The sequence below is a fragment of the Trachypithecus francoisi genome, unplaced genomic scaffold, assembly GCF_009764315.1.
Source record: "Trachypithecus francoisi isolate TF-2019V2 unplaced genomic scaffold, Tfra_2.0 Lachesis_group9, whole genome shotgun sequence".
Taxonomy (NCBI): Eukaryota; Metazoa; Chordata; class Mammalia; order Primates; family Cercopithecidae; genus Trachypithecus; species Trachypithecus francoisi.
Window position 1 is genome coordinate 57836769 of NW_022681474.1, and position 72089 is coordinate 57908857.

Below are 72089 nucleotides of genomic sequence, written 5' to 3' on the forward strand. Positions count from 1 at the left end.
CCCAGAGATTCTGGTATGTTGTATCTTTGTTCTCATTGGTTCAAAGAACATCTTTATTTCTGCTTTCATTTCGTTATGTACCCAGTAGTCATTCAGGAGCAGGTTGTTCAGTTTCCATGTAGTTGAGCGGTTTTGATTGAGTTTCTTAGTCCTGAGTTCTAGTTTGATTGCACTGTGGTCTGAGAGACAGTTTGTTATAATTTCTGTTCTTGTACATTTGCTGAGGAGTGCTTTACTTCCAATTATGTGGTCAATTTTGGAATAAGTGCGATGTGGTGCTGAGAAGAATGTATATTCTGTTGATTTGGGGTGGAGAGTTCTATAGATGTCTATTAGGTCCGCTTGGTGCAGAGATGAGTTCAATTCCTGGATATCCTTGTTAACTTTCTGTCTCGTTGATCTGTCTAATGTTGACAGTGGAGTGTTGAAGTCTCCCATTATTATTGTATGGGAGTCTAAGTCTCTTTGTAGGTCTCTAAGGACTTGCTTTATGAATCTGGGTGCTCCTGTATTGGGTGCATATATATTAGGAGAGTTAGCTCTTCCTGTTGAATTGATCCCTTTACCATGATGTAATGGCCTTCTTTGTCTCTTTTGATCTTTGATGGTTTAAAGTCTGTTTTATCAGAGACTAGGATTGCAACCCCTGCTTTTTTTTGTTCTCCATTTGCTTGGTAGATCTTCCTCCATCCCTTTATTTTGAGCCTATGTATGTCTCTGCATGTGAGATGGGTCTCCTGAATACAGCAGACTGATGGGTCTTGACTCTTGATCCAGTTTGCCAGTCTGTGTCTTTTAATTGGAGCATTTAGTCCATTGACATTTAAGGTTAATATTGTTATGTGTGAACTTGATCCTGTCATTATGATATTAACTGGTTATTTTGCTCGTTAGTTGATGCAGTTTCTTCCTAGCCTCGATGGTCTTTACGTTTTGGCATGTTTTTGCAATGGCTGGTACCGGTTGTTCCTTTCCATGTTTAGGGCTTCCTTCAGGGTCTCTTGTAAGGCAGGCCTGGTGGTGACAAAATCTCTAAGCATTTGCTTATCTGTAAAGGATTTTATTTCTCCTTCACTGATGAAACTTAGTTTGGCTGGATATGAAATTCTGGGTTGAAAATTCTTTTCTTTAAGAACGTTGAATATTGGCCCCCACTCTCTTCTGGCTTGTAGAGTTTCTGCCGAGAGATCTGCTGTTAGTCTGATGGGCTTCCCTTTGTGGGTAACCCGACTTTCTCTCTGGCTGCCCTTAAGATTTTTTCCTTCATTTCAACTTTGGTGAATCTGGCAATTATGTGTCTTGGAGTTGCTCTTCTCGAGGGTATCTTTGTGGTGTTCTCTGTATTTCCTGAATTTGAATGTTGGCCTGCCCTACTAGGTTGGGGAAGTTCTCCTGGATGATATCCTGAAGAGTGTTTTCCAACTTGGTTCCATTTTCCCCCTCACTTTCAGGCACCCCAATCAGACGTAGATTTGGTCTTTTTACATAATCCCATACTTCTTGAGGCTTTGTTCATTTCTTTTTCTTCTTTTTTCTTTTGGTTTTCTCTTCTCGCTTCATTTCATTCATTTGATCCTCAATCGCTGATACTCTTTCTTCCAGTTGATCGAGTCGGTTACTGAAGCTTGTGCATTTGTCACGTATTTCTCGTGTCATGGTTTTCATCTCTGTCATTTCGTTTATGATCTTCTCTGCGTTAATTAGTCTAGCTGTCAATTCTTCCACTCTTTTTCAAGATTTTTAGTTTCTTGCGCTGGGTACGTAATTCCTCCTTTAGCTCTGAGAAGTTTGATGGACTGAAGCCTTCTTCTCTCATCTCGTCAAAGTCATCTCTGACCAGCTTCGATCCGTTGCTGGTGATGAGCTGCGCTCCTTTGCAGGAGGAGATGCGCTCTTATTTTTGAATTTCCAGCTTTTCTGCCCTGCTTTTTCCCCATCTTTGTGGTTTTATCTGTCTCTGGTCTTTGATGATGGTGACGTACTGATGGGGTTTTGGTATAGGTGTCCTTCCTGTTTGCTAGTTTTCCGTCTGACAGTCAGAAGAACTGTCTGTTGTCTGTTGGAGATTGCTTGAGGTCCACTCCAGACCCTGTTTGCCTGGGTATCAGCAGCAGAGGTTGCCGAAGATAGAATATTGCTGAACAGCGAGTGTACACTGCTGTCCTGATTCTTCCTTTGGAAGTTTCCTCTCAGGGGTGACTCCACCCTGTGAGGTGTGGGGTGTCAGACTGCCCCTAGTGGGGGATGTCTCCCAGCTAGGCTACTCAGGGGTCAGGGATCCACCTGAGCAGGCAGTCTGTCTGTTCTCGGATCTCAACCCTGCGTTGGGAGATCCACGGCTCTCCCCAAAGCTGTCAGACAGAGTCGTCGCGTCTGCACCGGCCCCCGCTGCTTTCCCTATTGGACTTCAGCTGTGGGCTCTCCCCAGAGGTGGAGTCTACAGAGACAGGCAGGCTTCTTGAGCTGCTGTGAGCTCCACCCAGTTCAAGCTTCCCAGCGGCTTTGTTTACCTACTTAAGCCTCAGCAATGGCGGGCGCCCCTCCCCCCGCCTGGCTGCTGCCTTGCGGACAAATCGCGGCAGACTGCTGAGTTAGCAGTGAGGGAGGCTCCGTGGGTGTGGGACCCTCCCGGCCAGGTGTGGGATATATTCTCCTGGTGTGCCTGTTTCCTTAAAGCGCAGTATTGGGGTGGGAGTTACCCGATTTTCCAGGTGTTGTGTGTCTCAGTTCCCCTGGCTAGGAAAACGGATTTCCTTCCCCCTTGCGCTTCCAGGTGAGGTGATGCCTCGCCCTGCTTCAGCTCTCGCTGGTCAGGCTGCAGCAGCTGACCAGCACCGATTGTCCGGCACTCCCTAGTGAGATGACCCCAGTACCTCAGTTGAAAATGCAGAAATCCCAGCACTTTGGGAGGCCGAGACGGGCGGATCACGAGGTCAGGAGATCGAGACCATCCTGGCTAACACGGTGAAACCCCATCTCTACTAAAAATACAAAAAACCAGCTGGGCGAGGTGGCGGGCGCCTGTAGTCCCAGCTACTCGGGAGGCTGAGGCAGGAGAATGGCGTGAACCCGGGAGGCGGAGCTTGCAGTGAGCTGAGATCCGGCCACTGCACTCCAGCCTGGGCGACAGAGCGAGACTCCGTCTCAAAAAAAAAAAGAAAATGCAGAAATCACCGGTCTTCTGTGTCGCTCGCGCTGGGAGTGGAGACTGGAGCTGTTCCTATTCGGCCATCTTGCTCCGCCCCTCGAAATTCTTTTTTTTTTTTTTTTTTGAGACAGGGTTTCGCTCTGTCACCCAGGCTGGAGTGCAGTGGAGCCATCTCGGCTCACTCCAAACTCCATCTCCGGCTTAAACAATTCTCCTGCCTCAGCCTGAGTAGCTGGGACTACAGGAGCCTGCCACCCCGTCCGCCTTTTTTTTTTTTTTTTTTTGTATTTTTGGTAGAGGCGGGGTTTTGCCAAGTCGGCCAGGATGGTCTCGAACTCCTGACCTCAGGTGATCCGCCCACTTTGGCCTCCGAAAGTGCTGGGAATACAGGCGTGGGCCCGTGCCTGGCCTCAAAATTCTACTTCTTAACAAATTTCTATTTTTTAGTATTAAAAATGTTCGGGCCAGGCACAGTTGCTCACACCTGTAATCCCAGTACTTTGGGAGGCCCAGGCGGGGGGATCACCTGAGATCGGAAGATGGAAACCATCCTGGCTAACACAGTGAAACCCTGTCTCTACTAAAAATACAAAAAATTAGCCAGGCGTGGTGGCACATGCCTGTAATCCCAGCTACTCGGGAGGCTGAGGCAGAACTGCCTGAACCCAGGAGGCGGAGGCTGCAGTGAGCGGAGATCACGCCATTGTACTCCAGCCTGGGCAACAAGAGCGAAACTCCATCTCAAAAAAAAGAAAAAAAGAAAAAAATTTTTCTGGGCCGGGCACGGTGGCTCACGCCTCTAATCCTTGCACTTTGGGAGGCCGAGGTGGGCCGATCACAAGGTCAAGAGATCTAGACCATCCTGGCTAACACGATGAAACCTCATTTAAAAATACAAAAAATTAGCCAGGCATGGTGGCACGCGCCTGTAATCTCAGCTAATCGGGAGGCTGAGGCAGGAGAATCGCTTGATTCTGGAAGGCGGAGGTTGCAGCGAGCTGAGATCATGCCACTGCACTCCAACCTGGGTGATAGAGCAAGACTCTGTATCAAAAAAAAAAACAACAACAAAATGTTCTTAGTGACCAGAATATGATCTAATGATGAAAAAAGAGGGATGAAAAATTTGTTGACCTAGATCCCATAATGGGCACGGCACTTAATCTTTTTACTTCAGTTTTATTTTGGGAAAACAATGATATCCATGTTATACGTTTGCTGTTGAGATTAGATTATATAAATTTAAGATATTTAGAAAACCATCTGACACAGAATAAATACCACTGAATTTTAGGTATGATCATCTCTTCAATCTTTGCAATTTTTCCTTGAAGAGTAAAATATTCCATTGGGTAGAATACAGGATAGTTAGCTATTTTGCCTTATTTTTAACCTCTTTGATCTGTCATAAGCTGAAAGAGGTTTCTTGCCTCTCTTAACAGTTTTCAATACCCAAGGTAGCAGCTGCTTTTGTATTTGGCTACATAAAAAGATGACTTTTATCCTCTTGTCTAATTTTGCTATTTATCATTGTGTGATACCTATTTTCATACCATTATGGGTACAAGTTCCACTTTGATATAAATAAAGGTGCTTTTATTTGCCTTTTAATTGCTTTTGCCAAAAATATTTTGCCCATTTCTTTGCTTTCCTTCCTTCATCTCTTAGATTTTTTTTGTTTGTTTGTTTGTTTTGAGAAGGAGTTTCACTCTTGTTGCCCAGGCCATAGTGCAATGGCGCAATCTTGGCTCACCACAACCTCTGCCTCCCAGGTTCAAGCGATTCTCCTGCCTCAGCCTCCCAAGTAGCTGGGATTACAGGCATGCACCACCAAGCCAGGCTAATTTTGTATTTTTAGTGGAGATGAGGTTTTTCCATGTTGGTCAGGCTGGTCTCAAACTCCCAACCTCAGGTGATCCGCCTACCTCGGCCTCCCAAAGTGCTGGGATTACAGGTGTGAGCTACCCCCCCCAGCCTTTTAGATTTCTTAAAAGGATGTTCTTAAGAAACAATATGGCTGTATTCTGGTTTTTTAAACCAGTATGATAGTCTGTCTTGGATAAGAAATTCAGCCATTCATACTTTTTGTAATGTGTGTATTTTGGTTTTGCTCTGAATCTTGGTTTATCAACTATTATATTAATATTTGAACATAATATATCCATTTCAATTTATACCATAAATCACACTTTCTCAGTTCCTTTACCTCTTCTGATTTGTTCAGAAAAGAAAGGTCTGAAATGTGAAATAGAATTACAGGCACAAATGCCAGAGAGTGTAACTGCAAACTGTCTATACTACCCCATAAATACACCTAAATGGGGAAAAAAATCATTTACTGAAATAGTCTGAAGATGCACTTGATTTCTTCCTCCAGATACTCTATATTTTATCCCCGTATCAAGCAGCAACACCAGAAAATGGCCTAGAGCAGTGCTGTCCAATTTGGTAGCCACTAGCCACATGTAGCAACTAAGCACTTAAAATGTTACTATGTGACTTATGAAATAGATTTTAATTATATTTCAATATCCACATATGGCTACTGGTTACTAATCTACATACTATACCAGACTACAATATTTTGATTCTCTGAAAACCTATATTCACTGAGTTTTCTCATAGCTCGAGGCCTTTGTTCCCACTGAAGAACTACTGAAAGAGGCTGAATTTCTTTATTGAAGTTATTGGAAGGTTGTACACTTCATGGCCCATACAGAGTGCAAAAAGAGAACAATTTTAGACTCACTGCCAGGAAGTTTTCATGCCCCATTCATAATCAATACTGTTTTTCTTTATGGAAATGTAAATCATGTGACAGATGTCTGCATTGTGCAATGGCTATCAAAAAGATTCAAATTTACAGCTCAATTTTGATAACTATGAAAGACCATAAAACTTGTACTTACCTATAAATTAAATCATGCTATCAGTCTGCTATTGTCTATTTTCCTGTTGATTTCTATATTTCCATTCTAATGACCCTTAAAAGCCTCATACAATGTATTATAAATAAAGCTGATAATAACAACTAAACAACTCACCTGGGATCTGTTCATTTTCTACTGGTCTTGGGAAAATGTGAAGAGTAAAGGTAATGCTGGGAAAGAAGAGCTAAGAATAAAGTTAGGAGAAATCTGGCCCGCCTTGCTGCTCCTGGATCCAACTTCCTAAAATGCTACACAGAAGAGACCATTTGAACAATGTGGAGGCATCTCTATGACCAGATTGTGTTGAGCTTAGACATGCAATTTTTCACTGGGTGAAAGTAAACACATGTATCCCAATGATTAACAATTTATGTCACTAAGACACAAAAAAATTTAAAATACAAACAATTTATAAATGACAGGATCCTAATATAAGTGTCTTCATTAAAACTGATGTGGTAGGAAACACTCAGGTTGTACTGTTTATCTGTTTTCCTGTGAATATAATACTGGGAATATTGTTGAACAATTTACAGAAACTCTAAAAAAGAGAAAGAATGCCTCAGTACAAGATTTTTAAATATTTGTTCTAATTTTCATACTCCTTTGATAAGACTTGTTTCAGCTGTGCAAAGGAATAAAGAAACCACAAAACTTTTTTTGAAACAGAGTCTCGCTCTGTTGCCCAGGCTGGCATGCAGTGGCACGATCTCAACTCACTGCAACCTCCACCTCCCAGGTTCAAGCGATTCTCCTGCCCCAGCCTTTCGAGGAGCTGAGATTACAGGCATCCGCCACCACGCCCAGCTAATTTTTTGCATTTTTAGTAGAGACGGGCTTTCCCCATGTTGGCAAGGCTGGTCTCCAACTCCTGATCTCAGGTGATCCACCCGCCTCGGCCTCTCAAAGTGCTGGGATACAGGTGTGAGCCACCACACCTGAAACAAACTCTTATCTTGATCAGTAACAAAGGAGTGACCTGTAATAATTCATTGATTCTCTCAGGCTCCATATATTTTATCTTTTTATCTTATTTCTTCAAATAAGGCAGAAATAGTTAAATACTGTATACTCTTCCTGCACTACCATCTTGTGATTCTAAGGTAAGAATAAAAAGAGAATAAAGGCCAGGTGCAGTGCCTCATGCTTATAATCCCAGCACTTTGGGAGGCCGAAGCAGGAAGGTCACCTGAGGTCAGGAGTTCAAGACCAGCCTGGCCAACATGGCGAAACCCTGTCTCTACTAAAAATACAAAAATTAGCTGGGTCTGGTGGCACACACCTGTAATCCCAGCTACTCAGGAGGCTGAGGCAGAAGAATCGCTTGAAGCCAGGAGGCGGAGGTTGCAGTGAGCCGAGATCACGCCACTGCACTCCAGCCTGGGCAACAGAGTGAGACTCCATCTCAAAAAAATAATAAATAAGAATATCAATTATTGGCCAGGCATGGTGGCTCACACCTGTAATCCCAGCACTTTGGGAGGCCGAGACGGGCAGATCACTTGAGGTCAGGAGTTCCAGACCACCCTGGCCAACATGGTGAAAATCTGTCTTTACAAAAAATACAAAAATTAGCTGAGCATGGTGGCACATGGCCTGTAGTCCCAGCTACTTGGGAGGCTGAGGCACAAGAATCACTTGAACCTGGGAGGAGGAGGTTGCAGTGAACTGAGATTGTGCCACTGCACTCCAGCCTGGGCAACAGAGTGAGACCCTGATTCAAAAAAAACCAAAAAACAACAAAAAAAGAAGGGCTGGGAGTGGTCGTTCACGCCTGCAATCCTAACACTTTGGCAGGCCAAGGTGGGTGGATCACCTGAGCTCAGGAGTTCAAGAACAGCCTAACCAACATGGTGAAACCCCGTCTCTCCTAAAAATACAAAATTAGCCAGGCATGGTGGTGCATGCCTGTAATCCCAGCTACTTGGGAGGCTGAGGCAGGAGGATCACTTGAACCCGGGAGACAGAGGTTGCGGTGAGCCGAGATCACGCCATTGCACTCCAGCCTGGGCAATAAGAGCGAAACTGTCTCAAAAAAAATAACAACAACAAAAGAAAAGAAAAAAAGATAAAATGTCAATTATTTGCTGTTCAATGAAACATCACTTCTAGGCAAAAGATTTCTCATCTTTATTGGGCGTTCTCACCCCAACCTGGGTTGTTTCTGCTATGGAATGAGTCCAAGAAGGTGAAGGTTTCTGAGCCTTCAGGATGTTGACAAGAGTTTCCTCTATGTTGTCTCTCTGATGTTTAGCGAAGTCAGGATTCTAGTAAAAGGTTTCATTATATTCATAGGGTTGCTCCCCTGTGTGTGTTCTCTGATGTGCTGTGAGGGATGACTTCCGGTAGAAGGTTTTCCCACATTCACTACATTCATAGAGTTTTTCTCCTCTATCTGTTTTCTGATATACAGAAAGCTTTGGCTTACAGCAAAATGTACTAGCATGCTGATTAATTTTATAGGCATTCTTTCCTATACATGTTTCCTGATGCTGAGTGAAATTTGGCTTCTTGCAGAATACTTCCAAATCTCTATTACAGTCAAAAGTTTTCTCTCCTCTGTAACTTCATAGAATGAGGAGTGATTTCTTGCCAAAACTATTCTCTTGCATTACACATGTTCCATCTCCATAACTCTGTGGTGTTTACTTACAGGTGGCTTCTCACCAGACCTCCTCTCACATTCACTGAATTCATAGGAACTCTCCCTTATGTGAGTTATCTGATGAACAATGAATATTGGTCTATTGGAAAGGCTCTCACATGTTCATTACATTCACAGGGTCTCCCATGAGCACACTGTCTTATGGGTAATGCAGGCTGCCTCTTCATGAAAAGCCTTCCCACACTGATTGTATTCAAAACACTGCTTCAGAGTTTGAATATACTGATGCCTAAATAGGTCCTCATTCTGAGAGACAGCTTTCCCATTTCCATCATATTCCAAAGGTTTCCCTCTGGCATAAGGATTTTCATGCTTCATACAAAGGAAAACTTTCCCATGTGCATTACACTCAGAAGGGTTCCTTATAAAGGAGCTTCTATTACTAATAATTAATTCCAAAATACAATTCAAATTCACTCCATATGAGTCACAGTTGCCATGTATTTTTCTTAATAGAATGGGGTTTGTGTCAACATAAAATGCTTTTCCTAATACACCATTTCTGTCCATAGTCAGTGTTTTGTTGTTAAGAAAAATCAACTTTCTGCAAATGCTGGTCTTAATTTTCCTGTCTCTTCTCCAACAGGTCATCATCTATGCAGCAGTCTAGAAACAAAAATAAGTTACCACAGATTATAAATGTTAACATATTTCTTATGAAAAGGAGACATATTCACATGCTTTTTTATTTTTATTTTTTGGCACAGTGTCTGGCTCTGTCACCCAGGCTGGATTGTGCAGTGGTGTAATCATGGCTCACTGCAGCCTCAACTTCCCAGGCTCCCACCTCAGCTTCTTGAGTAAATGGGATTACACGTATGTACTACCATGCCTGGCAAATTTTCTGTATTTTTTGTAGAGATGGAGTTTTTTGCCATGTTATCCAGGCTGGTCTCAAACTCCTGTTGCCCAGGCTGTAATGCAGTGGCAGCATCACAGCTCACTGCAGCCTTAACCTACTGGGCTCAAGAAATCCACCTGCCTCGGCCTCCCAAAGTGCTGAGATTACAGGCATAAGCCACCGCACCCGACCCAGGCTGTTCTTATAAAAGGATCATATGCATACCTTTATTCATCTAGAATATCATCATGTAACTCATAGTCTGAGATTTCACTTATATGATCAATTACACTGTAATTACTAGAGTCTACAATGCTTCTGCTTCATCTTCTGATTTGCCTAATAATTGTGAAGAGACTTCCTCTTGTCAATTTTCTACTCTTTGCAATTAACGGAAGAAAATAAAAGTTCTGAACTCTCAACTGTGCCCATTGAATTATTAAAAAAAAAAAAAAAGAGAGAGAGAGTTGGGTGCAGTGGCTCACGCCCGTAATTCCAGCACTTTCGGAGGCCGAGGAGGGTGGATCACCTGAAGTCAAGCATTCCAGACCAGCCGGGACAACATGGCGAAACCACATCTCTACTAAAAATACAAAAAGTAGCCAGGTGTGGTGGTGCGCACCTGTAATCCCAGCTACTCAGGAGGCTGAGGCAGGAGAATTGCTTGAACCCAGGAGGCAGAGGTTGCAGTAAGCTGAGATCATGCCACTGCATTCCAGCCTGGGTGACAGAGCAAGACTCAGTGTCAAGGAAAGGAAAGGAGAGGGGAGGGGAGGGGAGGGGAAGGGAGGGGAGGAAGGAAGGAAGGAAAAAAGAAAGAAAGAAAAGGAAAGAAAGGAAAGAAAAGAAAAGAAAGAAAGAAACAAAACGAAAAGAAAAGAAAGAGTCAGGTACAGTGGTTGACACCTGTAATCCCAGCACTTTGGGAGGCCAAGGCAGGAGGATCTCCTGAGGTCAGGAGTTCAAAACCAGCCTTGCCAACATGGCAAACCCCATCTCTAGTAAAAATACAAAAAAAAAAAAAAAAAAAAAAAGCCAGGACACAGTACTAGGTGTCTGTAGTCTCATCTACTCAGGTGGCTGAGGCAGTAGAAGCACTTGAACCTGAGAGGTAGAGCTTGCAGTGAGCTGAGATTGCACCACTCCACTCCAGCCTGGGCAACAGAGTGAGACTCTATCTCAAAAAGAAATGAATAAAGAAAATTTTAAAAAAAAAGAAAGAAAGAAACTACAAATAAGGTTTCTCCAGGCTTCTTTTATATTTTTGTCACAAGTCATACAATACTTAAAGCAGCTCAATAAGAAAACTGAAGGATGATATAATAGTGACAGTGATCTTCACTATTGTATTATCCTTATAAGCAATTCCATCATTCTATTCTATTTTAGTTTATTTTACCACAGTTGGACATAATTGATGAGTAATGTTGAAATAATTGCTAAGGAAATAACATAGCAAAATGTTTCAAACTTAAGAAAAATAGATCACTAAAATAGTATCATGCTTCTTAGATTATAAATGGGACCAATTCATTCAAATGATAACAGCAAAAACAGAATGAGCTTCATTCAATTAAAAAATATAAGTAGGCCAGGAACAGTGGATCAAGCCTCTAAACTAGCATTCTGGGAGGCAGAGGTGGAAGAATTGCTTAAGGCCAGGAGTTCAAGACCAGTCTGGGCAACACAGCAAGATCCCATCAGTACAAGTTTATATATATATACACATATATATACACACACACACAAATATATATATATATATATTTTTTTTTTTTCTCTTTGTTAGATTAAGTTAGAAAAAAAAAATTTTTTTTGAGATAGGATCAAAAGAGATGGACCTGCACTCCAGCCTGGAAGACAACACGAGACTCCATCTCATTTAAAAAAAAAAAAAAAAGAAAGAACTGTGTCAAAAATAAACTCAGAAGCTAAATTTGGGTCCACTGAGAGGTAACATTCTATTTTGTTTATTATTTGGACCATATATCATTTATACTCCTTTTATATTCTAAGGTTTCCTGTTCACATTTCATATATGATTCTCAAACTCCATATAGCTTGATTTTTGCTTTGTTGTTACAGACAGGCTCTTACTCTGTCATCCAGACTGGAGTGCAGTGGCATGATCATAGCTCACTGCAGCTTCAAACTCCTGGGCTCAAGCGATCCTCCCACTTCAGCCTCCCAAAACTGAGACTACCGGTGTACGACCATGCCTGGGTAATTTTTTATTTATTTATTTTTGAGAAGGAGTTTCACTCTCGTTGCCCAAGCTGGAGTGCAATGGCACAATCTCAGCTCACCACAAACTCCGCCTCCCGGGTTCAAGTGATTCTCCTGCCTCAGCCTCCCGAGTAGCTGGGATTACAGGCATGCACCACCATGCCCAGCTAATTTTGTATTTTTAGTAGAGACGGGGTTTTTCCCTGTTGGTCAGGCTGGTTCGAACTCCCAACCTCAGGTGATCCGCACACCTTGGCCTCCCAAAGTGCTGGGATTATAGGCAGGAGCCACCGTGTCTGGCCTAATTTTTCATTTTTTGTACAGATAGATCCTCATTATGCTGCCTAGACTGGTCTCAAACTCTTGACCTCAAGCAATCCTCTTGGGTTGGTCCCCCAAAGTGCTGGGATTACAGGAGTGAGCCACCGCACTAAGCTTATATAACTTGGTTTTTGATTTGACAATATCCATCTTTTAATAAGATGGTTTAGCCCCTTTAACTGTATTATGACTTCTAAAATAACTGGATTGGTTTTCTCTTTTTCACTTAAGAGTTTCCAGTTGTTCTAATTTTTACCTACCTTTCCCCACTCTTTCATATATATATTTTTTTTTTAATGAGATGGAGTCTTGCTCTTGTCACCCAGGCTGTAGTGCAGTGGCACGATCTCTGCTCGCACCAATGTCTGCTTCCCGGGTTGAAGTTTCTCCTGCCTCAGCTTCCTGAATAGCTGGGATTAAACAGGCATCCACCACCACACCCAGCTAAATTTTGTACTTTCAGTAGAGATGGCGTTTCGCCATGCTGGTCAGGCTGATCTTGAACACCTGACCTCAGGTGACCAACCCGCCTCAGCCTCCCAAAGTGCTGGGATTACAGGCCTGAGTCACCAAGCCCGGCCTCATTGGTCTTTTTTTTTTTTTTTTTTTAAGTCTAATCCAATACATCAATACATTAAATTTTTTTCTTTTCCATTTTCTTCTTTTTAAGTCTAGAAATTACACGTATTACTTTATTTTAGCATTTACTCATTACATGTTACCATTTATATTTAATGTAATAGTATTTCTTTTTTTTTTTTTTTTTTTTTTGAGACGGAGTCTCGCTCTGTCGCCCAGGCTGGAGTGTAGTGGCCGGATCTCAGCTCACTGCAAGCTCCGCCTCCCGGGTTTACGCCATTCTCCTGCCTCAGCCTCCCGTGTAGCTGGCGCCTGTGCACTACAGGCGCCCGCCACCTCGCCTGGCTAGTTTTTTTTTTGTATTTTTAGTAGAGACGGGGTTTCACCATGTTCGCCAGGATGGTCTCGATCTCCTGACCTTGTGATCCGCCCGTCTCAGCCTCCCAAAGTGCTGGGATTACAGGCTTGAGCCACCGCGCCCAGCCAATAGTATTTCTTCTTAACAATGAAAGGAATTTAGAGGCCAGGCGCAGTGGCTCACACCTGTAATCCCAGAACTTTAGGAGGCCAAGGGGGGCAGATCACTTGAGGCCAGGAGTTTGAGACCAGCTTGGCCAACATGGCAAAACCTCATCTCTACTAAAAATACCAAAATTAGTCAGGTGTGGTGATACACACCATCTGTGGTCCCAACTACTAGGGAGGCTGAGGTATGAGAATCTCTGAGCCTGGAGGCAGAGGTTGCACTGAGCCAAGATTGTAACACTGCACTCTAGCCTGTGAGACAGAGAGAGAGAGACTGTCTCAAAACAAAAAAAAAAGAAAAAAGAAAAAAAAAAAAAAGAAAGAAAAAGAAAAAAAAGAAAGGATTTTAGAACACAATTCAGATCTACTGGTAACTGATTCACATGTTGGATTATTTTTCAGTATTTTATTTTTATTGTTTTACATCCAACTGGGCATCATTATTATTTTATACAAAGATATTTGTTTAAATGTACGTGTCTATCTCTTATTTCTTCCCAAAACTGTTTCTCCCCATTTTCTCCCATCCAGTTAATGGTATCATCACACAGCCAGTGCCTCAGCATAAAACCTTTGAGATCATGCTTATTAGCTTTTTCTTATGCCCACAATCAAATTTAGCAGCAAATTCTGTTTCGGCTACAACTTCCAAATATATAGCACCCCAGCGAGCAGTCTGTCTGACAGCATCTCTCACATGCTCCCCATTACCCCCTGACTTCCACCCAGCCCGGCTCACTGCTGTCCTGCACACATGACACTCTGGCCTAAGGTTCATGACACAGGATATATACCATCTGGCCAGAATATTCCACTGACACATGATTCAAATCTGTGTTTATTCAACTACTGACTTCAAAAAGGCCCTTCCACAAAGTGCACACTACATCTCATTCTTTTCTACCAATAGGACACAGCCATTGTATTAGAGCTATATCTCTAACACAGATGGAACTGCCAACATTGTAGCTGCCAAATTAATACCTATTGAATAAATACATAATATATGATGAAAAGAAGATAACTGAAATTGATATAGAAGGAAGAGTCAAATGACATTCATTTGACGAAAATGAGAGACGCAAGGATTAAGTTTTTGGAAGAAAACAAAGACCATTTAGCTGTTATCTGCTGGTGTGTAATAATACATACATCTGAGGCAAGCAGGCCAGCTCTTAGTCACTTCCAAGGTTCTGGTAACTCTAAAAACATATTTCTGAAAAATTTCAAAGATGTCAATATGTGAACTAACTCCCTAGGATACAATTTCTCCTTGGGATTATAGATTCCTATATACTTATTAACTCACCTAGGTGGCTCTGACTTGGGAACTCTTCCTCTAATATCCACAGCACCTCTCCATGCTCCAACTTGCAAATCACCACTGGTTTGGTAATACAATACCCTGTGAATGAAAATGACACAGGACGTGGGCCAGATAGCCTGAGGAGGACAAAGCTGTGCCTGCACAAAAATAGGTCCACTTGAGCATTTCATTACGGAAAACACCGCAGATATTTTTTACAGTGCCCAAAAGGGATCAATCAAGCTTCAACTCCTGAGTTTCAAGCCTTTAACTCATAATCATACAAAGAAACCATCTGCAATCAGCAGCTAAAAAGGAAATAAATGTTATTTGGAGTTTTAAATTACACAATCCTTACCTACTGAGAGGAGGAGGCTGTAGTTCTCCAGCATCACGTCTCTGTACAGAGGAGGAGGTTGTAGTTCTCCAGCATCACATCTCTGTACAGGGTCCTCTGGGCAGGGTCCAGATGCTGCCACTCCTCCTGGGTGAAACCCAAAGCCACATCACTGAAGGACACTGATCCCTAGAACAGTACATTTCATTCTATAGTGATCAGAAGTGGAGAACACACAACATGTGTGAGATCTAACACCTTGTCATGTTCACTGTTGATAGCTGAAGAGAAAATGCTACATAAGATGCCTACTATTAATACTATACATTGTAGGAAAATGAGAAATCCTGGTATGAGGACTCTGCTGGTATACTGATTTTTTTCAGACAGGGTCTCGCTTTGTCACTCAGGCTGGAGTGCTGTGGCATGATCACAACTCACTGCAACCTTGACCACTGGGGCACAAGTGATTCTCCCACCTCAGCCTCCCAAGTAGCTGGGATAACAGGCACACGCCACCACATCCAGCTAATTTTTTATTTGTAGAGACAAGATCTCACCATGTTGCCCAGGTTGGTCTTGAACTCCAGGCTCAAGCTATCCTCCTGCCCTGGCCTCCCAAAGTGCTGGGATTACAGATGTGAACCACTATGCCCAGCTTACTTTCTTAATTCATACAAAAATTATATGAGGTCCCGCTAGTGATAGATGCAGGAGATAGATAAGGGGGGGGTCCCCGGAGAATCTCCGACCAACCCCACAAGTGTTTACACCAGATGCTTTTCTGCAGATAAGGGAATCTGCCCAGGGTCTTGTCTGCACATGCCTGCAACAGACTGAGGACCCATCTGCGTACTGGGAGAAGGAGGTGGAGGCAGGGGAAGTTTGAGCCTTGTACAGTGGGGGAGAAGCCTGGCCTCTTAAGATCCTGCGTGGTGGCCTAGTAGTAGTCAATCTGTGAGGTGGCGGCCTTTTAGCAGAATTGATTAAAAAAGAAAACTGATTTAAAAAAAAAACCTAGGGCCGGGCACGGTGGCTCAAGCCTGTGATCCCAGCACTTTGGGAGGCCGAGACGGGCAGATCACGAGGTCAGGAGATCGAGACCATCCTGGCTGACACGGTGAAACCCCGTCTCTACTAAAAAATACAAAAAACTAGCCGGGCGACGTGGCGGGCGCCTGTAGTCCCAGCTACTCGGAGGCTGAGGCAGGAGAATGGCATAAACCCGGGAGGCAGAGCTTGCAGTGAGCTGAGATCACTGCACTCCAGCCTGGGCGACAGAGCGAGACTCCGTCTCAAAAAAAAAAAAAAACCTAGGCTAAGCGTGGTGGCTCACGCCTGTAATCCCAGCACTTTGGGTGGCCAAGGCAGGCAGATCACTTGAGGTCAGAAGTTCAAGACCAGCCTGGTCAACGTGGTGAAACCCTGTCTCTACTAAAAATACAAAAAGTAGTCAAGAATGGTGGTGCGCACCTGTAATTCCAGCTACTAGGGAGGCTGAGACAGGAGAATCACTTGAACCTAGGAGGTGGAGGTTGCAGTGAGCCAAGATCATGCCACTGCACTCCAGTCTGGGTGACAGAGCTAGACTCTTGTCTCAAAATATAGGTAATAAATCATTTTTCCTTTTAGAGGCCAGGTCTTGCTGTTTTGCCCATACTGGAGTACATTCACAGGCATGATCATAGCATGCTACAGCCTCGATTCCTGGGCTCAAGCAATACTCCTGCCTAAGCCTCCCAAGTACCTGGGGCTCCAGGAAGGTTACCCAGGCTGTAGTGCAATGGCGCGATCTCGGTTCACCGCAGCCTCCACCTCCCAGGTTCAAGCAATTCTCCTGCCTCAGCCTCCTGAGTCGCTGGGGTTACAGGGGTGCGCCACCAGGCCTGGTTCATTTTTGTATTTTTAATAGAGACGGGGTTTCATCATGTTGGTTAGGCTGGTCTCAAACCCCTGACCTCAGCCTGTCTCAGCCTCCCAAAATGCTAGGATTACAGGCTTGAGCCATCGCACCCAGCCCCTGCTTTTTTTTTTTTGAAACACGGTCTTGTTCTGTCATCCAGGCTGGAGTGCAGCGGCACGAACACAGCTAACTGCAGCTTCAACCTCCTGGGCTCAAGCAATTTTCTCACCTCAGCCTCCTGAGTAGCTAGGACTACAGATGCATACCACCATCCCGTTAATTTTTTTGTGTTTTCACAGAGACAGGGTTTCACCATGCTGCCCAGGTTAGTCTCTAACTCCTGGGCTCTAGCGATCTGCTGGCCTCAGCCTCCCAAAGTACTGCGATTACAGGCATAAGTCACTGCACCGGGCTGATTTTTAAATTTTTGGAGAGATGGGGTCTCACTATGTTACCCAGGTTGGTTTCAAACTCCTGGGCTCAAGTGATCCTCCCACCTCAAGCCTCCCAAAGTGTTGTAATTACAGGCATAAGCCACCTTGCCCAGCCTGGCTGTTGTTCTTAAGTTGCTTTTATGAAAGGTGGAGAAAGTAAGCTGACATTTGGTTCTGGGGGAAAAAAAAAAAAAAGGTGGCCTGTAATCCCAGCTACTCAGGAAGCCGAGGCAGGAGAATCGCTTGAACCTGGGAGATAGAGGTTGCAGTGAGCCGAGATCACACCATTGCACTCCAGTCTGTGTGACAGAGCAAGACTTCGTCTCAAAAAAAAAAAAAAAAAAAAGGCGAAGGAGATCCACTGAATTTCTATATAAACAGGAAAAAAGGGCCAGGCACAGTGGCTCACGCCTGTAATCTCAGCACTTTGGCAGGCTGAGGCAGGCGGACCACGAGGTCAGGAGTTCAAGACCAGCCTGGCCAATATGGTGAAACTCCGTCTCCATTAAAAATACAAAAATTAGGCCAGGTGCGGTGGCTCAAGCCTGTAATCCCAGCACTTTGGGAGGCCGAGACGGGCGGATCACGAGGTCAGGAGATCGAGACCATCCTGGCTAATACGGTGAAACCCTGTCTCTACTTAAAAATACAAAAAACTAGCCGGGCGACGAGGCGGGCGCCTGTAGTCCCAGCTACTCGGGAGGCTGAGGCAGGAGAATGGCGTAAAAAACCTGGGAGGCGGAGCTTGCAGTGAGCTGAAATCCGGCCACTGCACTCCAGCCTGGGTGGCAGAGCAAGACTCCGTCTCAAAAAAAAAAAAAAAAAAAAATTAGCTGGGCATGGTGGCGCATGCCTGCAATCCCGGCTACTTGGGAGGCTGAGGCAGGAGAATTGGTTGAACCAGGACCCAGGAGGCGGAGGCTGCAGTGAGCCGAGACTGTGCCACTGCACTCCAGCCTGGGCTACAGAGTGAGACTCCATCTCAAAAAAAAAGGCGGGGGGGGGGGGGGCGGCGGATGTGATGGCTCATGTCTGTAATCCCAGCACTTTGGGAGGCTGAGGTGGGCAGATCACGAGGTCTGCAGATCAAGACCATCCTGGCTAACACAGTGAAACCCCGTTTCTACTGAAAATACAAAAAACTAGCCTGACATGCTGGCTGGCACCTGTAGTCCCAGCTACTCGGGAGGCTGAGGCAGGAGAATGGTGTGAACCCAGGAGGCAGAGCTTGCAGTGAGCTGAGATCATGCCACTGCACTCTAGCCTGGGCAACAGAGCAAGACTCTATCTCAAAAAAAAAAAAAAAAAAAAAGGAAAAAAGGTATGTCAAAAACAAAAATTATAAATGGGCTTATCTTACTAGATATTACTGTTTATTATGAACTCCTCTAATAAAAAGAAAAATACTCCAGTGAAACGAAAAAGTCCCAAAACAGAGTTAAATAGTGCCATAGGCCGGGCGCGGTGGCTCACGCCTCTAGTCCCAGCACTTTGGGAGGCCGAAAACAGGCAGATCACCTGAGGTCAGGAGTTCCAGACCAGCCTGGCCAACATGGTAAAACTCTGTATCTACTAATAATACAAAAAAATTAGCCAGGCACGGCTACTCGGGAGGCTGAGGCAGGAGAATTGCTTGAACCAGGGAGGCAGAAGTTTCAGTGAGCTAAGATCACGCCATTGCACTCCAGTCCAATGGGGCGGAACAAGAAAGAAACTCTGTCTCAAAAAAAAAAAAAAGTGTCCTAATATATGGTCAAGTCCCAAAGGATGATCAACCTTTTTTTTTTTTTTGAGACAGAGTCTCGCTTTGTTATACAGACTGGAGTGCAGTGGCACAAACATGGCTCACTGCAACCTCTACCTCCCAGGCTCAAGTGATCCTCCCGCCTCAGCCTCCCAAAGTGCTAGGATTACAGGCATGAGCCACTGCACCCACCCAGCCAATGATCAACTTACTAAATATGGTTGACATAATTATAAACGGTTATAAACTATAAATCCTTTATAAATTATAACAGAGTAAGTTGGAAGGCTCCCTAGGAAACATACTCCAGGAAAAGGACACATTTGGTACAAAGACAAAGGTGGTGTTATGACTAGTACATCCAGCAAGAAGGCAAGTTGAGCTGGAGCATAGTGAGTAAGAGGCTGAGAAGGAAGTGAAGTCAGAGATGTAATGGACCACATAACCCACTGGTGGAATTTTGGCTTTTACTCAGTGAAAAACGTAGCTGTTGGGCAGAGGACTGCCGTTTAGCAACCTGACTCATCCTACACAGGCACTCTAAATGCTAAGCCAGAGGCCAAGGTCTGAGCAGCAGCAAGACTGCTCTGCAACAGTTGCTGTAATCCAGGCAAAAGATGTCATGAAGAGGACTGCAAAAGGTCAGACTCTGTGGATATATTCTGGATGTATGCCCCAGAGGTTTTTCTGACAAATAAGATGTGTAAGACAAGAAAAAAACAGGTCAAAAATAATTCCAAGGGGTCTGCTATCAAACAAGAAGGCAAAGGAATGCTCCAGAGGTTGTGGGTTTGGGAGAGAAAATCCAAGAGGCCAGTTTTAATCATGTTGAGCTTGGGTCTATAAAATACTCAAGCAGAGATGTAGAGTGGACAGTTAATATATGCATCCAAAGTGTAAGAAGAAATCTGAGCTGGAGAGATTACCAGGAGGGATCAGGCCCCAGAGAGTACTGCTGACAAGACACTGCCAAGGGAGAGGCCTCGGCCAGACAAAGTACAAGTGATAAAAAAAAAAAAAAGGGGCAGCCAAATGCCAAGGTAAATAGGGGCAGGTCCCCAGTGAAACCTCCAAGTCAAAGACAGTTTGAAGCCTGAAAGCCAAGATAGAAGTTAAATCCTCAGACCAGACTGAGAACTTGTCTTCCTCTTTGGTATGCTTTCCTCTAATCCCTGCTCTTCATCTATTTTATATATAGCTACCCTTTCCTAATTGGTTTTTTTTTCTTTTTTTTTGAGACGGAGTCTCGCTGTCACCCAGGCTGGAGTGCAGTGGCGCAATCTCGGCTCACTGCAAGCTCCACCTCCCGGATTCACATCATTCTCTTGTCTCAGCCTCCCGAGTAGCTGGGACTACAGGTGCCCGCCACCACGCCCGGATAATTTTTTGTATTTTTAGTAGAGACGGGGTTTCACCCTGTTAGCCAGGATGGTCTCAATCTCCTGACCTCGTGATCCGCCCGCCTCGGTCTCCCAAAGTGCTGGGATTACAGGCGTGAGCCACCGTGCCTGACCTCTCCTAACTGGTTTTCTACACTGGCATGCCCACCATTGAGTGGTGTCTTCACTTTAACATTTTTTGCATACTCACAAACCAATGAGCCCACACTCTCCATTCTGAGTCCTATAAAGAAAGACCCCCGACTCAGTCAGTAGAGAGGGAGACGGCTTGACTTCAGAGAGAGACGATTTGACTTCAGAGAGACAGCTTGACTTCAGAGCGATGGCTTGACTTCAGGCAAGGGGCAACCTGACTTCAGGGAAGGCAACCTGTCCTTCCCGTCCCCTTTCCAGTTCCCCGCTCTACTGAGAGCCATTTTCTTTGCTCAATAAAATTATCTGCCTTCACTATCCTTCATTTGCCTGTGTGACCTCATTCTTCTTGGACACCAGACAAGAGCTCAGGATCCACTGAGTGCGGGTACATACAAAGGCTGTCACACTGGTCCTTTGTCCTCACCAGAGGAGGGCAGCCACCCCATGCAACGAGGCAAGGGGCCAACTGAGCTGCTAACACACAGCTGTCTGCAGACAGCAAAACTAAGAGAGCACTGTAACACTTCCTCTAGGGTTCTGGGGTCATGGGCACCCTCATCTTGGCACCGCCATCCATGTGTGCGAGCAAGTGCGGGATCTGGCTGGCCATTCTGGACACGGAGCTTGTTCCTGCCAGTGCCCAGAGCAGCCAGCCAGATCCTGCACTCACTCACGTGCTCCATCCTGCAAGGGGTTGAGCACAGTGGGCCGACTAAATGGGACAGCCCTGTCACGAGTCCAACAAAGGGGCCAAGAAAAATCCTGCATCGCAATGACCAAGGACTACACATAAACATTCAGTGGCAGGAAGGAAAGGAGGAATCAGTAAACAATGAGAGAAGGAAAGTTAAAAGTTAAGGCTGGAGGCCGGGTGCAGTGGCTCAAGCCTGTAATCCCAGCACTTTGGGAGGCCGAGACGGGTGGATCACGAGGTCAGGAGATCAAGACTATCCTGGCTAACACGGTGAAACCCCATCTCTACTAAAAAATACAAAAAACTAGCCGGGCGAGGTGGCGGGCGCCTGTAGTCCCAGCTACTCCGGAGGCTGAGGCAGGAGAATGGCGTAAACCCGGGAGGCGGAGTTTGCAACGAGCTGAGATCCGGCCACTGCACTCCAGCCCAGGCGACAGAGTGAGACTCCGTCTCAAAAAAAAAAAAAAAAAGTTAAGGCTGGCAACATGGTGTAACCCTGTCTCTACAAAAAAATACAAAAATTAGTGTGGTGGTGCATGCCTGTAGTCCCAACTACTTGAGAGGCTGAGGTGGGAGGATCACTTGAACACCTGAGCCTGGGATGTCGGGGCTGCAATGAGCTATGATCGTGCCACTGTACTCTAGCCTGTGTGACAGTGAGACGCTGTTCAAAAAAGAAAGGAAAAAGTTAAGGCAAAGTACAGTGGCTCTCACCTATAATCCCAACACTTTGGGAGATCAAGGTAGGAAAACTGCTTGAGCCCAGGACTTCCACACCAGCCTGGGCAACATGGCAAATCCCATCTCTACAATAAATAGAAAAATTGCCCCAGCGTGCTGGCTCACACCTGTAATCCCAACACTTTGGAAGGCCGAGGTGGGTGGATCACCTGAGATCGAGAGTTCAAGACCAGCCTGACCAACATGGAGAAACCACATCTCTACTAAAAATACAAAAAAATTAGCCAGGTGTGGTGGCACATGCCTGTAATCCCAGCTACTCGGGAGGCTAAGGCAGGAGAATTGCTTGAACCTGGGAGGTGGAGATTGCAGTGAGCCAAGATCACACCATTGCACTCCAGCCTGGGCAACAAGAGCGAAATTCTGTCTCTAAATAAATAAATAGAAAAATTAGCTGGGCGTGGTGGCAGGCACCTGTAGTCCCAGTTACTCAGGAGGCTAAGGTGGGAGTATCACCGAAGCCCAGGGAGCTCAAGGCTAAAGTGAGCGGTGATGGCACCACTGCACTCCAGCCTGGGCAACAGAGTAAAACACTGTTCCCCTAACCAAAACAAAATTAAAAGGGGAAGTTAAAAGAGTGTGCTGTCCTGTAAGCCAAGTGAAGAAAATCAACCAGAAGGGAAAAACACAGGCATACCTAAAAGACAATGTGCATTCAGTTCCAGACCACTGCAATAAAGCAAAGGTCACTTGAGTCACATGAGTATGTTGGTTTCCCATGCATGTAAACGGTATGTTTTCACTATACTATAGTCTATTAAGTGTTCAATAGCATTATGTCTAGGAAACCAATGTACATGTCCTAATTTTTTTTTTCTTTTGGAAGACAGAGTCTCGCTCTGTTGCCCAGGTTGGAGTGCAGTGGTGTGATCTCAGCTCACTGCAACCTCTGCCTCCTAGGTTCAAGAAATTCTCATTCCTCAGTCTCCCGAGTACCTGGGATTACAGGAGTACACCACCATGCCCACCTAATTTTTCTATTTTTTGGTAGAGACAGGGTTTCACCATGTTGGCCAGGCTGGTCTCAAACCCTTGGCCTCAAGTGATCCGCCCACTTTGGCCTCCCAAACTGTATGAGCCACTGCATACAGACATATCCTAATTTTAAAATACTCCATGGGCTAAAAATGCAGGCCAGGTACACTGGTTCATGCCTGTAATCCTAGCACTTTGGAAGGCTGAAGTGGGAGGATCATTTGAACCAAGGAATCAAAGATCAGCCTGGGCAACATAAGGGACCCCGTCTCTATTTTTAAAAATAAATAAATAAATGTTGGCCAGGCGCAGTGGCTCACGCCTATAATCCCAGCACTTTAGGAGGCCGAGGCTGGTGGATCACCTGAGGTCAGGAGTTCGAGACCAGCCTGGCCGACATGGTGAAAGCTCGTCTCTACAAAAATACAAAAATTAGCCAGGTACGGTGCACGCCTGTAGTCCCAGGTGCTTAGAAAGCTGAGGCAGGAGACTCGCTTGAAGCCGGGAGACAGAGGTCACAGTGAGCCACGGTCACACCACTGCACTCCAGCCTGGGTGAAAGAGCCAGACTATGTCTCAAAAAATAAAGTAAAATAAAATAAATGCTAACAATCATCTGAGCCTACAGTGAATCATAATCTTTTTGCTGGTAGATGGTCTTGCCTCAATGTTGATGACTGCTGACTCATCAGAGTGGTGGTTTGCTGAAGGCTAGGATGGCTGTGCAATTTCTTAAAATAAAATGGCAAAGGCCGGGCGCGGTGGCTCAAGCCTGTAATCCCAGCACTTTGGGAGGCCGAGACGGGCGGATCACGAGGTCAGGAGATCGAGACCATCCTGGCTAATACGGTGAAACCCCGTCTCTACTTAAAAATACAAAAAACTAGCCGGGCGACGAGGCGGGCGCCTGTAGTCCCAGCTACTCGGGAGGCTGAGGCAGGAGAATGGCGTGAACCCGGGAGGCGGAGCTTGCAGTGAGCTGAGATCCGGCCACTGCACTCCAGCCTGGGTGGCAGAGCAAGACTCCGTCTCAAAAAAAAAAATAAAATAAAATAAAATAAAATAAAATAAAATGGCAAGTATGCCACACTGATTGACTCTTTTTTTTCTTTCTTTTTTTTTTTTTTTGAGACAGAGTTTCACTCTTGTTGCCTAGGCTGGAGTGCAATGGCATAATCTCAGCTCACTGCAACCTCTGCCTCCCAGGTTCAAGCGATTATCCTGCCTCCCAAGTAGTTGGGATCACAGGCATGTGCCACCACGCCCGGCTAATTTTGTAATTTTAGTAGAGACGGGGTTTCTCCATACTGCTCAGGCTGGTCTCAAACTCCTGACCTCAGGTGATCCACCTGCCTCAGCCTCCAAAAGTGCTGGGGTTACAGACATGAGCCACCGCACTCGGCCGACTCTTCCTTTCATGAAAGATTTCTCTGTAGCACAAAATGCTGTTTAATTTTACCTATAGAACGTCTTTCAAAATTGGATTCAATCCTCTCAAACCCTGCTGCTGCCTTATTAACTAAGTTTATTTAAGTCTAAATTCTTTGTTGTCATTTTAACAATGTTCACAGCATCTTCACCAGGAATAGATTCAATCACAAGAAACAATTTTCTTCTCTCATGCATAAGAAGCAACTCATCTGTTCAAGTTCTACCATAAGATTGCAGCAATTCAGTCACATCTTCGGGCTCCACTTCTAATTCTACTTCTCTTGCTATTTCCACATCTGCGGTGACTTCCTCCACTGAAGACTTGAATCCCTCAAAGTCATCCATAAGGGTTGGATTCAAGTTCTTCAAATTCCTATTAATGTTATTTGGACCTACTCCTATGAATGGTCTTAGTGGTATCTTGATCAGTGAATCCATTCCAGAAGGTATTCAATTTACTTTGCCCAGATCCATCAGAGGAATCACTATCCATGGCAACTATAGCCTTACAAATTTCCTTTTTTTTTTTCTGAGATACAGTCTCACTCTGTTGCCCACGCTGGTGTACAGTGGCACAATCTCGGCTCACTGCAACCTCTGCCTCCCAGGTTCAAGCAATTCTCCTGCCCCAGCCTCCCAGGTAGCTGGGATTACAGGTATGCACCACCATGCCCAGCTAACTTTTGTATTTTTAGTAGAAACAAGGTTTCACCATATTTGCCAGGCTGGTCTCGAACTCCTGACCTGAGGTGATCCACCCGCCTCGGCCTCCCAAAGTGCTGGGATTACAGACACGAGCCACCACGCCTGGCCACAAATTTATTTCTTAAATAATAAAAGTTGAAGGTCAGGCACAGTGGCTCACGCCTGCAATAACAGCACTTTGGGAGGCCAAGGCGGGTGGATCACGAGGTCAGGAGTTTGAGACCAGCCTGGCCAACACGGTGAAACCCTGTCTTTATTAAAAATACAAAAATTAGCCGGGAGTGGTGGCGTGTGCCTGTAGTCCCAGCTACTCAGGAGGCAGAGGCAGAAGAATCACTTGAACCTGGGAGGTGGAGGTTGCAATGAGCTGAGATCGTGCCACTGCACTCCAGCCTGGGCGACACTCCATCTCAAAAAAAGAAAAATAAAAAATAAAACTTGAAAGTCAAAATCACTCCTTGGCCGGGCGCGGTGGCTCACGCTTATAATCCTAGCACTTTGGGAGGCTAAGGTGGGCAGATCACTTGAGGACAGGAGTTCAAGACCAGCCTGGCCAACATGGTGAAACCATCTCTACTGAAAAAAATACAAAACAATTAGCAGGCAGGCACCTGTAATCTCAGCTACTCAGGAGGCTGAGACAGGAGAATCGCCGAACCTAGGAGGCAGAGGTTGCAGTGAGCCAAGATCACGCCATTGCAATCCAGCCTGGACAACAAGAGTGAAACTCTGTCTCAAAAAAAAAAAAAAAAAAAAAATTACTCCTTGATCCATGGGCTGTAGAATGTATGCATGCTAGTAAGCATGAAAACAACATTAATTTCATACCTCATAGCTCTTGTATGACTAGTTGTTGATGAGCAGTAACATTTTGAAAGAAATATTTTTTTCAGAACATTAGGACTCAATAATTTGTTTAAAATAATCAGTAAACCAGCTGGGCATGGTGGCTCATGCCTGTAATCCCAGCACTATGGGAGGCCGAAGTGGGTGGATCACGAGGTCAGGAGTTGGAGACCAGCCTGACAAACATGGTGAAACCCCATCTCTACTAATAATACAAAAATTAGCTGGGGGTGGTAGTGCACACCTGTAATCCCAGCTACTCAGGAGGCTGAGGCAGGAGAATCACTTGAACCAGGGAGGCAGAGGTTGCAGTGAGCCGAGATCACGCCACTGTACTCCAGCCTGGCGACAAAGCAAGACTCCGTCTCAAAAAAAAAAAAAAAGAAAAGAAAAAAAAATTCAGCAAACTATGCTATAAACAATATGCCAGCCAGGCACAATGGCTCACACCTGTAATCCTAGTACTTTGGGAGGCCAGGACGGGCAGATCACCTGAGATCAGGAGTTCAAGACCAGCCTGGCCAACATGATGAAACCCAGTCTCTACTAAAAATACAAAAAATCAGCCGTGCGTGGTAGCACACACCTGTAATCCTAGCTACCCACGAGGCTGAGTCAGAAGAATCACTTGAACCAGGAGTCAGAGGTTTCAGTGAGCCAAGATCATGCCACTGCACTCCAGCCTGGGTAACACGGTGAGACTCTGTCTCAAAACAAAAAAGAAAAGAAAAAAAAGTTTTCCTTTGTATTTACATTTGGGCTGTTTGGCACAAGAGGCCTAATTTGGGCCTGTCTTGGCATTTGATATATGCCTTCCTCATTAAGCTTAATTATTTCTAGCTTCTGAATTAAAGTGGGAGATGTATGACTCTTCCTCTCACCTGAACGCTGAGAGGCCACTGCAGGGTAGTTAACTACCCTAATTTCAATATTGTTGTGTCTCAAGGAATAGGGAGGCAAGAGCAAAGGGAGAAAGAAAGGGGAAGAGCCAGTCAGTGAAGCAGTCAGAACACAGGCAACATTTCTTAATTTTAATTGATTTATATACGGTTTGGGGTATCTCAAAACAATTAAAATAATAACAGAAATCACGGATCACAGATCACCATAATAGATAATAATAAAAATGTCTGAAATAGTGCCAGAATTATCAAAATGTGACCCAGACACACAACATGAGCACATGCTGAAAAAGAAAAATAGTTGTGAGGCTAGATGAGGTGGCTCATGCCTACAGTACCAGGGCTCTGGGGGACCAAGGTGGGAAGATCACTTGATGCCAACTGTACACAACTGTAGTCCCAGCTACTCAGGAGGCTGAGGCACGAGAATCGCTTGAACCCAGGAGGCCAAGGTTGCAGTGAGCTGAGATCAAGCCACGGCACTTCAGCCTGGTGACAGAGGGAGACTCTGTCTCAAAAGTAAATAAATAAATAAAGAAATAGTGTCTACAGATTTGCTCAATGCCGGGTTTCCACAAACTTTCAATTGTTAAAAAAAGAAAAGAAAAGAAAAGAAAAAAAGTGCAATATCTGCAAAGTACATTAAAGCAAGGGACAATAAAACGACGTGTGCCTGTAACCAATTATATCAAATGTGGCTAGAAAGCCACATAAGAGGGGCTGGGCATAGTAGCTCAACCCTATAATCCCAGCACTTTGGGAGGCAGAGGTTGCAGTGAGCTGGGATCGCACCACTGCACTCCAGCCTGGGCAACAGAGCAAGACTCCGTCTCAAAAACAAACAAACAAACAAACAGAAAGAGTAATTCACTAGATAATTAATTTTTAAAAAAGAAAGTCATGTTAAGAGGAAGACTGAAGATTTCACCACTAGAGGTCACTGCTGGGATAGCCTTAAGGACCGGGATAGCCTTAAGGCTTTGAGTTCCCTACAGACCAACCTTGGAGATAGAGACAAAAAGCAAAGTAAACTGTAAACAAGTTTTGGTCTGAATGGGGTTATGTGAACTAATGTGTGTGAGACATAGCTTTGCCCTGGAACAAACACCCCTGCCACCCACCTGGGGATGACAAATGACAAGGTAGAAAGAAACAACTTGGACTTGCATCAAGTTCTAAAGGATAATTTCCCTAATATAAAGAAATTAAATCTGGCCGGGCGCGGTGGCTCAAGCCTGTAATCCCAGCACTTTGGGAGGCCGAGACGGGCAGATCACAAGGTCAGGAGATCGAGACCATCCTGGCTAACACGGTGAAACCCCGTCTCTACTAAGAAATACAAAAAGCTAGCCGGGCGAGGTGGCGGGCGCCTGTAGTCCCAGCTACTCAGGAGGCTGAGGCAGGAGAATGGCGTAAACCCGGGAGGCGGAGCTTGCAGTGAGCCCAGATCCGGCCACTGCACTCCAGCCCAGGTGACAGAGCGAGACTCCGTCTCAAAAAAAAAAAAAAAAAAAAGAAATTAAATCTATAATTTTAAAACTATTAATAAAGAAAAGCCAGACCCTAGCAAAATTCACTGCTGTAATTTTACAAGCAATGAGGAATAAATAGCACCAAACTTACACAAGCACTTATGGAGAATAAAGAGAAAATACTAAACATGTTTTCTGAAACAGGTATAAAATTAATATACACCTAACAAAGGCCAGGGGCAGTGGCTTATACCTGTAATCCCAACGTTTTGGGGCCCAGGAGTTCAAGACCAGCCTGGGCAATATACCAAAACACCATCTCTAAAAAAAATACAAAAAATTAGCCAGGCATTATGGTACATGCCTGTAGTCCCACCTACTCAGGAGGCTGAGATCAGAGGATTGCTTGAGCCCAGGAGTTCAAGGGAGAGGTGAGTTATGATCATCACACCACTGCACTCCAGCCTGGTAACAGAGCAAGTTACAGAGCTAAAACAAAATAGAGCAAGTTTTGTTTTTTGTCTCAAAAAAACAAAAGGCTGGGCTGGGCACGTTGGCTCGCACCCTTTGGGAGACCGAGACAGGCAGATCACCTGAGGTCAGGAGTTTGAGACCAGCCTGACAAACATGGTGAAACCCTGTTTCTACTATAAAATACAAAAAGTAGACGGGCGTGATGGTTAACCCCTGTAATCCCAGTTACTCAGGAGGCTGAGACAGGAGAATCGCTTGAACCGGGGAGGTGGAGGTTGCAGTGAGCTGAGATCGCACGACTGCACTCCAGCCTAGGCGACAACAGTGAAACTCTGTCTCAAAAAATAAATAAATAAATATTAGAAGAGGCCAAGTTTGATAGCTCACGCCTGTTATCCCAGCACTTTGGGAGGCCAAGATGGGCAGATCACTTGAAGCCAGGAGTTCAAGACCAGCCAGGCCAACATGGTGAAACTGTGTCTCTCTAAAAATACAAAAATTAGCCAGTCCTGGTGGTGCATGCCTGTAATCTCAGCTACTTGGGAGGCAGAGGCACAAGAATCGCTTGAATCCAGGAGGCGAAGGTTGCAGTAAGCCAAGATAGCGACACTACACTTCAGACTAGGCAATAGAGTGAGACTCTGTCTCAAAAAAAAAAAAAGACTTTCAAGAAAGGAAAATAACAGCCAGGCATGGTGGCTCATACTTGTAATCTCGACACTTTGGGAGGCTGAGGTGGATGGCATCTGAGGTCAGGAGTTCAAGACTAGCCTGGTCAAGATGGCAAAACCCCATGTCTACTAAAAATATAAAAAATTAGCTGGGCATGGTGGCAGACGCCAGTAATCTCAGCTACTCAGGAGGCTGAGGTATGAGAATCGCTTGAACCCAGGAGGCAGAGGTTGCCATGAGCTGAGATCATGCCACTGCACTCCAGCCTGGGCGACAGAGCAAGACTTGGTCTCAAAAAAAAAAAAAGAAAGAAAGAAAACAACAGACTCTTTCAGAAACAAAGACACAAAAATATCTAACAATTTGTCATGGAATATATTTTAAAAGAATAAAACAACAATATAACTTTGTTTCTGGAAAATAGGCCGGTTTAACATTTGAAAATCAAAACATTAACAAAATTAACTTGATCCATAGGTTAATATCAATCAATCCACTGAAAAAGAGGAAAACAATATAATCATCTCAATAATAATTAAATTCATTCTTCTGGTCTATTAGCTAAAAACAAATAATAATAATTAAACGGCTGGCCGCAGTGGCTCACGCCTGTAATCCTAGCACTGTGGGAGGCCGAGGCAGGCAGATCATGAGGTCAGGAAATCGAGACCATCCTGGCTAACACGGTGAAACCCCATCTCTACTAAAAACACAAAAATTAGCCAGGCGTGGTGGCGAGCGCTTGTAGTCCCAGCTACTCGGGAGGCTGAGGCAGGAGAATGTTGTGAACCCAGGAGGTAGAGCTTACAGTGAGCCGAGATTGAGCCACTGCACTCCAGCCTGGACAACAGAGCGAGACTCTGTCTCAGAAAAAAAAAATTAATAATAATAATAATTAAACTCACAGCCTGAGCAACATGGCAAAACCCTGTCTGTAGAAAAAATAAAAAAATTAGTCAGGCATTGTGCTGTGCACCTGTAGTTCCAGCTACCTGGGAGACTAAAGTCAGAGGATTGCAGTGAGCTGTGATCATACCACTGCACTCCAGACTGGGTGACAGAGTGAGACGCGACTTAAAAATTTTTTTTAAAAAGTTCAAATTCAGCACCCACTGGATGATTAAAAAGTCTCAGTAAACCAAGGGCCAGGAGCAGTGGCTCACTCCTGTAATCCCAGCATTTTGGGAGGCCAAGGTGGGTGGATCACCTGAGGTCAGGAGTTCGAGACCAGCCTGGCCAACATGGCGAAACCCCATCTCTACTAAAAGTGCAAAAATTAGCTGGGTGTAGTAGCATATGCCTCTAGTCCCAGCTACTTGGGAGGCTGAGGCAGGAGCATCACTTGAACCTGGGAGGCGGAGGATGAAGTGAGCCAAGACCATGCCACTGCACTCTAGCCTGGGTGACAAAGTGAGACTATGCCTAAAAAAAAAGAAAGAAAGAAAAGAAAAGAAAAGAAGAGAGAGAAAGAGAGACAGAAAGAGAGACAGAGAGAGAGAGGAAGAGAGAGACTGGATACCTTGGAAACAGCAATAATGAGAGGCAGGAAGAGGAAGAAGACTTCACGGACAAGACAGAAAAGAAATAACCACAGAGGAAGGAATAGATCAGAAACCAACTGAGAAGACACTCTAGGGAGATTAAACATGAGCATCAACTGGACAGAATGCTCAATTAAGGCAAGCACTAAAGTACCCATGACATTTGGATACCCCTACCAGGCAGAACCAGCAAGTCATGTTGTTCAAAATGAGAAAGGGAAACGTGGAGATACTTGCCAGAAAATACAGCTTTAACCTTGCTGTTGTACAATCTATACATCCATTTAAGGAGTTTATCTGAAGGTGATATAATCCATTCTTTCATGCAGCTATCTCAGCTTCTATGCCTGGATCAAGCAGGACCATCAGAAAGAGGTCTATGGGACCAAGGTGCCTCCATCCCTAGAAATGCACTGACTGGAGTACTCCACCCGCACAAAGTAATCAATTACAGGCAGCAGACTGCACTGATTTCTGGTACTCATTGAAAGACTGAAGACTGTCTACTAAGCCATCTACAGGAAAACCGGAAAAATAATGTTTTTTAGACTTCAATGCCAATAACTCTTTTCTTTTTTTTTTTTTTAAGGGGCTTTCCAGTGTGAAAGGAAAATAAATCTTGGGGCACGAAAATCACTAAGCTAAAGAGAAAAGTCAAGCTGGGAACTGCTAAGGGCAAACCTGCCTCTCATTCTATTTAAAGTCACCCCTCTGCTCACTGAGATAAATGCAAAACTGATTGCCTCCTTTGAAGAGGCTAATCAGAAACTCAAAAGAATGCAACTATTTGTCTCTTACCTACCTAAGACCCCGGAAGCCACCTGCCCTCCAAGTTGTCACACCTTTGCTTCCAGTTGTCCTGCCTTTCTGGACTGAACCAATCTTACATATATTGATTGATGTCTCAAGTCTCCCTAAAATGTATGAAACCAAAGTGTGCTCTGCCCACATTGGTGCATGTCTGATCAGGACCTCCTAAGGCTGTCATAGGCGCATGTCCTCAACTTTGGCAAAATAAACTTTCTAAATTAACTGAGGCCCATCTCAGATATTTTGGGTTCACACTGGCAAAAACTGGAAAGCCTGCTAGACAAATTCTAAGAGCCGTAACTCTTTTGAGTCTAGTTCTGTTTCCAAGGTTGGAGTACAGTGGCGGGTTCTCGGCTCACTGCAAGCTCCGCCTCCCGGGTTCACCCCATTCGCCTGCCTCAGCCTGCCAAGTAGCTGGGACTACAGGCGCCGGCCACCACGCCTGGCTAATTTTTTGTATTTTTAGTAGAGATGGGGTTTCACCGTGTTAGCCAGGATGGTCTCGAGCTCCTGACCTCGTGATCCGCCCGCCTCGGCCTCCCAAAGTGCTGGGATTACCGCACCCAGCAAAGAGCTGTAACTCTTAATGTCTCATGAGGAATTTTTTTTTTTTTTTTAAATTAAGGCGGAGTCTCCCTCTGTTGCCCAGGCTGGAGTTCAGCGGCATGATCTCGGCTCACTGCAATCTCCGATTCGCACGTTCAAGCTGTCTCATGAGAAATTCTTTTCTTTTTTCCCAAGATGGAGTGTTGCTCTGTTGCCCAGGCTGGAGTGCAGTGACGCGATCTCAGCTCACTGCAACCTCCACCTCCCGGGTTTAGGCGATACTCCTGCCTCAGCCTCTAGAGTAGCTGGGATTACAGGCATGCACCACCATGCCCAGCTATTGTTTGTATTTTCAGTAGAGACGGGGTTTCACTATGTCGGCCAGGCTGGTCTCGAACTCCTGACCTTGTGATCCCCCCCGGCCTCCCAAAGTGATGGGATTACAGGCATGAGCCACCACGCTAGGCTTTTTTTTTTTTTCTTTTTTGAGATGGAGTCTCACTCTATCACCCAGGCTGGAGTGCAGTGGCTCTATCTCAGCTCGCTACAACCTCCCTCTTCCAAGCTCAAGGGATTCTCCTGCCTCAGCCTCTGGAATAGCTAATGAATGGGATGACCTGGACATTCACCCCTCTGGAGTTCAGTGGTTTTCATCTTTCATGTCAGGCAGAAATTAGTAATCCAGGAAGCTGTTTCCTGCTCTACTTTCTGAGTAAGCATGGTGGAAGCACCCACATCTCTCAAGGCCACTGGGGTAACGGGCATAGCACGGGGAGCTCAGGATCTGGAAAGAGTAGATAATTCAGAAAAATTCAAAGGCCGTTGGGGTGTTTAAGACAGAATTTTCTTGGCCAGGAGTGGTGGCTCACGCCTGTAATCCCAATACTTTGGGAGGCGGAGGCGCGGGGATCACCTGAGGTCAGGAGTTCGAGACCAACCTGGCCAACATGGTGAAAACCTGTCTCTACTAAAAATACAAAAATTAGCCAGGCGTGGTGTCACGCGCCTGTAACCTCAGCTACTCGGGAGGCTGAGGCAGGAGATCACGCCACTGCACTCCAGCCTGGGCGACACAGCGACACTCTATCTCAAAAGAAAAAGAAAAATAATTTTCTTAGAAGTAGGTAGCATTTCTTTCCCTCCCAACCAGGTTCTCTCAACCCTGAAGATGGAGAGACATTTCCTGGGCAAGCCTGACCCTAGCCTTAGGCCCAGCTCACCTGACAGCTGGAGCAAAACTCCCGTTGAGTCAGCTGGGATGGCTTGTGGAGCACAAGCATTACATATTGCATCTCTCCGTGCAAATCTGGGTCGTGTTCTTTCTCAGCCTCGTCCTCTGCTGCTGTGAAAACTCTGGTGAGAGGTTTCCATTCAGGTGGGCCATGCTTCCTCCACCTCACAAGTGCTGCTCTGTTTTCAGAGATTAGGAACTGGCCCTAGGGGCCAAAATCATTTTATTTGGGGCTTACATCAGGGCCCTAAGTCTTGGGACTCCCTGTGCCCCAGAATCTCGGGCTGGTCCTTCAAAAACCCAACCAAGACGACTGAGGACACATTGGCTGGACGGTTCAGACAAGGCCCGGGGCCCTCCATTATTAAATGCGGGCCCACAAACCCTGACTACAAGTGCCCCAGGATAAAACGGAGCTGGCATTATACTTGGCAACGATGTCTGGCGCTCAGTGCTGTAAGGATGCAACACTGGACTTCCGCCGAATGGGCTTTTAGTGGGCAGGCAGAGCGGCGAGCCTCGAGGTCCAGCTCCCAGGATGTGCTAGAGCGGGCGGTGCCCGCCTCCCTTCTGGAGCGCGAAGCGTTCCCATAGTCCCCACTAGGGTGCGCAGTAGCGTCGGCACAAGACCGCCATGACCCACTGCCAGCCTGGCGCGCTGTCTCCTATGCACGAAAGGGCCAAGGCCGCGGCCCCGCCCTCCCGCGGGCTCTGCGTGCTCTTTGAACCCACAGGCGACCCGACCACGGCCCAGCCCTGCCACTAAGGGATATGGGCCGCGCATGCGCGCAGTGCCCGTCGCTGTCACAGGCGTGACTCGCGCCGCGGACTTAGGGGGGCCGTTTCCCGTCAGGCTCCGCTACGAACCCTCGCCTCGCCCCGCCCCGAGCTGCGTCCTCCAGCCGCGCGGGGGCGCGTCAGGCGCTGACCCGGACGCAGACAAAAGACCGCAAAGGACGCCTGCACGGCAGGCATGGAAATGCGAACGAGCCGGTGGCGCATGGATTCTTCCGGAAAGCAAAGCGGCTTTGTGATGTGGCCGTAATCACAATGCCAATGGGCTGGTGCTCGCTTCTCAAAATTTGAGACTTACTTGCAATACACAGAATTTGGGGGTGAATAAAAGTGCAAACTAAAAGAAAACGACTATCACACACAGCCTCGTATCCCGTAGAGGACTTTTTTTGAGACAAGGTCTGGCTCTGTTGCCCAGGCTGGAGTGCAGGGGCGCAGTCAGGACTCACTGCACAGCAGCGATGGAAGCAATGTGTATGTGAGGACTTGGCATGATTCACTCCCTGCATAATCAAGTACTGATGTTCCCACTGGAACAGGTGTAGAAAGAATGCATTCTTGACATGGTTCTACGAATACGGGAAATTTTGTTTTAATTCTGCTTTATCTTTTCTGTTTTTCAGACTAGTCTCTACTAATTTAACTGCATCAAGTACATCAAAATCAATTTTAATTAAAAATCCAAAGTTTATTCCAGAGCTATTGATTTTCCAGCATGTTTTACAGCACAAGCATTAATGTTACACTAAATGAATTTTTGTATTACTTGGTTTAAAAACTCTTTCAACAACACTGAATATTAAAATAGCACAAATCAGATCATTCACAAGTTTCAAAGCACATAGATGGCATTTGTAGGAGACTGACGAGTGATGGAGTTAAATTTTTTAAGCTAGTGAAAGGAGACCAGTATAGTCATAATAAACACTGTCCTCGGCTTACTGTTCAAAAGTATTTTGAAAATCTGTGAGTCGAGGGCCAGGCGCAGTGGCTCACGCCTGTAATCCTACCACTTTGGGAGGCTGAGGCGGGAGGATTGCCTGAGCTCAGGAGTTTGAGACCAGCCTGGGCAACATGGTGAAACCCTATCTCTACTAAAACACAAAAAATGAGCCAGGCGTGATGGCGTGCACCTGTATTCTCAGCTCCTCGGGAGGCTGAGCAGAAGAATTGCCTCAACCCAGGAGGTGGAGGTTGCAACAAGCTGAGATCGTGCCACTGCACTCTACTTCAGCCTGGGCGACAGAGCAAGACTCTGTCCCTAAAAAAAAAAAGAAGAGATAAAGAAAATCTGAGTCCTAACAATTTTTTAAAATATTAAAAGAATTGCATTATTTCAAACCTTGTGCATTACAACTTTCAGATATTTATTCATATTGTTTTAAATCTGTATAAATTCCCATAAAACATGAGAGCATTATACTCATCAGGCAACCCTTGCTTTGTATAGTTCTAATTCGCACAAATTTCAGTCACCATGATTTAGTAACACGAGTCCCCCAACAACACAACTCAAATTTCAAGTACACAGTATATTAACTGTGAGTCTTCACATAAAGTGCAGGCTTGGCTGCTAGCTCTTCAGTCTAGACATTATATTAATAACAAATGCATGTAAAAAACAAAACCAAAAAAAAAAAATGCATGTCATGATCAGTAACCGGTCACATCACTTCTGTCTGTTGGTGACTGCTCACTGTAAGTTTTTCAGCTCACTCAGAGACAGTAACATCTGTAGTTGTGTGGGCTTCATCTTCCAGTGATATACAATGTTGTGGTTACTGAGAACTGCAGAACTCTCCCCACATAACTCCATCTGAAACTCTGCACTGAGAGACAAATTGGCATGGCTTCTAGCAGCATAGCCTGTGTTCCCAGGATGACCCCAGTCCCCACCATTGAACTGCCTGCCTGAGAAATCTCAGTGCTGCCAGAATAACTTACTGTTCTTGCCAACATCAGACCATAGGCCCCTGACCGCCCTCTCTTACAGCATTTAGTAAAAAGGACTTACAATTATGAATCTTTCCTCTGTTCCTTTGAGATGTTTATGTGATACACATGTTGTGTATGTGTATGCATGTGTGTATCTCCTACAGCTCAGAAGTGTCTTTCTCAAGGAACACTACTTCCTCGAGGAGCCACTGCTTTGAAATGTAGTGATTGGGAAAGGTAAGGCCTCTGTCTCCCAGTCTCTGTGGGAGAATAGAATCCTAACTTTGATCACTGCCAGCAGGCAGACACCACTGGCCTCATCACATTTACACTGGTCCCTTGTAATTTTTCATATCCGCAACTCTACTGAGCCCGTACTCGTACCTTTCCATACTCCCTCATTCCCCCTTTAAAATCACCAATTGACTACATTCAGTGGAGAGTATTTGGGAAAAAAAAAAAAAAAGGTAAGAAAATGGAAAAAAGATATAAAATATCCAACCATCAAAAAAAGAAAAAAAGCCCAATCATCACTGCACAAATCAGAATGGAGCTCAGCTCTTTCCCCTACTGTCAGTAGTTAATAATAAAATGTTTTCACCACTTTAACGTCTGCTGTGTTTATCTTTGATATTACCCAAAGATACGAGATAGATTTCCCACCCAAAACCTGGTTTTTCAAAACTGGTGACAAGGGCCGGGCGCAGTGACTCAAGCCTGTTAATCCCAGCACTTTGGGAGGCCGAGATGGGCGGATCACGAGGTCAGGAGTTCGAGACCATCCTGGCGAACATGGTGAAACCCTGTCTCTACTAAAAAAATACAAAAAACTAGCCGGGCGAGGTGACGGGCACCTGTAGTCCCAGCTACTCGGGAGGCTGAGGCAGGAGAATGGCATAAACCCGGGAGGCGGAGCTTGCAGTGAGTCGAGGTTGTGCCACTGCACTCCAGCCTGGGCGACAGAGCAAGACTCTGTCTCAAAAAAAAAAAAAAAAAAAAAAAAAAAAAAAAAAAAAAAAAACTGGTGACAGCCCCACATGCACAGAGAGAATATGTAAAGGCTTATGACTCACAAGAGGCTTTCTGGGGGAGAACAGGGATGAATCCCAAATAGGTTCAAAAATAGCTTGAGTCTGGGTGCAACAGCTCACGCCTGTAACCCCAGCATTTTGGGAGGCCAAACCAAGAGAGGATCACTTGAGCCCAGGAGTTTTGAGACCAGCCCGGGCAACATAGTGGCACTCATCATCTCTACAAAAAAAATTTAAAAATTAGCCAGGCATGGTGGCACACCCCTGTGGTTCCAGCTACTGGGGAGGCTGAGCTGGAAGGATCGCCTGAACCCAGAGGTCTAGGCTGCAGTGAGCTGTGATCATGGCCCTGCACTCCAGCCTGGGCGACACAACAAGACCCTGTCTCCAGAAGAAGAAAAAGAAGAAAAAAAAATGGCTTGAGAGCAGGGAGGAGAGACTGGCTTTGGGTGTTATTAAGGTCAAGGAGTGGGGCAGAAGTGAAGGCTCCAATGCACATGCTGGGGCCTGTGTGGCTTGCACTTGCCTTTAGAGCCAAAGGAGGAAGCACCTGGGCTTTCGAATCAGTCACCAAGGTGTGGGACAGAAGGGGTGGGAAGAGGTGGGGCTTAAAAGCTGTCAGTAGTCAAAGATCACATATGAAGTCAGACTCTCTAGTTCATAAAAACTACATTTACATAGAACATACAAAAAATGGAAAATTAAAAGGCCAACAAAAATGAAATTGCAGCAAAGAAAAAGTGGTAACACAGGAAGTGAAACTGGAATTGAGCATTTCCTGCAGTGCCACCCAGTCCCTGTTCTCATCATGCAGGTTTCCTGCTCCTCGCAGAGCCAGCGAAGTTTACTCTGTGGTGTAGGAACTCTCTTCTAGTTGTCCTCTTCTTTTCCACCCTACTATCAGTTGGCAGGCTCTGCACGTGCTCCTATAATGGTGCAAACCGGCCAGGTGCAGTGGCTCACACCTGTAATCCCAGCACTTTGCGAGCTGAGGTGGGAGGATTACCTGAGGTCAGGAGTTCGAGACTAGCCTGACCAACATGGAGAAACCCCGTCTCTACTAAAAATACAAAATCAGCTGCGCATGGTGGCCCATGCATGTAATCCCAGCTACTCAGGAGGCTGAGGCAGGAGAATCGCTTGAACCCGGAAGATGGAGGCTGCAGTGAGCCGAGATCACACTGTACTCCAGCCTGGGCAATAAGAGCAAAACTCCATCTCAAAAGAAAAATGATAATAATAATAATAATGGTGCAAACTTTGGCCAGGCGCAGTGGCTCATGCCTGTAATCCCAGCACTTTGGGAGGCCGAGGCGGGCGTATCACCTGATGTCAGGAGTTCAACACCAGCCTGACCAACGTGGAGAAACGCCATCTCTACTAAAAATACAAAATTAGCTGGGTGTGGTGGCACATGCCTGTAATCCCAGCTACTAGGGAGGCTGGGGCAGGAGAATTGCTTGAACCTGGTAGATGGAGGTTGCAGTGAGCCCAGATCACGCCATTGCACTCCAGCCTGGGCAACAAGAGCAAAATTCCATCTCAAAAAAATAATAATAATAATAAAAATAATAATAATGTTGCGAACTATGAAGTTTACAACGTGGCTCCAAATGTATTACTAGTAGGATCACCACAGTGCAAGTGTTATCCCTTTAGAGATGAGAAAATAAGAGATGTCAAGGCTTCTTTTTCTTCTAAATCGTTGATATCTACTGTTATTTTATACTTAACAGCCATTTAAATTTGGATGCTAAATTTTCATCAAAAATACTTGATCTATAATTAGATTTTATTAAATTGACTATGGATAAACAGGCATTCACATACCCAAATTATTCTGGGCACTTAAAAGCTTTCCAGCTGGGCATGGTGGCTCACACCAATAATCCCAGCACTTTGAGAGGCCGAGGTGGGCAGATCACCTGAGATCAGGAGTTCAAGACCAGCCTGGCCAACCTGGTGAAACCCCGTCTCTACTAAAAATACAAAAAACTAGCCAGGTGTGGTAGCACACTCCTGTAATCCCAGATACTCAGGAGGCTGAGGCAGGAGAATCACTCGAACCCAGGAGGCAGAGGTTGCGGTGACCTCAACCTTTGAGGTCTCCGCAAAGGTTGGTGATCTCGCCATCGCACTCCAGCCTGGGCAACAGAGTGAGACTCCATCTCAAAAAAAAAAAAAAAAAAAAGAGGCCAGGCTTGGTGGCTCACGCCTGTAATCCCAGCATTTGGGAGGCCAAGTCGGACGGATCACCTGAGGTTGGGAGTTCGAGACCAACCTGACCAACATGGAGAAACCCTGTATCTACTAAAAATACAAAATCAGCCGAGCGTGGTGGCACATGCCAAAAAAATCCCAGCTACTTGGGAGGCTGATGCAGGAGAATCACTTGAACCCGAGAGGTGGAGGTTGCAGTGGGCCAAGATCACGCCATTGCACTCCAGCCCGGGCAAAAAGAGCAAAACTACGTCTCAAAAAAAAAAGTTTTCCAATAACTGAATCAAGTATCAGTATTTAAATTAAAACTTAGATTAAAATTAAAAGTAAACATTCAGGCCTGGCATGGTGGCTCACACCCATAATCACAGCACTTTAGGAGGCCGAGGCAGGTGGATCACCTGAGGTCAGGAGTTCAAGATCAGTCTGGCCAATATGGGGAAACCCCATCTCTACTAATAATATAAAAATTAGCCAGGCGTGGTGGCGGGTGCCTGTAATCTGAGCTACTTGGGAGGCTGAGGCAGGAAAATTGCTTGAACCCAGGAGGTGGAAGTTACAGTGAGCTGAAATTGTGCCACTGCACTCCAGACTGGGCAACAGAGTGAGACTCAGTCTCATTAAAACAAATAAACAAAAAAAAGCTTCAATAGATGTTAACTGCTGAGGAACATTACAACAACATAAACAGAAATAAGCTCAAAATGCATGTTGAAGCATTACAAAATACTGAAAAGGAATTTTTTTTAAATACTGATTTCACAAGCACACAGTTCCACTTCTGTAACACAGCTGTTAACTATTCCTTGATTACTTACATAATGTTGGACTGAATTAAGTAGAATTTTCCTATGAAATTAGCTTTAAATAGTGAGCTGACTTGACTAATAACATACGCATCACTGTGCTTCAACATCCAGTACATATCTATTCTCTGTGACTTGTGTATGTCAATATATACCAGGGTCTTGTGGTTTCTCTCTTTTCAGTACCATTAGATACACAGTTGACTTTTTTTTTGGAGACAGAGTCTTGCTCTGTCACCGAGGCTGGAGTGCAGTGGCACAATCTTGGCTCACTGCAACCTCCACCTCCCAGGTTCAAGCGACTCTCCAGCCTCAGCCTCCAGGGTAGCTGGGATTACAGGCACATGCTGCCACACCCTAATTTTTTGTATTTTAGTAGAGACAGGGTTTCACCATGTTGCCCAGGCTAGTCTCAAACTCCTGATCTCAGGTGATCTGCCCGCCTCAGCCTCCCAAAGTGCTGGGATTACAGGCATCAGCCTCTGCGCCCGGCTTTTTTTATTTTTTACATTTTTTATTTTTTTGAGACAGAATCTTATTCTGTCACCCAGCCTGGAGTGCAGTGATGCAATCATAGCTCACCACAGCCTCTCTGGCTCAAGTGATCCTCCAGCTTCATCCTCCCCAGTAGCTGGGACTATGGGCATCCGCCACAATGCCCAGCTCATTTTTTTTATTTTTTATTATTTTTTTTTTAATTTTTATTTATTTATTTTTTTTTTTTTGAGACAGAATCTTATTCTGTCACCCAGCCTGGAGTGCAGTGATGCAATCATAGCTCACCACAGCCTCTCTGGCTCAAGTGATCCTCCAGCTTCATCCTCCCCAGTAGCTGGGACTATGGGCATCCGCCACAATGCCCAGCTCATTTTTTTTATTTTTTATTATTTTTTTTTTAATTTTTATTTATTTATTTTTTTTTTTTGAGGCGGAGTCTCGCTCTGTCGCCCAGGCTGGAGTGCAGTGGCCGGATCTCAGCTCACTGCAAGCTCCGCCTCCCGGGTTTACGCCATTCTCCTGCCTCAGCCTCCCGAGTAGCTGGGACTACAGGCGCCCGCCACGTCGCCCAGCTAGTTTTTGTATTTTTTAGTAGAGACGGGGTTTCACCGTGTTCGCCAGGATGGTCTCGATCTCCTGATCTCGTGATCCGCCCGTCTCGGCCTCCCAAAGTGCTGGGATTACAGGCTTGAGCCACCGCGCCCGGCCTTTTTATTTTTATATATTTATTTTTTCGAAATGGAGTCTTCCTCTGTCACCTAGGCTGGAGTGTAGTGGCATGATCTTGACTCACTGCAACCTCCACCTCCAAGGTTCAAGCGATTCTCCTGCCTCAGCCTTCCCAATAGCTGGGACTACAGGTGTGTGCCACACGTCCAGCTAATTTTTTATATTTTTAGTAGAGATGGGGTTTCGCCATGTTGACCAGGTCAGTCTCAAACTCCTGGCCTCAAGTGATCCACCTGCCTCGGCCTCCCAATGTGCTGGGATTACAGGCGAGAGCCACCGCACCCAGCCAACCCCGTCTCTTCAAAAAAGAAAAAAGTCCACATATACATAGACCCACACAGGTCAAACCCATGTTGTTTAAGGGTCAACTGCACTTTTATTATTAGAATTCAATAAGAGATTAAATGAATGCTTGATGCCCCATCTTCAATTCTCCACTTCTGCGCAAGACGAATTGAGTAACGGACCAGATTACACCTGAAAAAAAAATTTTTTTGACAAAATACAAGGATAAAAACAGTTTCCAAGACCCTGACCATCAGACAACAAAGAGGAATCCCTGAGAGATAGGAAACAAATGAGATGAGTCCTACAAGTGCCCCAGCTTACTGACTTGGGTAGTTTATAGAATGTGCTACAAGGAAAAATAACTAAGGCAGAGCCTGGCAGATTCCTTGAGTTGAAAAGATAGATTTGATAGTCTGGGGAGACACAGGCAGCTAGAATTCACAGAACACAGCACCAGAGAAGAAAGAGCTGCATGGACAGAAAACCTCAGAGACCTGCAGTGTACCCCTTGAGAGTTCAGCAGTATATTGATCAGCACATGAGTATAAGGACATTACCCACATCTGGCAAAAGAATCATCTAAAAACATCAGAGGAAACAGTGCCCAGTGCTCACACAGGGCATGGAATAGTGCCTGTTCCTACCAGGCAGATTAGAAATGTCATAATTCAGGCTGCACGTGGTGGCTCACGCCTGTAATCCCAGCACTTTGGGAGGCCAAGGCAGGCAGATCGCTTGAGTGAGGTCAGGAGTTCAAGACTAGCCTGGCCAACATAGTGAAACCCTGTCTCTACTAAAAATACAAAAATTAGATGGGCATGGTGGCAAATGCCTGTAATCCCAGCTCTCAGGAGGATGAGGCAGGAGAATCGCTTGAACCCGGGAGGCAGAGGTTGCAGTGAGCTAAGATCGTGCCACTGAACTCCAGCCTGGGCAACAGAGTGAGACTCTGTCTCAAGAAAAGAAGGAAGAGAAAGGGAAAGGGAAAGGGAAAGGGAAGGGAAGGAAAGGAAGGAAAAGAAAAGAAAATGTCATAATTCATGGTCCACTGGGTAAAGTACTCAGGAAGATCTAGCCTGGCAGTGAGGAATAATTCGCCCCAGAATGAGCAATGCCCTGGACCTGCCTAATAATCCTAAAAAGACAAAAACCATAGAGAACAAACTGTTTTCAGGTAACTTAACTATATCCCAGAATAAAGCTCAAGAAGATTCACAGGAATACAAAAATATCCCGCATCCAAAAAGTAAAATTCACAATGCCTAACATACAATAAGATACCAGGCATGCAAACAGACAAGAAAACACGACCTACAATGAGAATTACAGCATAGGAAAGATATAAAAACATCCACTCAAAATTCTGAAAATGGGCCAGGCGTGGTGACTCACACCTATAATCCCAGCACTTTAGAAGGCTGAGGTGGGAAGATTGCTTGAGCCCAGGAATTCGGTACCAGCCTGCACAACCTAGCAAGATCTCGTCTCTAAAGAAAAAAAAAAAATTCTGAAAATGAAAACCATGTTTGAGATGAAAAATACACTAAATGAAATGAACAGCAGATTAGATATTAGAGAAGATAATTGAACTTGAAGGCAACTAAGTTCACTTCTGAAAAAAAATCCAAAACAATGAAAAGAACATCACTGAGCTATGTGATGATTTAGAGCAGCCTAAGAAAGCTGGGCATGGTGGCTCACACCTGTAATCCCAGCACTTTGGGAGGCTGAGGCGGGTGAATCACTTGAGGTCAGGAGTTCGAGACTAGCCTGGCCAATATGGTGAAACCCTGTCTCTACTAAAAATACAAAAATTAGCCAGGCGTGGTGGCACGTGCCTGTAATCCTACTCGGGAGGCTGAGGCAGGAGAATCTCTTGAACCCCCCAGGAGGCAGAGGTTGCAGTGAGCTGAGATCGAGCCACCACACTCCAGCTTGGGCCACAGAGTGAGACTCCATCTCCAAAATAAAAATAAAAATAAAAATAAAAAATAAATAAAGCAGCCTAAGATACACATAACTGGAAGGAGGATGGGGGGTTGTGGGCAGAAAAAATATTCGAAGAGATGATGGCCTAAATCTTTCCACCCTTAAAATAAAAACCCATAAATCTAAGGCCAGGTGCAGTGGCTCACACCTGTAATCCCAACACTGCCTGGGACGCCGAGGCAGGGGGATCACTTGAGTTCAGGAGTTCAAGACCAGCTTGGGCAACATGGTGAAACCCGATCTCTACCAAAAACATAAAAAAATTAGCCTGGAGTGGTGGTGTGCGCCTGTGGTCCCAGCTACTTGGGATGCTGAGATGACAGGCTGACCTGAGCCCTGAGGCAGAGGTTGCAGTGAGCTGAGATCATGCCACTCCAGCCTGGGTGACAGCGTGAAACCCAATCTAAAACAAACAAAAAACAACAGCCTGTAAACCTATAATTCCAAGAAGTTCAATGAAACCTAAACAAAGGAACATGAAGGAAATGATACCAGGGAACGTCAAATAATCAAATTGCTTAAAACAAGGATTTTTTTAAATCTTAAATCAGAGCTGGGCCTGATGGCTCATCCCTGTAATTCCAGTGCACTGGGAGGCCGAGATAAGAGGATTGCTTGAGTCCAAGAGTTCAAGACTAGAAGGCCGGGCGCGGTGGCTCAAGCCTGTAATCCCAGCACTTTGGGAGGCCGAGACTGGCGGATCACGAGGTCAGGAGATCGAGACCATCCTGGCTAACACGGTGAAACCCCATCTCTACTAAAAAATACAAAAAACTAGCCGGGCGACGTGGCGGGCGCCTGTAGCCCCAGCAAAAAAAAAAAAAAGACTAGCCTGGGCAACATAGTAAGACCTGGTCTCTACAAAAATAGCTGGGCATGGTGACAAGTGTCTGTTGTCCCAGCTACTCAGGAGGCTGCAGTGGGAAGCTTACATTAGTCCAGGAGTTCAAGGCTACAATGATCTATGATTGTGCCACTGCACTCCAGCTGAGCAACATGGCAAGGCCTTATCTCTTAAAAAAAAAAAAAAAAAAAGACGACAATGGAATGAATCTTTAAAATATTGAAAGAAAAACTCAAAATCTAATTCTAGAGATTAGCAAAATTGTCTTTCTTTTTTTTCTTTTCTTTTTTTTTTTTGAGATGGAGTCTCACCCTGTTGCCCAGGCTGGAGTGCAGTGATGTGATCTCGGCTCACTGCAAGCTCCGCCTCCTGGGTTCACACCATTCTCCTGCCTCAGCCTCCCCAGTAGCTGGGACTACAGGTGCCCACCACCACACCCAGCTAATTCTTTGTACTTTTAGTAGAGATGGGGTTTCACTGTGTTAGCCAAGATGGTCTCAATCTCCTGATCTCGTGATCCACCCACCTGGGCCTCCCAAAGTGCTGGGATTACAGGCGTGAGCCACCACACCCGGCAACAAAAATGTCTTTCAAAAATGAAAGTAACACTTCCAGTTCAGGGTACTGCTTCATACTCCTCCAATTAAGTAAAGCTAAACACCCTGGAAATTGTATATATAAATAAACATGATACGGACTGAAAGGTAGAAAATGGCAGACCAGCACGGGATCTTGGAACTCAAAGAATGACACGGTGCTAGGTTCACTGGGTATTCTTTTTGCCTCATATATTCCAGACTAGATGTTAGAGAAGCCAGCAACCTGAAAACATCAATGGGTACAGATTTTAAAAGCCTAAGGAGAGCCATCGCTTTCTAGCCAAAGGACAAGGAGAGAAGGAGCTTTGTTAGAAAACTTTTAAAGGCCGGGCGCGGTGGCTCACGCCTGTAATCTCAGCACTTTGGGAGGCCAAGATGGGCGGATCACAAGGTCAGGAGATGGAGACCATCCTGGCTAACATGGTGAAACCCCGTCTCTACTAAAAACACAAAAAAATCAGCCGGGCGTGGTGGTGCACACCTGTAGTCCCAGCTACTCGGGAGGCTGAGGCAGAGGAATCTCTTGAACCCAGGAGGCAGAAGTTGCATTGAGCCAAGATCATGCCATTGCACTCCAGTCTGGGTGACAGCAAGACTCTGTCTCAAAAAAAAAAAAAAAAATTCAAGCAATATACAAAAAGACAACTCCTTCACTAGGTGCAGTGGTTCATGTCTGTACTCCCAACACTTTGGGAGGCTGAGCTCGGGGGAATTGCTTGAGGCTAGGAGTTTGAGACCAGCCTGGGAGACATAGTGAGACTTCCATCTCTACAAAAAAAAACTGATTAAAAAAAAAAAAAAAAACGGGCCAGGCGCGGTGGCTCACTCCTGTAATCCCAGCACTTTCGGAGGCTGAGGCAGGTGGACTACCTGAGGTCAGGAGTTCGAGACCAGCCTGGCCAACATGGTGAAACCTCGTCTCTACTAAAAATACAAAAATTAGCCAGGCGCGGTGGCATGTGCCTATAATCCCAGCTACTTGGGAGGCTGAGGCAGGAGAATCGCTTGAACCTAGTAGGGGGAGGTTGCAGTGAGCTGTGATCGCTCCATTGCACTCCAGTCTAGGCGACAGAGCAAGACTCTATTTCAAAACAAAACAAAAAACAAAAAAACCAGCCAGACACAGTGGCTCACGCCTGTAATCCCAGCACTTTGGGAGGCCAAGGCAGATGGATCACCTCAGGTCGGGAGTTCAAGACCAGCTTGACCAACATGGGGAAACCCTGTCTCTGTGCATGGTGATGCATACCTGTAACCCCAGCTACTCAAGAGGCTGAGGCAGGAGAATCGTTTGAACCTGGGAGGTGGAGCTTGTGGTGAGCTGAGATCACGCCATTGCACTCCAGCCTGCGAAACTCCGTCTCAAAAAAAAAAAAAAAAACTAGGCCGAGCAGGGTAGCTCATGCCTGTCATCCCAGCACTTTGGAAGGCCAAGGTGGGTGGATCACCTGAGGTTAGGAGTTCCAGACCAGCCTGGCTAACATGGTGAAACCTCGTCTCTCCTAAAAATATAAAAACTAGCCAGGTGTGGTGGTGGGTGCCTATAATCCCAGCTACTTGGGAGGCTGAGGCAGGAGAATTGCTTGAATTCGGGAGGCAGAGGTTGCAGTGAGCAGAGATCGCGCCATTGCCCTCCAGCCTGGGCGACGAGCAAAACTCTGTCTCAAAAAAAAAAAAAAAAGCTAGAACAAGTTAAGTTTAGAAAGGTCATAGAACATAAGCTCAACTAAAAAATCAACTGTATGTCTATATATTAGCAATAAAACATGGACACCTAAATTAAAAATAAAATACCATTTGTAATAACTGAAAAAATTACTAAGCTATAAATTTTAAAAATACTTTAAATTGCTAATCTCTGTATCATTCCAATTTTAGTATATGTGCTGTCGAAGCAAGCACACTTAGCTATAAATCTAACAAATACATATCAGACTTGTATGCTGAACACAACTTATACCCTGAATACTACAAAATGCTTACGAAATAAATTCAGGAAAATCTAAGCAAATGAAGAGATGTACTATGTTAATGCATTAAAAGACTCAATATAATAAAGATGTCAATGCTCTCCAAAATTCCAAAACAATATATAAATGTAACATTTTTCCTATCAAATTCACAGCAGAGTTTTTTTTGTTTTTGTTTTTTTTTGTTTTTTTTTTTTTTGAGACAGGGTCTCCGTCTGTAGCCCAGGCTAGGGTACAGTGTAGTGGCATTATCATAGCTCACTATAACCTCGAACTTCTGAGCTCAAGCAATCCTCATACCTCAATGTCCCACGTAGCTAGGACTACAGGCATGTGCCACCACATCCAGCTAAATTTAAAATTTTTTTTCATACAGACAGGGTTAGCTACATTGCCCAGACTGGTCTTGAACTGCTGACTTTGATTTTCCCGCCTCTACCTCCCAAAGCACTCAGATTACAGGCATAAGCCTATGTGACCAACCACAGCAAGATATTTTATAAACAACCTTATTCTAAAATGTATATGCAAAGGCAGGGGAAGGCCGGGCATGGTGGCTCACACCTGTAATCCCAGAACTTTGGTAGGCCGACGAGGGTGGATTACTTGAGGTCAGGAGTTCAGGACATGCCTGGCCAACATGGTGAAACCCCGTCTCAACCAGAAATACAAAAATTAGCCAGGCACAGTGGCATGCACCTATAATCCAAGTTACTCAGGAGGCTGAGGCAGGAGAATCACTTGAACCCAGGAGGCAGGGGTTGCACTGAGCTGAGATCGTACCAGTGCAACTCCTGCCTGGGTGATGGAGTGAGACCCTGCCTCAAAAAAAAAAAAAAAAAAAAGAGCATAAGAGCAAAAGAAAAGGCAAGCGAAGGCTCGGTGTGGCACAGTGGCTCACGCCTGTAATCTCAGCACTCATAATAAAGGCAGGCGGACGGCTCGATTTCAGGAGTTAGAGACTAGCCTGGGCAACATGGCAAAACCCCGTCTCTACAAAAGAGGGCTGGGTGCGGTGGCTCATGCCTGTAATCCCAGCACTTTAGGAGGCCGAGGCAGGTGGATCACCTGAGGTCAGGAGTTCGAGACCAACCTGACTAACAAGGTGAAACCCCATCTCTACTAAAAATACAAAAAATTAGCCGGGCACGGTGGCAGGCGCCAATAGTCCCAGCTAGTCGGGAGCTGAGACAGGAGAATTGCTTGAACCCTGGAGGGGGAGGCTGAACCCGGGAGGTGGAGGTTGCAGTGAGCTGAGATCCTGCCACTGCACTCCAGCCTGGGCGACAGAGCGAGACTCCGTCTCAAAAAAAAAAAAAAAAAAAAAAGACAAAAAAAAGGCAAACCGGTCTGGTGCGGTGGCTCATGCCTATAATCCCAGCACTTTGGGAGGCCAAGCCAGGTGGATCACTTGAGGTTAGGAGTTTGAGAGCAGCCTGGCTCACGCCTGTAATACCTGCACTTTGAGAGGCTGAGGTGGGAGGATTGCTTAAGCCCAGGAGTTCAAGATCAGCCTGGGCAATACAGGGAGACCCTGTCTCCACCAAAAAAAAAAAAAATGCAGCCTGGTGTGGTGGCATATACCTGTGATCCCAGCTACTTGGGAGGCTAAGGTGGGAGGATCTCTGGAGCCAAGGAGATCAAGGCTACAGTGAGCTATGATCACACGACTGCACTCCAGCCTAGGCAACAGAGCGACTCTATCTCAAAAAAAAAAAAAAAAAAAAAAAAACAGTCCAAGGTCATGCAAAACTACTCAATATGTCTTTTTTTGGGATACAAACAATTTTAGTCAAATTATAAAGAAAAGCAAGTTAACTGACAAGCATAAAGTTGAAGACAGTGGTTACCCTGGGGCAAAGGAGGGAGCCATGAGGAGAAACTACACAAAGGACGATAAATATGAGATTAGTCTTCTGTTTTTTTTTTTTTTTTTTTTTGAGACAGAGTCTCACTCTGTTGCCCAGGCTGGACTGCAGTGGCACAATCTCAGCCCACTGCTGCCTCTGCCTCCTGGATTCAAGAGATTCTCCCACATCAGCCTCCCAAGTAGCTGGGACTACAGGCAGGCATTACTATGCTGGGCTAATTTTTGTATTTTTTGGTACAGATAGGGTTTCACAACGTTGACCAGGCTGGTCTCAAACTGCTGATCTCAGGTGATCCTACCACCTCGGACTCCCAAAGTGCTGGGATTACAGGCGTGAGCCACTGTGCCTGTCCTTAAACTCTTTTGATTAGAAATATAGGCAGGACGTAGTGGCTCACACCTGTAATCCCAGCACTTGGGGAGGCCGAGGTGGGCAGATTACCTGAGGCCAGGAGTTCGAGATCAGTCTGGCCAACATGCCAAAAGCCCGCCTCTACTAAAAATGTAAAAAATTAGCCAGGCATGGTGGCGGGCACCTGTAATCCCAGCTACTCTGGAGGCTGAGGCGGGAGAACTGCTTGAGCCAGGCAGGCAAAGGCTGCAGTGAGCTGAGATGTCTCCACTGCACTCCAGCCTGGGCAACAAATAACAAAACTTGCCAATTAACCTTTTAAAAGTGTAACAGTTCAATCTTAAGTAGATTCACATTGTTGTGAAACACATCTCCAGAACATTTTCATCTTGCAAATCTGAAACTCTGTACCCATTAAACAACTTCCCATTCCTCCTTACCCCAGCCTCTAGCAACCACCATTCTACTTTTCTGTTTACGTGAATTTGACTACTTTAGATTCTCATATTAGTGGAATCATGCAGTATTTGTCCATTACTGGTTTACTTCACTTAACATAATATTGTCAACATTCATGCATGTTGCAGCATATGACAACATTTTCTTTTTTATTTTTATTTTCATTTATTTATTTATTTATTTTTGAGACAGAGTCTCACTCTGTCACCCAGGCTAGAGTGCAGTGGTGCAATCTTGGCTCACTGCAATCTCCGCCTCTCAGTTTCAAGCAATTCTCTCTGTCTCAGTTTCCTGAGTAGCTGGGATTACAGGCGCCCGCCACCATGCCCAACTAATTTTTGTATTTTTAGTAGAGACAGGGTTTCACCACGTTGGCCAGGCTGAACTCCTGACCTTAGGTAAATCACCTAAGGCCCTCCTTGGCCTCCCACAGTGCTGGGATTCCAGGCATTAGCCACTGCACCCGGCCATCTTATTTTTATTTTTTGAACAGATGGAGTCTTGCTCTGTCACTCAGGCTGGAGTACAGCAGTGCAATCATGGCTCACTGAAGCTTAAACATCCTAAGCGCATGTAATCCTTCAACTTCAGCTTCCAGAGTAGCTAGGACTACAGGCACATGCCACAATGCCCAGCTAATTTTTGTATTCTTTATTTTATTTTTTGTGGAAACAGGATCTCGCTATGTTGCCCAGGCTGGTCTGGAACTCCTGGACTCAAGCAATCCTCCCACTTGGCCTCCCAAAGTGCTGGGATTACCTGCATGAGCCACTGCATCCAGCCAAGATTTTCTTCCTCAGGCTGAATGATATTCTATTGTATATGACACATTTTGTTTATCCATCTACCAATGGACACTGGGGTTACCTCTACCTTTTGACTATTGCAAATAATGCTGCTATGAACATGAATGTACAAGTAACTGAGTCCCCACTTTCATTTCTCTTGGATACAGACCCAGAAATGGTACTGCTGGATCATATGGCAATTCTCTATGTAATTTTTTGAGGAATTGCCATACTGTTTTCCACAGCTGCTGTACCATTTTACATTCTTACCAACAATACACAAGGGTATATTTCTTAACATACGGGGGCTGGGTGCGGTGGCTCACGCCTGTAATCTCAGCACTTTGTGGGGCTGAGGCAGGTGGACCACCTGAGGTCAATAGTTTGAGACCAGCCTGGCCAACAGGGCAAAACCCTGTCTCTACTAAAAATACAAAAATTAGCCGGGTGTGGTGGCATGTGCCTGTAATCCTAGTTACTTAGGAGGCTGAGGTAGGAGAATTGCTTCAATCCAGGAGGTGAAGGTTGCAGTGAGCCAAAATCACGCCACTGCACTCCAGCCTGGGCGACAGAGGGAGACTCCATCTCAAAAAAATAAAAATAAAAAAAATTAAAAAATTAAAAAATATATACATATGTTTTGACTAACGGAGGCAAGATGGTGCATTTCCGGGTTTTTCATCACCAACTTTTCCCCATGTGCGCGAGGATGCAGCTGGCGCCAGGGAAGGTGCAGACCAACCAGGCATGCGCCAGGTGATGTCAATCCGAAGAGATCAAGATTTACCTGGTGGCACCTGCGGCGCCTTCCCCCACCCCTCCCCTGACGCGTCCGTGCCCCGCCTATTGCCCTTCCACTCCTAGAAAAGCCACTCCCGGCAGATGCACGGGGCGGGCTTCCTCGGCCCCTACCTTTGTCGGGACTGCATTAGGAACTCTGCCCGAGAGCTCTACTGGGTGACTCTCTCGGCCTCCTTTGCTGGAGGCCAACAGACTTCACCCCCATACCTTTTTCTCTGGAGCTAGATGACCAAAGAATAAATTTGCAGTTTTGCTTTTAGCCTTGCCTACTCGCTGGTTCTTTTGTGCTCGCTCTGGTGGTCTTAGAAAAACAAATATATACATGGAAGCTAAGACAAAGGCCTGCACTCACCCCTAGTCTGCTAAATTCAAGTTCTTTCCATGATGAGGTTTCAAAAGGAATTAGTGCAAAATGTATTTAAAGATATGACTAGAAAAGAGAAAGAAAAAACAAATGGCTATTACACACACCCACAGCAGAAAAGTAAGACTAGGAGGCAAAGGAAATCAATGAAGAAATATTTCGGCGAGAGGCCGTGGTTCAGCCTGTAATCCCCACACTTTGGGAAGCTAAAGCAGAAGAAACCCTTGAGCCCAGGAGTGCAAGACCAGCCTGACCAATATTAATGATACCCATGTTTCTATTTATAAATAAATAAATATTTCCGACCAAAGAATACAAACTTAGTCAAGCTAATGAAGGAAGAACACAGGGAAGAGCTGCCGATGTAAGAGAAAGAAATAAAATTTCTGGAAAAAAAGTTCAAAGATTTGAAACCATTTCCTCGGAAGGAACTGGGAAAAGGGAGTTTTGAGTAAAAAGGCCTGTGCAAGTTTCTGACTCTTGGAGTATGTGAATGTACTGCCTTAAAAAATAAACTAAATTTAGAGCCTCTTTTCTCACAACTCAATAATCACGAAGGTATCCTTGCAATTGTGTGTAGACCTCTCATGCCTCCTACGTCCAGGGTCACTCGTCCAGGACTCTCCCAATATCCATGCCCAGAGGAAGTGCTTTCTCAGACTTGGTTCCTTCTGGTTGCCCTTGTCTCGCCTCTCTAGGGTGGGCTGGCCGCTCCGGCTTGGAGTCAAGGATCCTCTGGGTTCTCTCTGCCACGACTCTCCCTGACCCCAAATCCTGTCCCCACCCCCAACGGGCCCGGTCCCCGCTCGACCCTGGGTGTGCAGCCCTCGACCTCAGACCCGGCCCCTGCCCGCCGGCCGCCCCTCACCTCGGCCTCGGAGGCTCCACGCTCCCGCTCTTACAGCCCGCACCTCGGCGGTCTCTCGGAGGAGTGAGGAACCCGAGGCACCTGGTGGTCGTCGTAGCTGAGGAACTTTCGGGCCTGTTCACCATCTCACCATGGAAACTGCCACAGCGCTCCCTGGGCGGGGCCTCCGAGGGGCGGGGCCTGCGCCAGTCCCGGGCCCCTCCCGGTCGATCGCTGCCTGCGCTTCCGGAAGTCCTGCTGCTCCCGCGTGCCTGCCTGGGCCTCGTCCCTACGCCACGGGCATCCCACCCTGCTACCAGCTGCCCTCTTGTTCGCTGGCCGGACTCTTCCCCCAACCTTCTTTAGAAGACACGGCGCAGTCCGGCTTCCCCACGAAACCGAAGGAGGCTGGGACCGCGGCCAGGCGTCCGGGGGCGGGGCCGCGACGCCACTGTGACGCGCTGGGAGCAAGGCTAGGCCGAGGACCCCGGGCGCTGGAGGGCGGGCCCCAGCCACTGCTCCTGAGGCCTGGGAGGCAGCTGACGGTTGAGGCCGCTGAGCGCCGCAACGTGAGCCCAAAGGACGCCCCGCTTCAAGACCGGGGCAAGAGGGAAAAATGAAGGTCGTTTTCTGCAGAGGATGTTAGGAGAAGGAGAACTCCGGGCCGGAGAACGAGAATTAACGGGCCGCAGAACGAGAACTGTGGGCCTGAGAACTGACCTAACTTAAGGAGCGCAGGCAGCCTGTGCCGCCGGCTCTTGGGGAAACACGTAGAGGATGGGGTCCCGCTCCGCATCAGGTCCTCTCACGCACCCCGGCTTTCCAGGAGGCAGGACTGGCCACAGGCCTGATTCCCAGGGACAAAGTGCAAGGCAGAGGCTGTCAGCACCATGACCTTCGCTGCAGGAGAAATACGCGTCCAGTTCGTTATGGTCAGTTCCTGCTACATCAGGCCTGCTGCATTTGCTCTACACAAAGCAGCCAGCTTCCCAGGCCTGGGTGCGGAGGTATTGGTTAAGCACATGCACACAGTTGGAATTAGCAGCCTCAGGGATCAAAAGTTGTCTTTTTTGTTTGTTTGAGACGAAGTTTCTTTCTTGTTGCCCAGGCTGGAGTGCAATGGCGCGATCTCAGCTCACTGCAACCTCCGCCTCCCGGGTTCAAGTGATTCTCCTGCCTCGGGCTCCCGAGTAGCTGGGATTACAGGCGTCCGCCACTACGCCCGGTTAAATTTTTGTATTTTTAGTAAAGATGGGGTTTCGCCATTTTGGCCAGGCTGGTTTCGAACTCTTGACCTCAGGTGATCCACTCGCCTCGGCCTCCCAAAGTGCTAGGATTACAGGCGTGAGCCACCGCGCCCTGCCCAAGAGTTGTCATTTCTGTAGCAAAGCAGCTAAGCAATATCCTTTTGCCTGCCACTTAAATGTGCTTAGGTGTAGCATTATGAAGAAAAAAAAATTAAAAGCCCGGGCGTAGTGGCTTACGCATGTAATCCTAACACGTTGGGAGGCCGAGGCGGGTGGATCACCTGAGATCAGGAGTTTAAGATCAGCCTGACCTACATGGTGAAACCCCATCTCTACTAAAAATACAAAATTAGCTGGCTGTAATGGCACATGCCTGTGATCCCAGCTACTAAGGAGGCTGAGGCAGGAGAATAACTTGAACCCGGGAGGTGGAGGTTGCTGTGAGCCGATATCTCGCCATTGCACTCCAGCCTGGGCAACAAGAGCGAGACACTGTCCCAAAAAAAAAAAGCCCTGAGACCCACGGTAGCTGGCCTGGATTACTTGAACATAAACAGGTTCACAGAAGATACCAGACAAGTTCTCTCTGTGACTGAGGGAAGGAGAAAATAATTCCAATCAGTAATCTCTGCATAAATAAAAACGCACTGCGCAACCACACACACAGAAGAATAAACATCCCTTCTTCAGCTAGTATGAGTAATTACTGCTTTTTCTCCAATGACAGCTTTAGGTCCTCTCTATTCCTCCTGCTTTCTGGATTAATTTTTTTTTTTTTTGAGAGGGGAGTCTTGCTCTGTCGCCTAGGCTGGAGTGAAGTGGTACAATTTAGGCTCACTGCAACCTCCGCCTCCCAGGTTTAAGCAATTCTCCTGCCTCAGCCTCCCAAGTTGGGATTACAGGCACCTGCCACCTAGTAGAGATGGGGTTTCACCAGGTTGGCAAGGCTGATCTCAAACTCCTGACCTCAAGTGATCCGCCTGCCTCGGTCTCCCAGAGTGCTGGGATTACAGGCATGAGCCACCACACCCGACCTAAAATTGTTAAAATAATCTCTGAGTTGCCCCTGCGTTAGTACAACACCCAATCTAAAACACACCCCTGTCCTTGGACCCTCCCCAAAATCGCCAGCCACAAGTCCAAATGGTATAACAAGCCCTCTAACAAGTCTAAGACACCCCATGGTTTCAGAGGTGTGATGTCTCATTGCAGCAACTAATATCCCCAAATAATAACTGGTTCACAGTGAGGAATATAACCATTCACTGAAATAGCAAATCATCATTCCACCATGTGTATGCCTCTGGTAGTCTGACCAGTAGACATGGCCAATATAGATAAACTTATATTTATGTGTGAAGGATACATAACTCATATGCATAAATGAACCTTCAGAGCCTATACTCTAATGAGAAATCAAAATAAATTTTCTTTCTTTTTTTTTTTTTCCTCTTTGAGACAAAGGTCTTGCACCACCCCCTAGGCAGGAGTGCAGTGGCAGGATCTCAGCTCACTGCAGCCTTGACCTCAGCTCAAGCAATCTTCCCACTTCAGCCTCTCAGCCTCCCAGTAACTGGGACTACAGGGGGTCACCACCACACCCAGCCGATTTTTTTTTCTTTCTTTTTTTTTTTTTTGTTGAGATGGTGTCTTTCACTGTCACCCAGGCTGGAGTGCAATGGCGCGATCTCGGCTCACTGCAACCTCTGCCTCCCAGGTTCACGCGATTCTCCTGCTTCAGCCTCCAGGGTAGCGGATTACAGGCGCACACCACCACATCCGGCTTTTTGTGTTTTTAGTAGAAAGGGGGTTTCACTATGTTGGCCAGACTGGTCTTGAACTCCTGACCTCATGATCCGCCCTTGGCCTCCCGAAGTGCTCGGATTACAGGCATGAGCCACCGTGCCTGGCTTTTTTTTTTTGAAATGGAGTCTCATTGCAACGCCCAGGCTGGAGTGCAGTGACACAATCTCAGCTCACTGCAACCTCCAATTCCCAAGTTCAAGCAATTATCCTGCCTCAGCCTCCCAAGTAGCTGGAATTACAGGCTCATGCCACCACGCCTGGCTAATTTTTGGATTTTTAGTAGAGATGGGGTTTCACCGTATTGGCCAGGCTGGTCTTGAACTCCTGACCTCAAGTGATCTGCCTGTCTTGGCTTCCCAAAGTGCTGGGATTACAGGATTGAGCCACCGTCCCCAGCCATGTCCAGCTGATTTTTAAATTTTTCTGGAGAGAGGGAGACTTGCTGTGTTACCTAGGCTGGTCTCTAACTCCTGGGCTCAAGTGATCCTTCTCCTGCCTCAGCCTCTCAAAGTGCTGGGATTACAGCTGTGAGCCATTGCATCTGGCCAAAACAAGCATTTCTTTTCTTTTCTTTTTTTTTTTTTTGACACTGAGTCTTGCTCTGTCGTCCAGACTGGGGTGCAGGGGCGTGATCTCGACTCACTGCAACCTCTGCCTCCCAGGTTCAAGTAATTCTCCTGCCTCAGCCTCACGAGTAGCTGGGACTACAGGCACACACCACCACGCCCGGCTCATTTTTGCATTTTGGTAGAGACGAGGTTTCACCATGTTGCCCAGGCTGGTCTCAAACTCCTGAGCTTAAGCTCAGTGATCACTTAAGTGATCCGCCTGCTTTAGCCTCCCAAAGTGCTGGGATTACAGACGTGAACCGCTGCACCCAGCTAATTTTTTTTATTTTCAGTAGAGACGGGGTTTTGCCATGTTTGCCAGGTTAGTCTCAAACTCCGACCTCAGGTGATCTGCCCGCCTCCGCCTCCCAAAGTGCTAGGAGGCCGAGGCAGGCAGATCACAAGGTCAGCAGATCGAGACCATCCTAACTCGGTGAAACCCCGTCTCTACTAAAAATACAAAAAATTAGCCGGGCGTGGTGGCAGGCGACTGTAGTTCCAGCTACTCGGGAGGCTGAGGCAGGAGAATGGCTTGAACCCGGGAGGCGAAGCTTGCAGTGAGCTGAGATCACACCACTGCACTCCAGCCTGGGTGACAGAGTGAGACTCAGTCTTAAAAAAAAAAAAAAAAAAAGGTGCTGAGAGGTCTCCCACTGCACTCCAGCCTTGGTGATAGAGCAAGACTCCCTCTCAAAACAAAGGCCAGCGCAGTGGCTCATACCTATAATCCCAGCACTTTGAGAGGCTGAGGTGGGCAGATGACTTGAGGTCAGGAGTTTGAGACCAACCTGGGCAACAGGGTGAAAGCCTGTCTCTACTAAAAATACAAAAATTAGCCAGGTGTGGTGGCACACGCCTGTAGTCCCTGCTACTTGGGAGCCAGAGGTAGAAGAATCGCTTGAACTCAGGAGGCAGAAGTTGCAGTGAGCTGAAATCACACCATGTAGCCTGGGCAACAGAGCAACACTGCCATCTCAAAAAAAAAAAAAAAAACAACTCTTACGCACAATATACTCTTCAGGAAGGAGCTTTATTTTTGCTTTTGACTGGGGCGGTGGTGATAATTATTTCATCATGAATGACCCTGGTATGAGCAACAGAATTATGGTAATAGCCAGGTTTGCTGGTATGTGCCTGTGATACCAGCTACTTGACAGGCAGAAGCAGGAGGATTGCTTGAGCTTAGGAGGTTGAGGCTGCAGTGAGCTGTGATCACACCACTGCACTCCAGCCGAGGTGACAGAGCAAGACCCTGTTTCAAAAAATATACATTTCCTGCCGGGCGCGGTGGCTCAAGCCTGTAATCCCAGCACTTTGGGAGGCCGAGACGGGCGGATCACGAGGTCAGAGATCGAGACCATCCTGGCTAACACGGTGAAACCCCGTCTCTACTAAAATATAAAAAAAATTAGCCGGGCGAGATGGCGGGCGCCTGTAGTCCCAGCTACTCGGGAGGCTGAGGCGAGAGAATGGCGTAAACCCGGGAGGCGGAGCTGCAGTGAGCTGAGATCCGGCCACTGCACTCCAGCCTGGGCGACAGAGCGAGACTCCGTCTCAAAAAAAAAAAAAAAAAAAAAAAAAAAATATACATTTCCTGCCACTGACTCCTCCCTACTGACATTTCAGGGTTCCCTCCTGAATTGCCACACAACGCCTCAAATGGGCATGCAGCCATCAGTTACTGAAAGTGACCACACCTGGTCTATGTGTGACCCTACTACTACATTGGCACGTAGATCCAAGTGAGCCCAGGATTCCTGACTGCTCCCATAGTAGAAACTACTCAAGCTGTAAGTGAGTAAGAACCACAAATGAGGCCAGGCGCAGTGGCTCACGCCTGTAATCCCAGCACTTTGGGGGGCTGAGGTGGGCGGATCACATAAGGTCAGGATGTCGAGACCAGCCTGTCCAACATGGTGAAACCCCATCTCTACTAAAAAAAAAAAAACCACGGCCGGGTGCAGTGGCTCATGCCTGTAATCTCAGCATTTGGGGAGGTGGAGGCGGGCAGATCAGGAGGTCAGGAGCTCAAGACCACCCTGGCCAACATAATGAAACCCCATCTGTACTAAAAATACAAAAACCAGCCAGGCGTGACCAGGTGCGGTGGCTCATGCCTAGAATCCCAAAACTTTGGGAGGCCAAGGCAGGCAGATCACGAGGTCAGGAGATCGAGACCACCCTGGCTAACATGGTGTAACTCCGTCTCTACTAAAAATACAAAAAAAGAGCTGGGTGTGGGTGGCAGGCACCTGTAGTCCCAGCTACTCGTGAGGCTGAGGCAGGAGAATGGCGTGAACCTGGGAGGTGGAGCTTGCAGTGAGCCGAGATTGCGCCACTGCACTCCAGCCTAGGCAACAGAGCAAGATTCTCTCTCTAAAAAAAAAAAAAAAATTAGCCAGGCATGGTGGCAAGCGCCTGTAATCCCTGCTACTCGGCAGGCTGAGGCAGGAAAATCACCTGAACCTGGGAGGCAGAGGTTACAGTGAGCAGAGATCACGCCACTGCACTGTAGCCTAAGCGACAGTGCGAGACTCCATCTCAAAAAACAAAATACAAAAATTAGCTGAGCGTGGTGGCGCAATCCTGTAGTCCCAGCTACTCAGGAGGCAGAGGTGAGAGAATCGCTTGAACCAGGGAGGCAGAGGTTGCAGTAAGCTGAGATCGTGCCATTGCAACATAGGGAGACTCCGTCTCAAAAAAAAAAAAAACCACAGATGTAGCCAGGCACAGGGGCTCATGTGTGTAATCCCAGCTACTCAGGAGGCTGTAGTGAGAGAATCACTTGAGCCTGGAAGTTTAAGACCAGCCTAAGCAATGTAGTGAGACCCTGTCTCTAAAAAAAAAAAAAAATTTAGGCCGGGTGCAGTGGCTCATGCCTGTAATCCCAGCACTTTGGGAGGCTGAGGTAGATGGATCATGAGGTCAGGAGTTCAAGACCAGCCTGGCCAAGATGGTGAAACCCTGTCTCTACAAAAAATACAAAAATTAGCCTGGCATGGTGGTAGGTGTCTGTAATCCCAGCTACTCGAGAGGCTGAGGCAGAGAATTGCTTGAACCCAGGAGGCGGAGGTTATGGTGAGCCGAGATTGTGCCATCGCACTCCAGCCTGGGCAACAAGAGCAAAACTCCGTCTCAAAAAAAAAAAAAAATTAATAAGCTAAAACAGGCTGGGAACATGGCTAAAACCCGTCTCCACAAAAAACATAACAAAAAAATTAGCCAGGTGTGGTAGCAAGTGCTGGTGGTCCCAGCTACTCAGGAGGCTGAGGTGGAAGGATCACCTCTGCCCAGGACATTGAGGCTACATTGAGCCATGATCATGCCACTGCACTACAGCCTGGGCAACAGAGTAAGACTCTATCTAAAAATAATTAAAATAATTATAAAATTAAATTTAAAACCCCAAATGTGGCTGAGTGCGGTGGCTTACGCCTATAATCCTAGCACTTTGGGAGGCTGAGGCAGGAGGATCAGTTAAGCTCAGGAGTTTGAGACCAGCCTGGGCAACATAGTGGGACCCTGTCTCTATAAGAAATAAAAACCACAAATCTACAGGAGGAACAGGAAAAGTTTTGGTAAGGCAGCATTGTCAAATCAAAGGAGAAGGAAGGAAGGTATCTCTTTAGACTCTGCAAACACATTGACACATCTCCTGAGCTTTTCTTGGTGGTGTCAACATCCCCCAGCCCCATCCCCATCCCCTACTCCCAGACTTCCCCAGACACAGAAATTAATCAACACTGTACAGGACAACCAACAAAACAGAAAATAGGGTACTCCAGCCTGGACACCAGACAGTCACCATGGGACAGCCCAGCCTTCTGCAGTAATAGTGGACAGATATTTCCATTGAGGGAATCCAGTAATAAAAGGAAGATGAATGTGCATGTTAAGGGCAGAAAAGAGGGAGAAGAGGGATTACTTGACTTATAACAATTGTAACTTTGACTGAAGGAGTCTGTCTTCCAGAATCTGCTGGCTTTCATAATTATGTGGTAAGAGTGGAGGCTATCTGGCCGGGCGCGGTGGCTCAAGCCTGTAATCCCAGCACTTTGGGAGGCCGAGACGGGCAGATCACGAGGTCAGGAGATCAAGACCATCCTGGCTAACACGGTGAAACCCCGTCTCTACTAAAAATACAAAAAACTAGCCGGGCGAGGTGGCGGCGCCTGTAGTCCCAGCTACTCGGGAGGCTGAGGCAGGAGAATGGCGTGAACCTGGGAGGCGGAGCTTGCAGTGAGCTGAGATCTGGCCACTGCACTCCAGCCTGGGTGACAGAGCAAGACTCCGTCTCAAAAAAAAAAAAAAAAAAGAGTGGAGGCTATCTCTGTAGCAGTGCTGTAGAATAGAACATAGAAATACATAAGCCGGCCAGTCACAGTGGTTCACGCCTGTAATCCCAGCACTGTAGGAGGCAGAGGTAGGTGGATCATCTGAGGTCAGGAGTTTGAGGCTAGCCTGACCCACATGGAGAAACCCTGTCTCTACTAAAAATATAAAATTAGCCGGGCATGGTGGCATATGCCTGTAATCCCAGCTACTCCGGAGGCTGGGGCAGGAGAACTGCTTGAACCCAGGAGGCAGAGGTTGTGGTGAGCCGAGATCACACCACTGCCCTCTGGCCTGGGCGACAGAGCAGGACTTCATCTCAAAAAAAAATTTCTACTAGCTGCATTTATAAAAGTAAAAAGAAACAGGTGAAATTAATGTTGACATTTTTATTTGATTCAATATATCCAAAATATTATAATTCACATGTGATTAATAAAGTTATCCATGAGACATTTGACATTCTTTTTTTCTGTATTAAGTTTTTGAAACCTAGTATTACAGCACATCTCAATGCAGATGCTATATTTTCCTGGGTATACTTAATTTTTATTTAGAACCCATAAAAATAATAGTTGATGCCGGTGCAATGGCTCAAGCCTGTAATCCCAGCACTTTGGGAGGCCGGAGCGGGCAGATCACAAAGTCAAGAGATCAAGACCATCCTGGCCAATATGGTGAAACCCTGTCTCTACTAAAAATATAAAAATTAGCTGGACATGGTGGCGGGTGCCTGTAGACCCAGCTACTCAGGAAGGTGAGGCAGGATAATTGCTTGAACCCTGGAGGTGGAGGTTGCAGTGAGCCGAGATCAGGCCACTGCACTCCAGCCTGGCAACAAAGCAACAGTCCGTCTCAAAAATAAAATAATAGTTGAAAAAGTAGATTCACATACCCAAGTTATTCCAAACATACTTAAAAGTCTTCCAATGACTGAATGAGTACTTGTTTTTAAATTTAAATTAAGGCAAGGACATGAAGAAATGTCAGCCCTATGTACTGTTGATAGAAATGTAAAATGGTACAGTCATTATGGAAAACAGTTCTGGCAGTTCCTCAAGAAACAAAAAATAGAATTACCATACATATGATCCAGCAATACCACTTCTGGGTCTATATGCAAAAGAATTCAAAGCAGAAACTCAGATATTGTATGTTCATGTTCATAGCAGCATTATTCACAATAGTCAAAAGGTAGAGGTGAGCCAAGTGTCCACTGGTTGGATGAATGGATGAACAAAATGTGGTATATACATACAGTGGAGTTTATTTTTTTTTTCTGAGACGGAGTCTTGCTGTGTTGCCCAAGCTGGAGTGCAGTGGCACCATCTTGGCTCACTGCAACCTCTGCCTCCCAGGTTCAAGCAATTCTCCTGCCTCAGCCTCTCTAGTAGCTGGGATTACAGGCACATGCCACCACGCCTGGCTCATTTTTGTATTTGTAGTAGAGACGAGGATTCACCATGTTCACCAAGCTGTTCTCAAACTCCCGACGTCAGGTGAACCACCCACTCCAGCCTTCCAAAGTGCTGGGATTACAGACAAAGCAAGACCCTGGCTCAAAAAGTAATAAAATAAAATAAAAAGTCAGGCTCTCAGTGGCACTAACCACATTTCTTTTTTTCGAGACAGAATCTCACTCTGTCGCCCAGGCTGGAGTGCAGTGGCGCGATCTTGGCTCACTGCAACCTCTGCCTCCCAGTCAAATGATTCTCCTGTCTCAGCCTCTTGAGTAGCTGGGACTACAGGCACGTGACACCACGCCTGGCTAATTTATTGTATTTTTAGTAGAGACATGGTTTCACCATGTTAGCCAGGATGCTCTCGATCTCCTGATCACATGATCCGACAGCCTTGGCCTCCCAAAGTGCTGGGATTATAGGCGTGAGCCACCACAGCCAAACTAACCACATTTCAAGTGCTCAACAACTCTGCATGGCTAAATGTCCCCCTGTATCATACAATGAGCTCTAGTCTGAGACAGAACAATGGAAGTCCTATCTTAAATCTGACCTGTTGCTCAGTCTGTGTGCTAAGGTACTGCCTTTCTTGACTTATCCTGAAGGGCTGGAGCCCCTTTATCTGACAAGCCTTGATTATTATTCTGTTATTTCACAATATGCTGCAGTATGCTGTGGGAGTCTTACTAATATGTATAGAAGAGGCCGGGTGCAGTGGCTCACGCCTGTAATCCCAGCACTCTGGGAGGCTGAGGTGAGTGGATCACCTGAGGTCAGGAGTTCGAGACCAGCCTGGCCAACATGGTGAAACCCCATCTTTACTAAAAATACAAAAATTAGCCAGGTTTGTTGGCACACGCCTGTAATCCCAGCTACTCGGGAGGCTAAGGCAGTAGAATCGCTTGAACCCAGGAAGTGGAGGTTACAGTGATCAGACATCGCGTCACTGCACTCCAGGCTAGGCAACAGAGTGAGACTCTGTCTTTAAAAAAAAAAAAAAAAAAAAAGTATAGAAGAAAGTGCAGCCTTCTAATATGCTATCCATCCACTTTTACTCTGTGGATGCAAAATTTATCAGAATGGAAGCATAGGGAGCTTACTCTAACTCCATTTGTCGCCTCATGAAATTGTACCCTAACATGGATGACTTCACACCAAAGGCAATGATCCAATGTCTATGAATTGAAAGCAGCTTATTGTAAGGTTGTCCCATTTATGAACAGCACAGGGACTTGATATCTGAAACAGAGGGTGAAGGAGTGCTGCCCCATAAGCATCAGGAGGGTTTGCTCTGACTTTGCCTTAAGGGTTTAATGTGGTTAGTTTTAATTTAGTTTTTAGTAGAGTATAGGGTTCCTAACAGGTGCACAATATACATTTATTTCAGATAACTATTGATTGGAAATGTGCTATTTTTATATTAGTCTTTATATTTCATTGCTGTGTGATTTAATCAAACTTTTCGATTCTCAAATATTCTTTTTGTTTGTTTTCAGTTACATGCAGCTCCTGCATATGTCTTCTTTTCTGAAAATGTATAATATCTGACTTATCCCTCAGCTTGGCAGTAAGCGCTCTAAAAAGCAAGGATGCTGGCCAGGCACAGTGGCTCACACCTGTAATCCCAGCACTTTCAAAGGCCGAGGCAAGCAGATCACAAGGTCAGGAGTTCGAGACCAGCCTGGCCAGTACGGTGAAACCCTGTCTCTACTAAAAATACAAAAAATTAGCTAGTCATGATGGTGCATGCCTGTAATCCCAGCTACTTGGGAAGCTGAGTCAGAATAATCATGTGAACCCAGGAGGCGGAGGTTGCAGTGAGCCAACATCGTGCCACTGCACTCCAGCCTGGGCGATAGAGCAAGACTCTGTCTCCAAAAAAAACACAAAGCAAGGATGCTGGTATCCAAGACGTTAAAAAATAAATAAAAGCAAGGACAGAACAATTTAATTCTTCTTATCTTCTATAAGTTCTCAGTATTTGCTAACTACTAGAAATGTTTTTCTGTAAGAGTTCATGCGTATTTTAATCTTACTACATATGCTACTGAAGTGAGCACACGTTCGCATATATTTGGTGGGTTTTTTTTGGTTTTGGTTTCTTTTTTTTTTTTTTGAGACAGAGTCTCCTCTGTCACCCAAGCTGGAGTGCAGTGGCACGATTTTGGCTCACTGCAACCTCCACCTCCTGGATTCTAGTGATTCTGCTGCCTCAGTCTCCCAGGTGGGTTCTAGTGATTCTCCTGCCTCAGCCTCCCAAGTAACTGGGACTCCAGGCACACACCACCATGCCTGGCTTATTTTTAAATTTTTAGTAGAGACAGAGTTTCACTATTGGTTGGCCAGGCTGGTTTCAAACTACTGAATTCAAGTGATTGGCCCGCCTCAACCTCCCAAAGTGCTGGGATTACAGGCTTGAGCCACGATGCCCAGCCCACATGTATTTTCTTTTTTTTTCTTTTTTCTTTTTTTTTGAGATAGTGTGTCAGGCTGTCACCCAGGCTGGAGTGCAATGGCACGATCTCAGCTCACTGCAACTTCCTCCACCTCCCGGATTCAAGCAATTCTCATGCCTCAGCCTCCAGAGTAGCTGGGATTACAGGCGCCCACCACCACAACCGGCTAAATTTTGTATTTTTAGTAGAGACAAGAATTTCACCATGTTGGTTAGACTAGTCTTGAACTCCTGACCTCAGGTGATCTACCGACCTTGGCCTCGCAAAGTGCTGGGATTACAGGCGTAAGTCACCATGCCCGGCCCTTTTTTTTTTTTTTTTTTTTTTTTTTGAGACAGGGTCTCACTCAGACTGGAGTGCAGTGGTGCGATCGTGGCTCACTGCAACCTCCACCTCCCAGGTTCAAGCGATTCTCCTGCTTCAGCCTCCTGAGTAGCTGGGATTACAGCCACATGCCACTACTGCATGGGGTTTCACCATGTTGGCCAGGCTGGTCTTGAACTCCTGACCTCAAATGATCTACCTGCCTCGGCCTCCAAAGTGGCGTGAACCACCGCACCCAGCCCCACATGTATTTTGAATTAAATTATCCTGTTTTATTTAACAAGGGGAAATGGCTTTATTTAACAAGTAATCAAGGGCAATGACCAATTTCAGCTTAGTTACTGCTGCATCCAGTATAGCTGGCAAGGCCCCTGCCTCAAGGAAGGACATGAGCAATGCTGAAATAGTCCTTAGAAAGAACTTCCATATTTTATAAATATTTCAGATGTTAAAAAGTAGAGCAAAAGTGAAATTTTTTACATCCTCTGTTTTTGTGTTTTTCAAGTCAGAGTCTTACTGCGCACACAGGCTGGAGTGCAGTGGCATGATCTACACTGAGATCTACAGCTGAGACTACAGGTATGTGCCACCACACCCAGCTGTCCTCTCAGATTTTATAAACATAAATACTTTTTTTTTTTGAGACAGAGTTTCGCTCTTGTTGCCAGGCTGGAGTGCAATGGCACCATCTCGTCTCACTGCAACCTCCACCTCCCGGGTTCAAGCGATTCTCCTGCCTCGGCCTCCTGAGTAGCTGGGATTACAGGCATGTGCCACCACGCCCGGCTAATTTTGTATTTTTAGTAGAGACAAGAATTTCACCATGTTGGTTAGACTAGTCTTGAACTCCTGACCTCAGGTGATCTACCGACCTTGGCCTCGCAAAGTGCTGGGATTACAGGCGTAAGTCACCATGCCCGGCCCTTTTTTTTTTTTTTTTTTTTTTTTGAGACAGGGTCTCACTCAGACTGGAGTGCAGTGGTGCGATCGTGGCTCACTGCAACCTCCACCTCCCAGGTTCAAGCGATTCTCCTGCTTCAGCCTCCTGAGTAGCTGGGATTACAGCCACATGCCACTACTGCATGGGGTTTCACCATGTTGGCCAGGCTGGTCTTGAACTCCTGACCTCAAATGATCTACCTGCCTCGGCCTCCAAAGTGGCGTGAACCACCGCACCCAGCCCCACATGTATTTTGAATTAAATTATCCTGTTTTATTTAACAAGGGGAAATGGCTTTATTTAACAAGTAATCAAGGGCAATGACCAATTTCAGCTTAGTTACTGCTGCATCCAGTATAGCTGGCAAGGCCCCTGCCTCAAGGAAGGACATGAGCAATGCTGAAATAGTCCTTAGAAAGAACTTCCATATTTTATAAATATTTCAGATGTTAAAAAGTAGAGCAAAAGTGAAATTTTTTACATCCTCTGTTTTTGTGTTTTTCAAGTCAGAGTCTTACTGCGCACACAGGCTGGAGTGCAGTGGCATGATCTACACTGAGATCTACAGCTGAGACTACAGGTATGTGCCACCACACCCAGCTGTCCTCTCAGATTTTATAAACATAAATACTTTTTTTTTTTTGAGACAGAGTTTCGCTCTTGTTGCCCAGGCTGGAGTGCAATGGCACCATCTCGTCTCACTGCAACCTCCACCTCCCGGGTTCAAGCGATTCTCCTGCCTCGGCCTCCTGAGTAGCTGGGATTACAGGCATGTGCCACCACGCCCGGCTAATTTTGTATTTTTAGTAGAGTCAGGGGTTTCTCCATGTTGGCCAGGCTGGTCTCAAACTCCCAACCTCAGGTGATTCATCCGCCTTGGCCTCCCAAAGTGCTGGGATTGCAGGCAGGAGCCACCGTGCCCAGCCAAAAACATTTTTTTAAAGAGATTGGCGGGGCCGGGGGGGTGTCTCACTATGTTGCCCAGGCTGGTCTCGAATTGGCCTCAAGTAATTCTCCTGCTTTAGCCTCCCAAAGTGTTGGAATTACAGACATGAGCCACCACATCTAACCCATAAAGGCACATTTAAGGGGCATGATTGCCCAAGTGCATTTCAGCACCAGAAAGAACCATGGGGAGAGGATCCCAGCCATGGAAACAGGCCTGTCAGGTGTGGTCAGGATGAATGAAAACTAACTTTGTGACTAAGTCAGCCAACTTATAGGAAATCAGCAAACTGATAGGAAATAATGTTTATAGTTAACATTTTCAGAAAACCAAATTGCTTTTCACTGCTTTTACAGATATCGGTAGACTTACTTACAGATTCACTATTCATTACTTCGTTACATATTGAATCAAGTGGCCCTCTCTCTCTTAGGGGATGAAAGTTAGGCCTGGCTGGCAGAATTCAGACTGGCTGGGATAGAAGAGAAAGAGTCCCAGTTAAGACCGATTATTTTGCTGTCCAGAAAACTCATCCCGGGGAAGCTAAGCAACTTTGCAAAAGTTGCCTAAATGGTAAATAGCTGCACAGAAACCCACTGTGCCTGGGTCCTATTCTAACCATCTTCCTCTCAAGCCAGACTGATTTATTTGCTATGTGTGTGTGCATGTGTGTGTCTCCTTGCTTTGCCCAGTAAAAAGTACTGAAAGTACTGTACCATAAGTACAAAGTAGTGTAAGACTGTAAAAATGAACATACAAGCTGATACCATGCAAAGCAATCTTAATGATCAATAAGAAAAATGATTATTCTGTAACCTTCAAATTTTTTTGCCAATAAAAACTCTTTTAGTTTTAAATGTACAGGGAAATGAAAATAGTAAAACTAATATTTATCTGGTACTATGTAATTTAATACATTAGAAATATTGAGGCCGGGCGCAGTGGCTCACACCTGTAATCCCAGCACTTTGGGAGGCCAAGTCAGGCAAACCACCTGAGGTCAGGAGTTCGAGACCAGCCTGGTTAACATGGTGAAACCGTCTCTACTAAAAATACAAAAATTAGCCAGGTGTGGTGGTGGGCGCCTGTAGTCTCAGCTACTTGGGAGGCTGAGACACGAGAATCACTTGGAACCGGGAGGTGGAGTTTGCAGTGAGCTGAGATCACACTATTGCACTCCAGCCTGGGTGACAGAGTAAGACTCCGTCCCCCAACAACAACAACAACAAAAAAAAAAAAAAAAAAAAGAAACAAAGAAAAGGGAAAGAAATATTGAGAATTAGTTTTTTTGTAAAAACCTACCAAGAGGCCCGGTGTGGTGGGAGACAAGAAGCAACACAACCACATGCCTTTCTGTGCATGAGTGAACGAAATAACAGACTTTCAAAGAAATTATGCAACTTGTCACTGATCATGTACACTTGTTATTCACACAGTGCTTTGTGCACTGACGAGCTAGCAACAAAGTTTATATTTTATGTAATTGCTCATACTTAATATACTGTAGTAACTGATATTTGAACCCTGTTGTTGGGAGACTGATGTTACTTAACAAAAGCATAGTTAGCGAAATCCATGCATATCTGGGCCTTGTACAATGAAGTCTGGCTGTATAATGTATTTATATGACATTGGACAAGTCCCTCTGAGATAAAACCACCCATCTCTCAGAGTTACCATGCGAGGTAGTGATCACATAAATATGTTCTACACAGCAGTGGGCAGACAGCTGCCAGGCTTTTGAGTAGGAATAGTTAATATTTATGGCAGCAGAAATAAAATCTAAATTTTTTGTAGAAAATTCCAAAATTAGGCAGGTGCGGTGGCTCATGTCTGTAATCCTAGCACTTTGGGAGGCCAAGACCGGCGGATCATGAGGTCAAGAGATCAAGACCATCCTGGCCAACATGGTGAAACCCCATCCCTACTAAAAATACAAAAATTAGCTGGGCATAGTGGCACGCACCTGTAGTCCCAGCTACTCAAGAGGCTGAGGCAGGAGAATCGCTTGAACCTGGGAGGCGGAGGTTGCAGTGAGCCGAGATGGCACCACCGCACACCAGCCTGGGCAACAGAGCAAGACTCCATCTCAAAAAAAAAAAAAAAATCCAAAATTGCTTTTAGATTCCTACTGATGTGATTAAACAGAAGATTCAATACTTTATGGAAATATATTTCCTATGCCCAGCTAACTTTTGTATTTTCAGTAGAGATGGGGTTTCTCCATGTTGGTCAGGCTGGTCTTGAACTCCCGACCTCAGGTGATCTGCCCACCTTGGCCTCCCAAAGGGCTGGGATTACAGGCGTGAGCCATGTCCAGCCAGTAGTCTGAAACTTCTTTTTTTTTTTTTTGAAACGGAGTCTTGCTCTGTCGCCCAGGCTGGAGTGCAGTGGCCGGATCTCAGCTCACTGCAAGCTCCGCCTCCCGGGTTTACGCCATTCTCCTGCCTCAGCCTCCCGAGTAGCTGGGACTACAGGCGCCCGCCACCTCGCCCGGCTAGTTTTTTGTATTTTTAGTAGAGACGGGGTTTCACCGTGTTAGCCAGGATGGTCTTGATCTCCTGACCTCGTGATCCGCCCGTCTCGGCCTCCCAAAGTGCTGGGATTACAGACTTGAGCCACCGCGCCTGGTGAAACTTCTTAAGTCTTACCTAAATTATCTAGTTTTGAGAGGATGAAGAAGGCAGTTAGAATGTCTAAAGCAAGGTACTGTGTAACCACAGAAGAGGACTGTTGCCTTGTTTCCAGGGATAGCGGAGGCAGAATAGGGGTAAAAGCTGAGAAAAGGGATGGTGTTCCACAACAGTGTTCCGTGTTTTTCTGAGTCAAATCTACATGGGAGCTTCATTATTTGGTCTGCAATTTCTAAAATCTCTAAGTCTAGTCCCAAGTGTAAGGATGAACATATTCCAGTAACAAATAACAGATTAAATTTTTAACATTTATAATTTTAGTTTTCTATAGCATGTTCCTAAGTGTTTTACTTTATTTATTTATTTCTTGAAATGGAGTCTCACTCTGTCGTCCAGGCTAGAGGGCAGTAGAGCAATCTTGACTCACTGCTACCTCCACCTCCCAGGTTCAAGCTATTCTCATTCCTCAGCCTCTGGAGTAGCAGGGATTACACGCATGTGCCACCACACCAGGCTAATTTTGGTATTTTTTAGTGAAGACAGGGTTTCACCATGTTGGCCAGGCTGGTCTTGAACTCCTGGCCTCAAGTGATCCGCCAGCCTTGGCCTCCCAGATTGCTGGGATTATAGGCATGAGCCACTGCGCCCAATCTAAGTGTTCTTTCTATATGGAACTACAGATATATTGATGAGTCATATGCATAAAGATAACAAAGTCCACGACTTTTTTTTTTTTTTAAGAGACAGGGTTGGCCAGGCGCGGTGGCTCAAGCCTGTAATCCCAGCACTTTGGGAGGCCGAGACGGGCGGATCACGAGGTCAGGAGATCGAGACCATCCTGGCTAACACGGTGAAACCCCGTCTCTACTAAAAATACAAAAACTAGCCGGGCGAGGTGGCGGGCGCCTGTAGTCCCAGCTACTCGGGAGGCTGAGGCAGGAGAATGGCGTAAACCTGGGAGAGGGAGCTTGCAGTGAGCTGAGATCCAGCCACTGCACTCCAGTCCGTGCGACAGAGCGAGACTCCGCCTCAAAAAAAAAAAAAAAAAAAAAGAGACAGGGTCCTGCTGTGTCACCCAGGCTGAAGGGCAGTGGTGTGATCCCAGCTCACTGCAACCTCAACCTCCTAGGCTGAAGTAATCCCCCCACCTCAGCTTCCCAAGTAGCTAAGACTATAGGTGCACACCACCACACCTGGCTAATTTTAAAATTTTTTGTAGAGATAGGGTCTCGCTTATGCTGCCAGGGCTGGTTTTGAACTGCTGGGCTCAATCGATGCTCCCACCTCAGCTACACAAAGTGCTGGGATTACAGGGTGAGCCACCATGCCCAGCTGACTCAGTAAGTCTTTAATACAATTTTTTCCCAGCATCTATAATATGGTCATTCAGGAGAGTGTAGAAACAGCTTATCTGATGAGTGGATTGCTCATCAGATTCTGATAGTAGTCGGTGGAATTAACATTGGTAAGAAGCAGTTGAGACCTGTAAGAGCAAAGAGAGACAATTTATTTCAAGAGGGTGCCCAGATAACCTGCAAACAAGTTTGCTCCAATGAGGTCCCTGAATTTGGAGAAGCAATGAAGGAGAAAGGGCTAAAATAACAGTCGGTTGTTCCAATATTCCAAACGGGAAAAATGGAAGAAACCACTGAAAACATTTTGAAGTACATCCTTCCAGAACTTTTTTTTGTTTTGTTTTGTTTTGTTTTGTTTGAGACTGAGTCTCGCTCTGTCGCCCAGGCTGGAGTGCAATGGCTGGATCTCAGCTCACTGCAAGCTCCGCCCCCCGGGTTTACACCATTCTCCTGCCTCAGCCTCCCAAGTAGCTGGGACTACAGGCGCCCGCCACCTCGCCCGGCTAGTTTTTTTGTATTTTTTAGTAGAGACGGGGTTTCACCGAATTAGCCAGGATGGTCTCGATGTCCTGATCTCGTGATCCGCCCGTCTTGGCCTCCCAAAGTGCTGGGATTACAGGCTTGAGCCACCGCGCCCAGCCCAGAACTTTTTAATGTATATTAAAGTATACATTGTATATATAATCCCTATACCCTAATCCATCATTCTAGGGAAATGTACACGGGATCACTATAAAAGTTCTAGATTATCTCCCTCACCCCGGCCCCAAGTCTTCCGGAAGGCAGAAAAGTTGACCACTTGTCAGCTAGGAGGTTAACCTCTGCCGTGGGTATTAGGATAGCAGTAAGAACTCAGCCTCGTCTCTAAGCACCCAGTTATTGAAGTATGGAGTACATAGTACAATTCCTTATCTCTGTTAGTGGCCTCCTGTATCTATCAGGGTTCAAAGGGAGAAGCACCACCAGTCACGCGTAGCGTATGTGAGATGTGTTTCAGGGATCTGACTTTACGCAACTGCGGGAGGGAGTGGAGGGCTACAGGAACATGCTGGAACGCACCTCAGGTCTCCCGTTCTCCGCGCCTCTGACCTCGGCAGCGAGGACGTCTCGTAGAGGGCGGGGACCCTTCTCCACTGAGCTGCACACGCCTGGCCCCGGAAAGGCGAGAGGAGTAGCCAAAAGAGGCTCTCGGCCGGGCGCGGTGGCTCATGCCTGCAGTCTCAGCACTTTGGGAGGCTCAGGCGGGCGGGTCGCTTGAGCTCC

At 46.1% G+C, this 72089-nt stretch overlaps 1 protein-coding gene and 1 non-coding gene across 2 annotated transcripts; both read right to left on the reverse strand.

The window, feature by feature from the left end:
• Positions 1-8187: 8187 nt before the first annotated feature.
• Positions 8188-53878, reverse strand: ZNF487 (zinc finger protein 487). The gene is given in 6 exon segments (XM_033209202.1): positions 8188-9277; positions 9279-9349; positions 14545-14640; positions 14900-14938; positions 14980-15022; positions 52741-53878. Coding segments are annotated over 4 exon segments (624 nt in total). The 5' UTR covers positions 14934-14938; positions 14980-15022; positions 52741-53878; the 3' UTR covers positions 8188-8854.
• Positions 32001-32062, reverse strand: LOC117082900. Its single transcript, XR_004436826.1, has one exon. It is a non-coding gene; the product is annotated as a U7 small nuclear RNA (small nuclear RNA).
• Positions 53879-72089: the final 18211 nt, after the last annotated feature.